Source organism: Ambystoma mexicanum, chromosome 1q (assembly GCF_040938575.1).
Source record: "Ambystoma mexicanum isolate Mex_15411 chromosome 1q, UKY_AmexF1_1, whole genome shotgun sequence".
In the NCBI taxonomy this organism is placed as follows: Eukaryota; Metazoa; Chordata; class Amphibia; order Caudata; family Ambystomatidae; genus Ambystoma; species Ambystoma mexicanum.
The window spans coordinates 913414036-913486124 of record NC_090922.1 but is presented as its reverse complement, the minus strand read 5'-3'; positions in this window follow the sequence as shown (position 1 = coordinate 913486124).

Below are 72089 nucleotides of genomic sequence, written 5' to 3'. Positions count from 1 at the left end.
TTTGCTGGTAAGGGGACCTTCTATGATTCGGGACGTGTGAACTGACCATCTCTTGGCATTAGTGTGTTGTACCTGGCATGTACTTGTTAAGGAAGTCCATCCATAGGATATCGCATTGTGTGGATCTCCCATCTATGGAGGATGTGATCTTTTCCATAATGCACATATTAGAGGCCACATTGACCCACTCTTTTTCGGATGGGACAGTAGGGGATTTCCATTTTGTAGCCATCACAGCCCTGGCAGCTAATAACAAGTGTGCAGCTATATCTGTGACCCTCCTCCATTCATCATCAACTTTCTCAAATCCAAACAGAATAAGGTCCTTGATCCACCCTAGTACCTCATTCCAATACATTTGAATACGTGGACAGCTCCACCACATGTGCCAATAGTCTGCCACGGACCCACACCCTCGCCAACACAAAGGACTAGATGACTGGTACATTTTGGAGAGCCTGTGTGGATCATATTGCCATCTGTTTAACAGCTTGATTGCATGTAACTTATATTGACACAAGATCGAGACTTTGGGTGCTGCTCGACATATCCTGTCCCAGTGTTCTGGGTCGATGTCGTCCCCTATGTCTTTTTCCCATCGCTTCCTGAGGGGTTCCGTGGAGCCCTCACCTGCTTATATTAGTACCTTATATAGGGCTGCGATTAAACCTTTCGTTTCTGTTCTGGAGTCCAATATAGTTTCAAACGGGGTGAGTTCCCTTCTTATTTTGTCCACTCGGTTTCGTCAAGACAAACTTAATCTGTAGGAAGTGGAACACAGAGGTGTACCCACTCCCAGTGCTTCCTCCATCTCGGGAAGTGAGATGAATGAATCTTCCATAAGGAGTTGCCCCACCCTCTCTAGACCTGCTTCGTACCAGGACTGGAATCTCTCCACATTGGGTATCTGATCATTGATGCCGGGGGACCACAGGTTGCTCAGTGATGACGGCCACGTGGTTATCTTTGTCATGTCTTTGCCTTCCCGCCATATATCCCATATGGTTTTGAAAATCGGGTGCGCTTTAGTTCTCTGTAACACCCTCCTCCAAGGGGACCATAGCCACTCAGAAACTGTTGCCGGGGACAAGTAGTGGTTGTCCATGGCAATCCACTGGGGCAATTTTTGGTTGCGGAGATGGGGGATGAGCACCCGCAATTGGGTTGCCTCATAATATTTTTGAATGTCAGGGAGGCCTGCTCCGCCTTTGTCTTTAGGCAGTATCAGGTTAGAGTATGCTATTCTAGCCCTCTTCCCCTGCCATAGAAATCTCATAGTTGCCTCCTTGACCTCCATGAAAAAATGTTGCGGCATCTGGATAGGGAGCATTTGAAAAGGGTATAGGAATCTTGGAAGGCAGGTCATTTTATTGCGTTAAGGCGTCCTAGCCAGGATATGGTCAGTTTGTCCCACCGGGCGAGGTCCGCGTGGAACTTTTCGAGAAGTGCCGGGAAGTTAGCATCATAAAGCTCACGCAATGATCTCGTGAGATATATACCTAGATACTTTAGTTTATGGTGTTCTATCGTGAGGCCTAAGGGCTGATATTTATCATTGTTCGCTTCTACTGACCCCTGGAGAGGGAAAAGCATGGATTTGGATTTATTAACTTTAAACCCCGATATGTGGCCGTATTCATCTAGGAGGTTGAGTGCTCTGGGGATGGATGTGTTGGGGTTAGTCACGTGGAGGAGTAGGTCATCGGCGTACAGCGCAACCTTATATTCCACTTGCCCCAGTCGCATGCATTCTACTTGGGTATCCTCTCTCAACTTTTGGGCCAGGGGTTCGACCGATAGGACGAAAAGAATGGCCGAGAGTGGGCATTCCTGCCGGGAACCGCGTTTGAGCTCGAACCACCTCGAGTACCCCCCGTTAATGGCTACTGAGGCTTTTGGTGAGGTATAGACTGCCTGTATACCCCTTCTGAGTTTTGGTCCTATCCCCACTGTGCGGAGGACTGCGGCTAGGAAACCCCATTCTACTATATCAAAGGCTTTTTCAGCATCTATGGAGAGTAAGACAGGGTCATTGCACCTAGTTTGGGAGGCAGAAATTAAATGGAGCGTCTTCCTCATAGTATCCGCTCCTTGTCGCCCAATTATGAATCCGGCCTGGTCGGGATGAATAAGGTGGGTCATATGGGTCTCCAATCTGGCGGCTAGTACCCTCGTGTACATTTTGGGATCCAAATTAAGTAAGGATATGGGGCGGTACGTTCCGCATTGCTTGGGATCTCTGCCTTCCTTGGGGATGACTGCTATAAGTGCGCAGACGAGAGAGTCTGGGGCAACCCCCGATTCAAGAATTTCATTGAACAACTCGGCCAGGAATGGAGTAAGGAGGGTGCTGAAGGTTTTATAGAAGCCAGCTGTGTATCCGTCTTCGCCAGGGGATTTGCCTAGCATTAGTCTATTGATCGCTCCTTGTATTTCTTCCTCTCTTATGGGGGACTCGAGGAGGGCCGCGTCTGTGGGCGTAATCGTGGGAAGACCAATGTCGGCCAAGTAATTGTCTATCTCACTTGAGTTAGGATCAATTTCGGAGGTGTAAAGGGATTCATAAAAGTCAGCAAATAATTCAGGAATAGAGGGTTTGGGTTGTTCCTGGGTAGAGTCAGCGTGTGTTATCTCTGTTACCCTGCGTTCCGCCTGTTGAAGCCTAAATCTAGCTGCCAGTAGTGCGTCGGCTTTGTCTCATTTTTCATAATATTTTTGTTTCAGTAGATGCAGTCTGCGCACTATCTGGTCATGCTCCAAGTGACGGCGTTCTTCCTGTTTTATTTTGGCCTCCTGAATCTTACTGGGGTCTGAGGTGTCACCTTCTCTGGCCTCTTTATCTAGCCGGCATATTTCGCCTCTGAGCCTGTTTTCAATGAGCACTCTTTCCTGTTTCTTCCTGACCCCCTCCCGTATGAGGACTCCCCTCCAAGTTGCCTTCGCTGCTTCCCATACCCCCTGTTTAGGGACTTCCCCAGTATTGTTGGTTTTAAAATATTCTCTGATCTCTGTTTCCAATTCATCCTTAAAGACCTGGTCTCTCCATAGGGCCTCGTTACATCTCCATTTCCCCCCCCCTAGTTGGCAAATCCTCCCAGTGAATATCAGTTAAAATCATGTCGTGATCGGACCAGGTTATTGGAGCGATTTCTGAGTGCGATGTGGCATTATACAGGTCCCGTGACAGGTAAATATAATCTATGCGAGTGAAAGGGTTGTGTGGGGCCGAGTAGAAGGTGTATCCCCTTTCCTCAGGGTGCAGTTCTCTCCACACATCGGTCAGCGCATATACTTGCATCATACTAGCATAATCATTGCGATCCCCTCTTGTTTCATTATCTGCGGTTGGGTTGCCCGCCTTTCGGTCCAAGTCCCGATTCGCCCAGAGGTTAAAGTCTCCACCCAGTATAATATGACCAGTAGCCTCCAGCATTATTTTCGGGATGGTTCTGGAAAGAAACATGAGCTGCCCCAGATTGGGAGAGTAGATCGTGGCCAGCGTTACTTCAACCCCCCTAATAGTCCCAGTCACCAACAGGGCACGACCCTCTTCATCGACCAGGTTTTAGTGACTTGGAATTCGATCCCCTTTTTGATAAGAATCCCCACCCCCCCCCATGTGCAGCACCCCTGAGCCCCAGAATTCTATTCCACAATTTCTCCCCAAGACAGGTCTCTCTTCCCCTCTCATATATTTAGTTTCTTGAAGAAACAGAATGTCAATTTTGGACCTCCGCAATTCCCTGGAAATCAGTGATCTTAGTCGGGGAGTTGAGTCCCTTAATGTTAAGTGTCCCCACTCACAGGGGGCCTCGTGTGTTGCCTTCAGGGTTGGCCATCTATACTTAACAACAAGACATTCGCATTAGTAAGCCACCCTACCCCAGGCATCACTTCTTCTAACTGCACTAGTGTTTTACCCTTCCCAGCGGTGAATAGGAAATTTGTGTCATATTTTCTCTCCCTTATGTCATGGAATCCCTCCCCCTTCCCTTCCTCTCCCCCCCATACAACTGCGTCCGCGCGTGTCCTGTTGATCGCACTGAACCATCCACGAACCACCAGCAGCAACCGTTACCTCATGGTCCCTTTACTTACAATAACTAGCACATGAGTCTGAGCTCTCATTACGCCCCCCCCTTTCAAAACTTAACTTACAACAGTTGAGCATAAGTCTTGCACTGGGTCAAAAGTAGGCCCCTATTGAGGCATTAGCATCATGTAAGGTCTTTTGGTGCATCTCTGGTATATTTGGTTCATTTGCCCCCCTCCGGGGAAACATTGCCTCTCCGATATTTCCTTGATCCCTTAACTTTCTGTCTCTTGGGGCCTTGGAGCCTCCATTCTCTCCATTCATTCGTCAGTGCGTCTCCATCGTTCCTCTTTTCATTCGCCTCCACTAGTTCAAATATGCATGCCTTTATTTCTCTCTCATATCGTAGCCTGAGCCTCGCCCCATTATGTTCAAAGGTGAGGGAGAAGGGGTAACCCCATCTGTACCGAGTGTCTCGTTCCTTTAGCCATTTCGTCAGGGGGCCACACATCCTCCTCAGGGCGAGTGTCATAGCAGACAGGTCCTGATATATCGTTATTTGTGCTCCATTAAGAGTGATGACACCTCCGCGCCTCGCTTTCTCGAGGATCCTGGCCTTGTCCTGGTATCTGTGGAAGCGGACGAGGACCGACCTCGGACCTCCCCCCTGGCTGCCAGCCCTGTGGATCCGTTCTGTCCTTGGTTCGTCGATCTCGTCGTCAGCAACCAAGATCTTAATAATATCATGGAGTGTTGACCTTAGTCCTTCCTCTGTCTCCCCGTCTTGTTCCGGGATTCCGAAGAAGCGAAGGGTGTTTCGTCGCTCCCGGTTTTCCAAGTCGTCCATCTTCAACCTGTAGTCCTCCTCCCTCCGCTCGAGTTCCGTTATCCTATGTTCCAGCTGCGTCTCCATGGTGTCTATCGAGGTTTGGCTGTTTTCCACTCCGCCCAGTCTATCCTCGATCTTGTCCATGCGTTGAGTGATCCTATCGATTTTGCCACCTATGTTGGCCACCATGTTCTTTATCTCTGCCAATAAGGCCGCAACATCGTCTTTTGTGGTGGCCGTGTCCCCCTGTGTTGCTGCTTCAGTTGCAATTTCGGGGGTAGCGAGTTTGCCGGAGGGAGGTGTATAGGCGTATGTAGCTAATCTTTCTCTTGCTTGCATATATTCCGATGTCCCAGCCCTGGGTGTAGTGGGAATGGGGTTTGGACTCACTGGTTACGCCATGTGTGCACCGGTAGCTTGTTCGTGGTGCTCCCTCACAGCGAATCCCGGCCTAAAGGAGCTGGGTGGATGCCGTAGTTCAGTCGCGGAAAGTTTGTTATCTGAGATGGCACACGCCCCTGGTATGGGGGCCCAACCCTCAGTACTGGTAGCTTTTCCGTGAATTGAGAAGTTTGGTGTGAGATCTCTCGATCTGGCTGAGTAGAGGGACCCTCTGGTCGGAGTTTTTCGGCAGGGGCAGGAGGGCCTCAGTAGTCAACACCAGCGGCCCCGATGCAACAACGATTGTAGAGCGCGGGAACTGTGTATAAAGTGTCCATCCTACGCCATATGGTGTGCCCTTATTCCATTCAATTGTCGTGTGTAGGTTCCTCGAGAGCTCTCCTGGGGGGAGGGCAGTCGCACCTTCGGGCGAGTGAACACTTCACTTCGTTCACTGCGCTAGGCCCTGTCCCCTTGCCGGAGAGTGTCGCCCTCAGGCCTTCGGCAGTAGTATGAGGTTATGCTGGCTGCTCAAAAGGGGGCCCCACTCCGCGTGGTGTGTCATGAATCCGTCCGGTTACCATGCACAGGTTCTGCTGGGGCCCTCCTGGGTGCGTGGGCACTCCACTTAACTCGCCGGGGCCTCCCTGCCAGAGGGTGTCATTTGGGGGCCCCGTGCTCAACGCGGCCCTCAGCAGCAGTTGGGGGAGTGGGAGGAGTAGGCCTCATTGCGCCAGGGATGTGCTGGAGACTTGAAATAATGCTGTTGCGGTAGCGCAGAACAGTTTTATGGGGTACCATGACAGAAGGAGAGGGACGGTTGCCTACCTTGTCCAGTTGAAGGGGGCCCGTCCAGGTCCAGCCCACACAGCCGTCAGTGCCGTGGCAATTCTCAGCTCGCTGAGCCCGGCCAGTCAGACTGGTTGGGGCAAACACGAGTTCTGGAAGGATTCTCCTGGGAGCGCGGAGCCATGGGGGTCAGCTTTCCCCTCGAGCGTAGGCCGGCAGGGCTTCACTTCAACCACGTAGCTGCGCAGGTCGCGGCCAGGGGCTCCTGACGACTTTGGCTTTTTCTAAGCGAGGGCACCTCCGATTTTAGTCGGGTTTTTTCCTGGGTGGGGGGTCACCTTCCCACGCCTTATGCTCCGTCGCTGGCTCTGGAGGGGGCCCCAAAGTGGGGGCTCAGGACCACTTTCAGGACCTCGGGTGCAGAGCTCACACGGAGAGCGGGCTCATCCGTGCGCCCCCTGGTGGCCGATAGTGGAGACATTTTTAAAGGAATGTGAGGGTTGTAAAAATAGCTATAAGATTCTTGTGCCAAGGACACCACCCATGAATGTGATTGAGCCTCCGAACTCAGTTTGGGATGTGGTTGCAGTGGACATTTTGGTTCTGATATCGGCAAGAGGACATCAGAGTGCTTACGTTATTGTGGTTGTGCCCGAGGTCTGTGTGGTAAAATACACAAGTGCGCGCAGGGTTGTGAATTTTTTGGAAGGAGTAGTATGTAGGGAAGTTTTGCCTAGAAAGCTGGTGCCGGACAATGGTCTGCAATTTGTGAGTAGAGAAATTGAAGAGTTTTTGAAGGAGAATGGGGTGGGGCATTCCTGAACGGCATTGTATAACCAAAAATGTAATGCCATCGTGGAAAGGTTCAACAGGACCTTGATGAAGGTGATAAGCATTGCAATAGCAACAGGCAGGGATTGGTCTTGGGCTGTGAAAAAGAAGGGTCATGCAATATAGGATTGCACCACATCAGGTTACAGGGTTTTCCCTGTTTGAGGCATTGAGAAGGAGGTTGCCTAATGTCATGGCCACTTGCCCAGGATCACAAGAGTGGTACCATCAAGTGGAGGGAGCAGGGCGCATCATGGGTCACACACGTCCCTTTGGGACATTTATACATGGTGGCCTGGTTAGACACAGTCCTGGCAACTCTGGCGCCAGGCTCATGGAAGGATTTAAACAGGACATTTCCATTATGGGCAGAAATGCTTACAATGAACAGGAACTCTCTTATTATGAGCAAGAATACTCTCATGAACTCTCATTTGTGTAACTAGTCCGGGTGTGGTCTCCATCTTCATCTGCATCTGCACGTGCATCTTCTAACTTCTAGGAGTGGCAGGGTGTGGCATGCAGAACTTTGCTAAGGGGCGTGGAATTAAGAGCTCAGCTAAAAAAGCCAGCACAACCCCAAAGCACACGCTTCGCATTATTCTGCATCTCCGTGCAGCGTAACGCTCACTGTCACCTGGGATTCATCTTACCTGGAGTTATCCTGTCATCTGCATCCATGCTTGTCAATGGAGAATCCTGCTCTTACCTGAACGCTTCTACCTGGCACCACAACTCACCTGCAAACATCTTGGAGCGCAGACATCATCCTCCTGGCACTGTGGCTCACCTGCAAACATCTCAGAGCACAGACATCTTCTTCCTGAAAACGCAGCTCACCGGCAAACACCTCGGAACGCAGACAACATCATTCAGGCACTGCTGCACGGCGCACTCCATCCAAAATCGTAGCACCTTCAAAGAAAAGGCAAAAGATAAGATTAGACACTTAACAGACATTACGTTAAGGGCTCGCTGCCATTGAAACTTTGCGCCTTCCCTAAAGCCATTACTCACCTGCTGCTGAAAATTGCGGTTGCATCCATTTTCTGCTCAGCCGCGTTCCGCGCCTCCACAGCCGTTGTTAGGCCGCATTTCACCTATTTGGGAGAAAACAGAGAGAAACGTTATTCAGCGCAATACAACCACATTGAGAGCAATAACATCAAGACATTGGGCCTCATTATGAGTCCACCTCTGTGATTCCCGGAATTACCGGGGCATTACAACCCCGGTTTTCCGGGAATCACAGAGGTGGAATGGAGTTAATCCCCATTCCCATTGGGTCCTATGGGACTCAATGGGAATGGGGATCATGGAAACACCGGCAGCATCTCGTAATGCTGCCGGTGTTTCCTCGTCCGCCTGCAGGCGGGCGGTGTTAAACCTGCCAGGTCAAACCTGGCGGGAACATCACCTCCCGCCGGCAGGAGTCGGGATCAGGTGGTCCGGAAACAACGGTAGCGGCGGGTTTACCGCCACCGTTATTTCCGGACCGCCTAATTTGTAATGAGGCCCATTTAGACGGAAAAGACAAAGGGCCTCATTACGACTTCGGCGGTAGCCATGCCGCTATTGTCGGCATGGCAGCCGCCGAAATCGGGTCCGGGTTCCCAGAATGGGGAATTACCAGGCCATTCCGAGTTTGGAGGGCCCGGTAATTCCTCCCTCCAGGAACCCGGGCCTGGACCTTCCCCATTCCCATCTGAGCCCCCATAGGGCTCAATGGGAATGGGAGAGGGTGCAAACAACGGGCTGATTACGAGCGGGACCAGGTAAGGACGCCTGGTTTGACCAGGCATTACTTACCGGGTCCCGCGAGGGGAGCTTGTAATGAGGCAGAACGGGTTTAACGGGTCCGCCTCCTTTAGCGGAGCCCGTTAACCCATTCCGCCTGAGTCGTAATGAGGCCCAAAATCATTGAAAGAAAGCAGAAAGAGGAACTTAGTCGCAGCCAGACTAGACTAGTACTCAGAAATCAGTGAAGGAACTAGATTCCACCAACAAGCGCCCCTGCCAGAAGTAGCAGGACAGAGAGCTCATCATTCACATTAATCAGGTGAGCCCTATAGGCCAGTACGTGTCCACAGAAATCGCACCTTCGGTCAAAGGGGTTGGGAGATACCACAGTCATCTACCAGCGCATTCATGTTTTCCCATATCCATGCAGGAGCAGTGTCACCAATTGTCGCCGCCCATAGCTGATCCGCAGGGGATGAAACCAGAAGGGGGAGATGTAACACCAGGGAGGGCTGCAACCATGCCCCAACGCCTCCGCAGAGACCAGGTGAGCTTAACGGAACACGAAGCCTCAACAACTCTCTGCCTGGGCGTTATGGAAACTTCTGAGACAGATCTGTTGGCCCAACTAATAGGGGCATTACGGGCTGAAGTACATGCCTCACGACAAGAGACCAGTGCATTAAGGCGGGATCTTATCATAACTCGGGAGAGGACCGATGATATAGCAAGGCGGGTGCTGCAGACACAAGCAGAAAAGGGTCCCTTGCCTGGGATAAGCCGCGCTGCTCTGCCACAACAATCAACAGCAGTTCAGGTAGTCCTTCCAGGGGCAGTGCCCTTAGCCCCACCCGAACGCTTCAATGGCGACCCAAACAAGTTTGCCATATTCATGAACCAATGTTGTCTACATTTCCTATGCAGGCAGGGAGCCTTCCCCAATGATCAAGCCACAGTGCCATTTGTGCTTTCATATCTAGGGAGTAATGCGGCGGACTGGTCATTACCATTAGTAACCCAAGATGATCCTCTGCTTTGGAACTTTGGGGGTTTCCAGCATGAAATGGAGACATTGTTTGCCCAACATGCTCAGGGACAAGCTCTGGACAATGAATGAACTACTGTCACTCAGACAGGGAAATCAAGATCTATTAACCTACATTGCATCTTTCAATCGTCTTGTAGCTCGAACCAACTGGCCAGAAGAGAAAAGAACTACACTCTTTTATCGAGGGCTATGTGGGGTACTTAAGGATGTGTTGGCGCAAGTTGTGAACCCACCTGAGGGGTGTGCAGACTACATAGACCTCACAGTGCAACTTCACCATAGGCTGCAGAATAGGAAGATGGATCGAGCCAGATCAGAAGGGAGGGCCATTTTTGTGCGACCCCGCGAGACCCACACCAAAACACATGAACACTCGGAACCATGCAAATCGGTGGGTTACGGAGTCCGCTAACCAAGGCAGAAAGAGAAAAAAGAAGACAACAAAAGCTTTGTCTATATTGTGGGAAAGCAGGCCATTTCCTTCGAGACTGCCAGTGAAACCTCCCAAGAAAATGGTTGGGGCAACTGATAAAAACAATGATGAAGAAGAAGAAACACCAGACTCGGGAAACTGCAACGCCCGACAAGCGTAGGGGTCCACTTGTCAAGCGAGAAAAAGGAATGCGCATAGACCTCACATCTAGACCTTCCGGTACCTTTGGTAAATCACAAACAGCTGTCAAAAATATATGCCTTGGAGGCCTACATTGACAGTGGGGCAGTAGGAAACTACATTGAACAAGATCTGGCAACACGGATAGGCCTTTCTCTTCAACAAAAGCAGAAATCGGAAAATGTCACACCAGTGGATGGATCTCAGTTATTACCCGGCCCGGTGACACAATGCACCGAGAAATTCAAGCTTCTGTTGGAGGATGGACACCAAGAAGACATCATCTTTGATCTCATCGGTGCTCCTCAGTTCCAGATGATATTGGGGATGCCCTGGCTAGAGACCCATAATCCTAAAATCGACTGGCAAAAACAAGTTCTGACCTTTCCTCAAGACTGCGCCGACACCTGTTACACCAAAGACGTCATCAACCAACGACCCAAGAAGAGTATCGTGCTGAGCCTTAATGGCACCTTAACACCTGAATATTACTGTTACCAGGATGTCTTTCAAAAAGAACAAGCTAACATCTGGCCCCCGCACAGACCCTACGATTGCCAAATAGACCTCGTACCCGGAGTTCAAATTCCCTGAAGCCAGATTTATGCCTTAACAGAGCAAGAAAACCAATACCTTAAAACTTACCTGGATGAGTATCTGGCAAATGGTTTTATCTGCCCATCTAAGTCTCCTACCTCCTCGCCTCTCTTATTCGTGCCTATGAAGGAGTGGGACTTGAGGACCTGTATTGACTACACAGTGATCAACCAGATTACCATAAAAATGATATCCCTTGCCACTTATACCTGAGCTCCTGGATCAAGGGAAACACGCTCAGATTTACACCAAGTTGGATTTGCGAGGGGCTTAGCACCTAGTAAGAGTAAAGAAAGGAAACAAATGGAAGATGACCTTTCGCACAAAGTATGGCCTCTTCGAATACCAAGTCATGCCTTTTGGGTTATGCAATGCCCCTGCAGCGTTTCAATTCTTTATGAATGATGTACTCCGTGAGTTAGTGAACATTTGCGCACTAGTCTACATAGATGACATTCTCATCTACTCCAATTCCAAGGAAGAACATGTCGGTCATGTCCGAGCAGTTTTGGAAAGCTTCGACAACACCAATTATATGCCAAGCTGGAAAAATGTTTCTTCCATGTGACTGAAGTCGAATTTCTTGGTTTCATGCTCACACCGCAGGGAATGCATATGGACACATGGAAAGTTGACGCAATCCTCCAGTGGCCCTCACCAACTTCCACGAAAGGACTACAAAGTGTGCTCCGTTTCGCTAAGAAATTCCATTGGTCCACAGAAGCTAAAGAAGCCTTCCAGAAACTGAAACTAGCGTTTACCACAGCACCGGTACTTCGACACCCCAGTCCAGACCTACCATACATAGTAGAAACCGATGCTTTAAACATAGCAATGGAAGCAGTGTTATCCCAAAGGTACCTGGAAACTGGACAGTTACATCCTGTCGCATTCTGGTCCCGCAAATTCTTGGCTCCCGAACTGAACTACACAATCACGGATAAGGAACTACTGGCAATCAAAGCTGCATTTAAGGCATGGAGACATTATTTCCTTGGGGAATGACACACAGTCACTGTCAACAAGAATCACTGTAACTTACAATATTTAAAGACTGCCAAAGCGCAATCCTCAGGCCAACTTTGTTGGGTGGTCTTTTTCGCAGAATACAACTTTATCATTACCTATAGACCAGGAGTGCGGAATGGAAAAGCAGACGCATTATCACGCATGAGTGAGGAAAAAAAGGCCTTCACAGCATCCAATCGCATGGCCATCGTACCTGAAGAACAAATTCAAACCACGATCGCTGTTACCACATGTGTAGATGACTTAAAAACCAGTTTACAGTCACAGATGACTCAGGAAAAACAACAGGAATGGCTTTTAAATGGAGACCTGTATACTATCGAGAACAATTTACCATATTTCCAAGGACGGTTATATAACCAGGACAAGAAACTGCAAGCTCAAATCATCGCAAACTACCATGATTCCTTAGTGGAAGGACACCCTAGACTAGCCAAGACACAGGCTAGGGTAAAGCAAAACTATTGGTGGCCCACCTGGAGGAAAGACGTTGCCCAATTTGTTACAACCTGTTGTGTCTGTGCACAGCACATACCTCAGAAGCAAAACCCTGCTGCGTTACTACATTGGTTAATGATTCCACCAGCACCTTGAAATACACTATCAATGGACTTTATCCCAGATCTTCCTCCCTGCAATGGTTACAACACCATCTTAATCATCGTAGATTTATTCTTGAAGATAGCTCATTTCATCTCTCTGAAAGGACTTCCAACTGCATCCACTCTTGCCACTGTGTTCTTGGAACAAATTGTCCGGTTACATGGAGATGTATGCTCGAGCACTCCGAAAACTCCTGGAAAGACATACTTTGGAAAGCTGAATATGCCTACAACAATTCAGTTCATACAAGCACTGGACAAACCCCATTCTATACTCTACACAGGAGACACCCACGGACATCAGTGTTTGATCCACCCGACACGTTGGAAATGCCGCAAAAAAACCTTACACAAATCCATCATTCAAGTTCTTGAAGAAGCAACAGAACAATTAAACAAGGCCAAAGAAAGACAATAATTGTTTGCTGACCGGCACTGAAAAGAAGCTCCCAATTACCAGTTGGAGATAAGTCTGGTTAGCATCCAGACACATTCCTTTGAAAGGACCATGGGCCTTCCACCCCAGGTATCTGGGCCCCTATACTATCAAGGCGATAATCAACCCTGCCACCATGAAATTGGAGTTATCTTCGCACATGAAAATCCACCCAGTATTCCACGTTTCTCTCCTTTAACCCAAGAAATCAAATACATTGATTGATTCTCCGCCAGAGCACGAATTACTAAATGGGGAACCCGAATACGAAGTTAAGTCTATCTTGGATTCCAATGTGGTTCGATCCAAACTGTATTACCTAATAGACTGGAAAGGATACGGACCCCAAGACCGAACCTGGGAACCCAGCAATTTGTTCATGCCCCTAGATTGGTAAGGCAATTCCATCGTAATAACCCCACCAAGCCAGGGCAGAGAGGAGGATCACCCTTGAGAGGAGCCTTGAGGGGGATTGCTGTCATGGCCCCTTGCCCAGGATCACTAGAGTAGTACCATCAAGTGGATGGAGCAGGGGGCATCATGGGTCACGCATGTCCCTTTGGGACATTTATACATGGGAGTCCAGGTTGGAAACAGTCCTGGCGCCTCTGGCGCTAGGCTCATGGAAGGATTTAAGCAGGACATTTCCATTATGGTCAGAAGTGCTTATAATGAAAAGGAACTCTTATTATGAGCAAGAATACTCTCAAGGACTCTAATTTGGGTAACTAGTCCGGGTGTGGTCTCCATCTTCATCTACATCTGCATGTGCATCTTCTAACTTCTAGGAGTGGCAGGGTGTGGCATGCAGAACTTTGCTAAGGGGCGTGGCCTTAAGAGCTCAGCTATAAAAGCCAGCACAACCCAAAGGCACACGCTTCGCATTATTCTGCACCTCCGTGCAGCATAACGCTCACCGTCGCCTGGGAGTCATCTTACCTGGAGTTATCCTGCCATCTGCACCCGTGCTTGTCACTGGAGAATCCTGCTATTACCTGAACGCTTCCTCCTGGCACCGCGACTCACCTGTCAACATCTCGGAGCACAGACATCATCCTCCTGGCACTGCGGCTCACCTGCAAACATCTCGGAGTGCAAACATCTAATTCCTGATAACACGGCTCAGAGGCAAACACCCCGGAACACAGACAGCATCACTCAGGCACCGCGGCACGACACACTCCATCTGAACTCGCAGCACCTGCAAAGAAAAGGCAAAAGACAAGGTTAGACACTTAACAGACATTACGTTAAGGGCCCGCTAACATTAAAACCTTGCGCCTTCCCTAGAGTGATTACTCACCTGCTGCTCAACATTGCGGTCTCATCCATCTTCCGCTAAGCCGCGTTCTGCGCCTCCACAGCCGTTGTTAGGCCGCATTTCCCCTATTTGGGAGAAAACAGAGAGAAACGTTATTTAGTGCAAAACAACCACATTGACAGTAATACCATCAAGACACTTAGAGGGAAATGACAAAGACATTGAAAGAAAGCAGAAAAAGGGGAAAAGACAAAAGACATTGAGAAAAAGCAGAAAGAGGAACTTAGTCACAGCCGGACTGGACTAGCATTCAGAAATCAGTGAAGGAACTAGATTCCACCAACAAGCACCCCTGCCAAAAGTAGCAGGACAGAGAGCACATCATTCACATTAATCAGGTGAGCCTTATGGGTGGTGCGTGCCCACAGAAATCGCACCTTGGGTGGAAGGGGTTGGGAGATACCACACTCATCTACCAGCGAATTCACGTTTTCCCATATCCATGCAGGAGCAGTGCCACCAATTGTCACTGCCCGTAGCTGATCCGCAGGGGATGAAACCCGAAGGGGGAGATCTAACACCATGGAGGGCTGCAATCGTGCCCCAACGCCTCCGCAGAGACCAGGTGAGCGTAACACCTAATTTGAGACTTAAGAAAGGTTGGATGGGGAAGTTTGGTGGAAATCGAGATGTTGTATCTCAGGAGGTTATACGGGAGAGAGTGATGCGCGATCAAGCCAAATCAAAGAGTTATGATAAGACAAGTTGTGTGAAAAAAATGGTTGATGCGTCAGGATGTAGAGGTGAAGGTACAGTGTGGAATGAGTATGCAGTTCCATTCCCTGTGGTGGAGGCTCTTGGGAATACGGTGCTGCTCAGTGATGGTGAGCAAGGAAAGAGTGGCGATATGTGGGGTATAGACACAGGTGAGAGGATCCGCCTTCTGCAAGGTGTCCTTCCAGAAGGGAAGGTGTGTTATATATATACCACCAGGGATTAAGTTCATGTTTTATATACCACCAGGAATAAAGTTAATGTTCATGTTCATTACTATTCTGTTATGATAATGGATATGGAGTGAACAGCACAATCCATTCCGTTCTAGAACCAAGATTGGTTTAGAAGGTTTAGATATGAAAAAGAAATGGTTTGCTAAGTAGCAGCAGGTTGGGGCTGTTTTAACCATTATACTTGTTTGATGATGAATATAAATAAATAAATTTCCAAGTACCTGCAGGCTCGCTCGTCCTCCATGTAATACCTCTCGTAAATCTGCAGCCATGGTTTTGTCTTACCATTCCTTAAGGTTGACACCTCGCAGAGAGATTCCCTTTTTTCATCTTCCTAAACTGGGGCCAGAAAGCCTTTGGCAGTAAACGTGGATAACATATGAAGCAGGCTTAGGAGAACGCCAAAGTCATTCCTACTTGTCCCAAATTCACAAGATCTTAGACTGCATCCCAACAACCGACCCAGAAGACATTTTGGCCAGCAAAGTGGATCTACCTCTGCTTACTGCTAATCAGCCTTTTTGCTGGTCTCCATGGGGGTCCTGCATTATTCTCCATGTGGACAGAAGGATTCAGTTGTTCTGGTCAACCTGTGAAACGACTCTCTCAGGCCATTTGGTTTTGAGTATATTATGGAATGGGTATGCCATTGTGTTCATCTGAAACCTCACTGCCGACTAAAGAGTCTTTTCAACATCCATTCCAAAAAACACAGAGAAGATGAGTGATCTCCCGGAAGTGTTCCAAGCCCTGTTGAAAAGGGGAGTAATTGTCCAATCACCTGCTTGTCAAATGGTGACAGGTTTTTTCTCCATGTAATTCCTGGTCCAGAAGACTACTGTTGTGTTCAGACACATTTTGGACTTGAAAGATTTGAACACATGTTTTCTGTGCACCACTTTCAGACTGAAGTGAGTACAGTCCATTGCAGATCTGCTGACAAGAGTGTATTCCATGATATCAATCAAACTCAGAGATGCATATTTTCAATTGCCCTTCAGGGAAGATCAACAGCAGTTATTGCACTTCAGTGTTGCAGATGCACTGTACCACTTCTGTGTTCTCTATTTGAGACTAAAAAGGCACCAATGATGTTCACAAGGTTTGTATCCCTACAGATGGCTGTGCAGCATGGGAGAGATGGGAGAGTATGTAATGTACCCTTACATAGATGATTGATTGGTGCTTTCAGAGTTTCCACACTGTTATAAGATCATAGCTGGATCATAAACTTACAAAAGGTTCTGGCTCTAATAGGCCATGGTCTTGGAGTTCATTAGAGTAGCATTGAATACTAGGCAAAAGAAGATGTGTCTTCCTGTGCTGGAAAGCTTAGAAGATGAGATCCATTATGGAGGGTCTGCTGGGTCTTCCTCATCTAAGGACGAGACAATGGTTTCAAGTGTATTGCTAATTAACTTGTTGCGTGTCATCAGTACTTTGAGCACATTTAAAAGTCAAACCTCTACTTCAACTAGTTCCACCTCAAGCCTAAATTATGCGTCTTCAGTCCCTGCTCCACAGTCCCTGAGGAATAACCTGCAATGATGGTTTCGGGACCAGCAGGTTTTCCAGCTGAATCGAGATTCTGCATGTGACCCCTCTGATTGCAACCACAGATTCCATCACTTGACTTTTTGTGGAAGTTCTCGTCTCTTTCTCCTTTATTTTGCCCTCTTTCCTCTTCTCTTTCTTCCTTTTTTCTTTTTTTCTCTGTTTTCAAGAGTTGAAGGTTGAAAAATTGGTTTATCTTTAATGGATTTATTTTTAAGCTCTTGGTTCTTATTCATAGTTTAAAAAAGTATTTTGCTTGTTTGTGAAAGGTTAATTTTGTAACCATATACAATAAAAAGAAATCATGAATGGGTGTGGGGTGACTCTAGTTCCTTTCTCCACACAAGGACCATAATTGCCATGGAATCGAGCTGCCCATGAAACTGGAGAGAGATGATGGCAAACTTCCTGGCCTTCGAAGGCTTCCAGACAGAGATTGAGGACCTTCCATTTTATGTATAAGCTGACAATCAGGTGTACAAGAGTTGTATGAATGGTCAACAGGGCAGCTGGTCAAGCTCCCTGGCACAGGAACCTGGGCTCACTCGGGTAGACTCATCTTCATCCACAATCAGCCTCATACATCAGAGAGGTGCAAAATGTGGAAAAACATTCTCTAAGCAGGACTTTCTCTTCCTCGCTGGATCTCTCCTTGTTTTCTATAAGATTTCCATGAGGTTCCATTATCACTGCATTAGTCTCATTAGTTTCATGGCAGAAAGGGCCTCCAATGCACAACGTCTGAGGTTTTTCTGACATCACCGAGAACCCAGACTTTAAGGGTGGAATGCCCTAACCCTTCATTGATTGAGGGTACTTCTGTGCATCATTCCACTATCCCTTTGACACCCAGAGTCCTTAGCAAGATTTGGAGTGAGAAGGCCAGATTATTTTTTTGTGATCTCCTGAAGAAGCTAGAAGTGGAGGAGGAATACATCTTGCAATTCGTCCCATCTCCTCTTCACCCCTCTCCCCATTCCTGTCCAGTCTTAGCCAGACTGCATCTGGCGGTTTGGCTGCTTGATGTAAGGCCTTAATGGCAAAGGGTATTTAAGCAGAGGTAGCAGCGGCCATTCATGGTGCCAGACCTGCGTCCATGTCATTGGCTTAGGAGAGACATAGGGGTAACTTCTCCAGATGTAGCCTGGGTGGGGAGCTAGCTCCCCATTCTTGTGATCCTCATTTAGGGTTGGTGTTTCTCTAGTAGGGTTTTGAGATTGGGCTGGTAGTATCTACCCTGCAGACACAGTTGCCTGAAATTCAGTGGTTAGGGAATTTGGGGACAGCAGTTCATACATTGAAGGCTATGCATTTTGCACACTAAAGTGTTTCTTGTCCACCCATCACCACTGGTATTGTCTGCATTACAGGATAGTCCCTTAGCGGACACCTTTTTGCAGCTTCATACCTGGAAGGTTTGTTTTCTGATTGAAGTTACTTCCACCAGACACATTGGAGAAATTGGGGTTCATGTATTGCTCACCTTTTCAGCAGTCCCATCCGCTCAAGGGTTGCCCTTACAGGTCCCTCCCTCTTTTCTACCAAATGCGTCTTTGTCCTTCCATCAAGATCAGGATATCATCCTGGCCACCGTTTTTGGAGCAGATTGGTCAATTCAGCCTTTGAATGTGGGAACAATCATTCACGAATATCTGGATTGCACTAGCATGGTCCACACATGTGATTCTCTACTGTCCATGGATCTCGATCATTTGGGATTGCAGCCTTCCATGGCTACTCTTAGTAGATGGATTAGTAAGACATCACGTTTTCCTATGAAAGAAGTGGCATTCTTTTGCTGCCAGGCATTCAGGGAGGTTCAGCCAGGGGCGGAGGCTTCCTCTTGGGCTCATGCCAGGTGGGTGCCTATGGGAGAGATTTATCACGCAGCCACCTGAGCCTCTCCATCCACTTTCAAAAGGCATTACTAGTTGCAGGTGGAGGACTCATGGTCTGTCTGTGCTGGGGTACTCATGGACTCTTATGCTGTATAAAATATGTTTTGTTATTAAAGTGTGATTGCAGCAGTCTCTGCCCTTGTTATGTGTTCGACTTCCAACCATGGAACTTGGTACATTCTCACTATGTATAGGGCTGAGATGAATAAGATGGGAAGGAAAGGTAATATGTGCATTACTTAGTCCCTAAACTCCCTCGTTGCAGTCCTTTTCCCTCCCTCCCTCATGCTCGGCTGAATTGGGCCGTTGAACTATTTTTGCTTGGTATATTCAGGGACTGAGTCATAGCTGCTCCTTCTTGCAGCCACCTCTAGAGGGTGGGGCTACAGCCAGAGGGCTGACTAAAGGAATGTACATTTTCTAAAACCTTTTAGTTGAGATCTGTCACGGGCCTGGCACATCTCACTATGTATGGGACTGGGACGAGGAAGTTTAGGGAATGAAGATTCCCGGTTATTAATCCGGGTATTGATGACTGTTGGCAGTTTTGTAAAGTAAAAACATACTTGCTCCTTAAACAGCAAGCAACATTGTGGGGGCAGTTTTTCAGGTTTGTGAATAGTGCCATACATGCAAAATATCCTCAAGTAATAACAGTGCCTTTTGGTTATGTGTTCCCCTTTTTCTCTGCCATAAAAGGCGTGAGACAAGAATCTACATTTCAGCCCAGTGCCGGTATTGACAAAACAAAACAGGGTTGCCGATAAAACCTGGGATATCACAAACAGCGGTGGTAATGGTAAATCACCATTACCATGGAGTCCCATACGAAATGGGTTCACGGAAGCACCTGCACCATAGCAAACGGAGCCGGTGCTTCAGTGACAACCTTGCCAGTAGGGGCCTAAAACCCTGGCAGGTCATGTCTGCCGGGGGATCCGGAGCCTCTAACAGAATTGTTGTAGTATGGCATTCCAGAAAGAGTGCCAGTACATTGCTACCGCCACCCTTATTTCCAGACCACCATACTAATAAAGAGGGCCAATGTCTTCCTTACAGTATAGGACGTAGCTACAGTACCCATTGGAAATTAAGTTTTTAGAACACATATTCTATGGCACGACAAGGAGGCTCATATTATGCCAACAATCTTTACTACTGACATAAATAGCAGCAAGAATTTTTTTTTGTTTAACAGTAACTTTTGCATTAACAAAGAGAAAAACACAAAGTTCATAGGAACACAGTGAAATAACCCAGTCCAAGATGGGGCTAGGCAACAGTCCATCATCCAATCAGGATGAACCCACACCCATAAAATGTCCTTTACTCTAACAGCAACTCCTCTTTCTTTGCTGCTGACGCACAAGATAAGTGCTTTGTAGCACGCTTGTCCTTTCTTCATGTGAAGGGGGTTTAGTGTTACATTGTTGCTTTGGTTGACATTGTTTGTTAGGATACTTTAGCTCACTTCCGAGCGTTCTGAAGGGGTGGCACAATCACGCCTCGTGTGAAAGAGGCTGTTTTATGAGCGCAGCATTCGCCTGCTCAGCGTCGCTTACATATATTCTGCCTCAGGTATTTACATATTCCCTGTCCCGCGTTGCACACGCAAAATTGTGAGGGCAGTTCATTCCCTCTGTGTTGTGCCTGTTTATACCTGGTTTCACCTGCACCTGCTGGTTGTTTATATGTGTTTGCACACATTCTAAGGTTTCCACATAATTTAGGTGGAATTTTTTTGTCAGGCCTGCTTGGCCTTCCCTTTAGTTACAGTGCACTTGGGGGGTGTGTGTGTTTTTTTCACTGTACATCAATTGATAATGCAGTCTAATAGGGGGACTGATGGGGTTCCTTCTGTAGATACCAGTACCCAGGTTAGGGTGGCATCAAAGAAAACAGATAAGCCCAGCGAGGATGGTGTAATGAGGGGGTTTGGGGGAGCTTCCGTAGTTCCAGCCCCTTCAGTCTCAAGGGAGATAAAGGATTCCATGGATTTGGCTCTGGGGAACTTGAACTCTACCCTCTCCTCAGCCTTTGACAGGCTAATTAATAAAATTTCGGATTTTCATCCGGGTCCTATTCAGGGACCTTCGTTAGCCCCCAGAAAGTGCACAACAAAAACTAAGCATTTACAAGGGCAAATAAGGCCAGTTTTAAGTTCCCCCTCTTCCCCGGACTCCCCGGTTAGGACCTTAAAATGTAAGTTTGGTGAGGGGGTGTCCCAGTCTTCCGCCCCTATTAGGGTGACTTCTACCCCGTTATCATCCCCTGAGTCCTCAGAAGATTCAGATTCCCCTCCTAAGAGGAGAAAAAGAAAAGTATCTGCTACGGGAATATCACAATCTGTTGGAGAACAATTGTTAGGTGACAGTGGGGTCCCGTTTTTTTACCCTTCCCTCATTCAGCACCCAAGGTCGGCGGAGTGGCGTCCCTCTGTCCTCTTTCCTTCACCATTGGATTAGGAGGGCTCTCCCCAATGAGGATAGGAATAAGATTTGTTCAGAATGCCCCTGTCCTGTTATCCTGGACAAGGTGGCTGTGACCCCCAGCATTGATCACTTCATGGTGGCCTTTCTGTCCCAAAGGGGTAAAGATCCTAAGAAGGTTGTGGGTGGGGCTCTTAAGATCTGTCAGGATAAACGTTTGGACATATTAGGGCCCTTGACCCAAATTTTCGAATTGGCAGAAGAGGCGGCTATGCATGAGTCGCAAATTGATGTTGAAGCACTCAGAGGCTGGGTGCAGCGCTCCATTTGCCTGCTCGGCAATGCTAACTACAGTATTTCCAAAGAGAGGCGCAAGGCACTTCTAAGATGCATTGATCCCAAACCTCAGAGTATGGCGGAGGGGGAGGCTGGTCCCAAAGCTCAAGGGAACCTTTTTGGAGATAAATTGATAAAAGACCTTTCAGCTTACGTCCATGCATTCACTACCTTAGACAAGGCCCAAACGAATATTAGAAAGGTTTTTGCACCCCGAATTTTTGATAAGGCTGGACGAGGAAGAGCCCGCTCCTCTGGCCGTTCCTCCTTCAGGGGCTTTGCCAGACCTCAGCAATACGCCTCTAGAGGGGCCCATCATTCTTCACCTGCTCGAGGAGCGCAGACGACCTTCTATCCCCAGAGAGGAAATCAATGGAGAGGTCGGAGCGGCAGAAGTTCGAGTAGAGCGAGATCCGCTCCAGTTATTGCCTCGTCTCGTAAGGGTTTCTTCCCACAAAGGTTTGGGGGCAGGTTGGTGCGATTTCTTCATCATTGGGAAAATCTCACAGCAGATCTTTGGGTGTTAGAGACAGTTCGGGGGTTTCAGATAGAGTTTTACTCCCCTCCCTGTCAACTACCCCCCCGCCCCCACCTCTGGTGTTCAGTCAAGAGAAGCAGAATTTGGTGGATGCAGAGATCCAAGATCTGGTTTTCAAAGGTGCAGTGGTCCCGGCCACTTTCAGGGCTTCTCAATTCCTCAGCATGATTTTTCTGGTCCCGAAGCCCGAGGAAGGATTTCGCCCTGTGATAAATCTCAGAGCCCTCAACTCCTTTGTGGTTTACCATCATTTCAAAATGGAGGGCATTCATCTTCTGAGGGATACACTGCTTCCCGGGGATTGGATGGTCAAGTTGGATCTCAAAGATGCATATCTGGTAGTCCCTGTGTTTCCCCCTCACCAGGAGTTCCTTCAGTTCCATTGGGGGGTCGCCTTTGGCAATTCGCCTCTCTCCCGTTCGGCCTGTCATCAGCCCCGTGGTGTTTCACCAAACTGATGAAACCAGTAATGGCTTTCCTCAGGTTGAAGGGGATCAGGACGACATTCTTCTCTTAGCTCAGGATCTCTGGGTTCTACAGGGGCAACTGGACGACATTCTTCTCTTAGCTCAGGATCTCTGGGTTCTACAGGGGCAATTGGATCTGACAATCTCCCTGTTGCAGGATCTAGGGTTTGTTCTAAATGCAAAAAAGTCCATATTTTGTCCTACTCAATGTATCCAATTTCTGGGCTTCGATATCGATTCCGAAAAGTGCATCCTTCTTCTCCCAGACTCCAGGCTTTTGAAGATTCGGATATAGATACGCCTCATCCTCAGGCTGGGAGTGGTTTCCCTTCGACTGTTAGCAAGGATAGTAGGGATGTTGTCAGCCTCTATTCAGGCTATTTTTCCAGCTCCCCTGCATTACAGGCGCTTCAACGTCTCAAGGGAAGGCACCTGCGCAGGAGCCTGTCTTATGCTCAAAAGGTGAGACTGGATCCGGAGGCCAGATTGGAACTAATTTGGTGGCTCAAACATGTGAATGCCTGGAATGGCAGAGTGATTTTTGGTCCTTCTCTGGATGTGGTTCTCGAGTCAGACGCCAGCAGATCCGGTTGGGGGGCCAGAATATGTCAGATTTCCACGGGGGAGAAATGGTCGGAAAAAGGAGAGTCTGCTTCATATAAACTGCCTAGAATTGCTAGCGGGTTCCTTTGCGGTCAAGAGCTTGCTCAAGGATCAGGGGAATTGCTGTGTCCTCCTTCGGATGGACAATGTGTCAGCGGTTTGTTACATCAACCACCTGGGGGGTACCCGCTCGAAGGCTCTAGCGGATTTGGCAAGGGAGTTCTGGCATTATTGCCTAGACAGAAACATTCTGCTTCAAGCAGTGTACCTTCCGGGGATAAGCAATTCTGTGGCATATTGGAATTGCTGTTACCTTCGGGACAGCAGCGATTGGATGCTGGACATGAGTGTATTTGCATTGATTCAGTCTCGTTGGGGTCCCATTCACATGGACCTATTTGACTCCCGGCTCAATTGTCAGGTTCCTCGGTTTTACAGTTGGAGACCGGACCCTCGGTCTCTGGCCACCGATGCGTTTCTCCAAGATTGGTCAGGTCCTCTTCCCTATGCTTTCCCTCCTTTCGCCATGATAGCCAGGGCTCTGGTACAACTACGCAGGCAACGAACTTCCTTGGTAATAGTGACCCCGTTCTGGCCTTCTCAGGTTTGGTTTCCCGCTCTCCTAAAACTGGCAGTGGACTTTCCTCGCCTCTTGCCGTCTCATCCCCAGCTCCTGACGGACCCGTTGGGTCAAGCGAAAAGAACATGGGAAGGGAGGCACTACCGATGTCTTGCAATGCTCTGTTTAATGAGTCGTAAGATAGGAGTACAAACCCCCTTCTTGTATATATTCAATATTGTGTGTTACTTAAACTTGAGGTGCAGCTGGGTAGATCTCGAGGCCACTCGAGACCCAAGACAAACAGTATACAACATACATCGGTCATTGCCAACCGATAAACCAGAGTTGCACTCTAATTGGGATATAGACCCTCGTGTTTTCAATACTAGTTCTGACAGTGAATCCCAGTTAGAGATCACAATCCAAACTAATCAGCTAAAGGGTTTCAATTACATGTACTTTCAAAGACTTAAATTAAATTAATTCTATGTAACCTTTGATGCACCAACGTGCATTAATAATGCCGTCACCCTGATTCAGCACAGTCAAGAGCCAACAAGACCATAAATAATGCAAGGCAGCCATCAATGTTTTTTGGTAAATAACAGAAATTATTAAAGATAGCAAATCTTAGTTGATACCCTGTACTTTTGTGTGTACATTAGTTGAATACAAATCAGCACAAGGATGTGGTCAACAATATTATCAAAAATAGTACTGGGTACAAACTGGTAGTCAATTTTGATAAACCAAATTACATTTTTAAGCATTCAATATAAAACCAAGTAACATACGGTAAACAGATACTTCACCAGGTAAATGATTGCACATTCTATACAAGTGAGCAGTAACATCCCTTCTGCTCTGTCATTCATCCTATACACTCCTATTAGTGCCAACGCGTTTCGCATTTTAACTAATCCATCTTCAGGGCGAGTAGTGTATAGTTTCAAGGTATTTTCCTAAAAGAATCGCGGATAAACTAATTAGTTCTATATATAAGTCATTTGTGAATTTAGAAAGTGTATAGTGTTCAGAATCACTAACCTTGTAGTTGGAGCAAAGGAAAAACGACCTTAACCTGTGTTAAGAGTAAATAAACAAATCTCAGCTGCTTTAAACATGGTATATCTAGTCAAAAGAGAAGCTCACAAGTAGCTACCATCTAAACACTCACCTGGTCCAAGAGATTACTCCTCGTCGTGGGTATGTCTGACCTGATGGACGGTAAGTCCCAAGTTGTATAAGCTATATGGTTTAAATAAAGAAATTTGTTTGAAATATTTACAAGAATCCGATATAGTTCAACAGATTCAAATACAAAGAATCAGGATTCATCTGCAGATGTGGCCAATTCAATCTAATGGTATTTCAATATGTCCTGCATATCAAGGTGTTGAGCACCGAGAAGCAAACTTCTTATTTTCCAAGAATCAGTATTTTATGTGCAATTCAAAAACAAATAAACTCGCGCGAGTCAGTTTTCAAGTGAGTAAATCATGCTCCCGTGACCGTTCTAAACTCTTACCTACTACGTGAAAGCAGATAGTGAACTCGAGCCGCCCGTCTAGGAAGTGCGCTGCTCGGTTCTGAGTTATGTTTGTAGGTTTCCATGGGAGCGACGCGCACACGCGCCGCCTCCATGGAAGCCATGTTTGTGTGGGCATCTCTCATGACTCGTATGAAGTACTTGGCTAAACATAGAACAATCCGTTCCACATTGAACCTATGTATCCTACGTTCTATATCTTATTCTATTGACAAAAAAATGCTAACGTGAACACCCATCTCTTGCGTAAAACGAAAATTCAGACATTCCCAATCCGTAGCCATGGATAACAAGACGATGATCGGGGTATCAAGACGATGATCGTCAAGGAAAACGCGTCGTCAGCCTATTAATTACCATGGCAATCCCGCACATTCATTGCATTGTTCAGTAAAAGGCGAGGCATATCAATATTCCGATTCTATAGGATCATAGACCATCTCATGATTTGCCATCAAATTTGTGAATGAATTTAGATGAGTTTAAATGAATTTAAATGAAATTCAATAGCACGAGGCGGGGCACCATCGCAGACTGAGCTGCACGGCGCCCCACCTCGCGCTAGCCTTCAGTGATCACACGGAGACTGGACCTGTGACAACGTAAGAGGAAACTCTCACGTCCCACCGGGCTCCATGCGATGTATAACATTAGGAACTGATGGGTAGTTTGATGATGGTTCTTGAAGATACACATCGTCTGCTCATTATACACCATAGCAGCCCTGTCAGAAAGTATGTGGATTGCCTAGCCTAGTTAAAATTAATAGCAAATGTTGTGGGGGATATGAAAATTATTTAGCATCGGACTTGTTAAGGAAACTAAATAACGAGAGGAGGGACAGAACACATACACAATTCAGATGCGATTGCAAAGAAACACTTCCTCTTACCATAAGTCTAGATATATAGTCAATATTAGATATGGTCATGCCGCAATTTCTAAATCAGTATCAAATGACTAAACAATGAAGAACACAACTATTTCAACTATTTCAACAGCACATAGCACATATTATCAAACAAAGCACATCAGATCAAATTAACAATTCATGCCCCTTGGGTTTAGGCAGTCCAGTAAGTCTATCCAGAATATTTCTCTCTGTAGGAGCCATTTGTGTACATCTCCTCCTCTTGGAGCCACTTGTACTTGTTCCAAGATAACGCATCTTAGCTGGGCAATGGAATGTCTTGCTTCAGCAAAATTCATTGACACTGGTGATCTTTGATTCTTGGTCCTAATGTTAGACTTGTGTTCAGTCCACCTCAATTTCACCTTCCTCATGGTGATCCCCACATAGTAGAAACCACAGGGACATTTGAGTGCATAAACCACATTTGTTGAATCACAAGTACACAAGTGTTTCAGTGTAATCGGTTTGCCCGTGTGGGGATGTGAGATCGTATTCCCCAGTAGGATGCTACTGCAGTGCTGGCAGTTGTGACAAGGTTGTGTACCTCTGTATTGGATTAATCCTACCTGGTTCATTGGGGTCTCTGCTCTAATCAGGCTATTCCTCAGCGCCCTACTGTTCCTGTATGCAAATATAGGGGGTTGTGAGAAGAGTGATTGTGTCAGGGGATCCATTTGTAACATTGGCCAGTTCCTCTGGATAATACTTCTAATCCTCTTGCTCTGGCTTGAGTGTGTAGTCACATACACAATATTATCATCCTTATTCTTAGCTCTAGATGTAAGCAGAGTCTCTCCATCAATATTTACCACTTTCTCTTCAATTTTGGAAATAGATGTTGCTTTGTATCCCCTCTTCATGAACTTTTTCTGCAGAGTTGCTGACTGTGTCACATACTCTGATTCTTCTGAGATGTTCCTTTGGAAGCGCAGAAATTGGCTCAAGGGCACACTCTCAATTGTCCTGCACGAGTGGAAGCTTGTTGCCGACAAGAGGCTATTTCTGTCCGTTGATTTAGTGAAGATCCTGGTCTCCAAGTAGGCTCCTTTAGTATAGATTTCCACATCAAGGAAGTTAATCTTAGTTTTGCTAATCTGTGTAGTAAACTTAATTCGTCACCCTCACAACCTGGTCCTTCAGGGACATTTTTCCCTTATGGTTTGGAAGATTTCAGCACTTCCTGGAGCTTCAGAGGTCTTTCGCAGGACTCTATTGGTGTCATCAAGGATTCCTGGGCAGCCTCCACCAAGGCAGGATATCCATCAGCATGCAGCCGCTGGGCTAGCTGGTGTTTGGTTAGACACCTCAATCCCGTTTTTGCTCCTCCAGTAGACATAGTAAACTTTTTGGTGGAATTCTTTAAGAAAGGTAAAGCTTATCAAACAATTAATGGGTTTAGGTCGGCGATATCAGCTGGCCATGTTCTGGTTAAGGGAGAACCAGTGGGTAAACATTTCCTGGTCAGGAAGGCTCTTAAATCAATTAGGGTTTAGGTTCCCCCTAAACCTAGGTATTCAGTTTTGTGGGATGTTAGTAAGGTTCTGAATTTGTTTGTATCGTGGCCTCATAATCCGGATTTATCCCTGCAACACCTTTTTTCATAGTTAACAATGCTCTTGTGCCTTGTCTCCATTAAGAAAATATCTGATATTAGAGCGCTGGATGTGAACAATGTTAGGGAGAATTCTCTGTTTAGGCTGAATTTCCTAACCTAGTGAGTGAGTCCCCCAGCAGCTTTGCTGGATTTCTGGAGTTTGTTTTTTTCCATCCTGCCAAGACTGAGACTCTTTTCCTCCCACTCTTGGACATGAATGTGTGTAATTCCTTTGAATGTCAATGTGTTCTATGGGCTATGGGGTCTTTTACTCCAAAGGGTCTCATATGTTTTTCTATGTTTGTTACACTGCACCCTACGTGCCGTAACACTGGGGTGTCCTAGCGGACCTCCACCATAGACTCCATACCCGGGGACTGACTACTGTCTCCCCGGGCATATAAAGTCACCATTGGCTTTACTAGACCTAAATTTACTAACGGAACTAGTACAAACCATCTTATTTTGGACGTACTAGTAGGGGTAATTCGATTACTCCTGGATCTGTTACTCGAGGGGGCACTGTCCCGTCCCCCCTCGTCGAGTTTTGGCTGGTGGCAGTGGAAACGACTTGTTATGTTCGACCCCGAACATAACCCTATGGGATTCGTCCCATTGTTGGAGATTGATACTTTTTCTCGTTAATCTCTAACGTACCACCGATCTACTTATCTTAAATAAGTTTATCGGATGGTATTTTCTGCCAGAACTTGGTTTTTAAAATGGCGTCTGTGTTCATCTCTGTGATTCCTAAACCAAAGGTTGAGCCCTTTGTTCCACTTTTGGCGGGCTCTGTACAGAGACCCTCCAAAGTGGTGCCATTCTGTCTGGGTTACCACAGGGGTGTGGGAGGGGGTTTAGGCACCCTGGACCGAGTTGCCTTGCCAACTCCGGTCACACTCTAGAGTGATTGGCCCAAGTGGTGAGCCTTCCCGCTCACCACTTAGCATGTGTTGATTGACAGCTAGGCTGAATGAATGAGGGTTTTCTGCGTAAAAGCAGGGCTTTTGGGACTGGATCTTGAGAAGTCGCCACAGGACCTAAGAATCCGATGAGGGTAACGCTGAGCCGACCTGCAACGACGACACCTCCGGTGGAGCCCTGCTGAGCCGACTCACCACTTCCCGACGACAGAGGAGATCTCCCTGCCGGAGAGTCTCTTCCCCTGACTGGTGGGAACAACCAGTCCCCTTTGCTTTTTATTTGCCTCAGGACGCAGTGGTCGAATTGCCTGTGCAGCGCACCTGGCAACCGGATAGCCACTACCCCTGTACCGCGACCAAAAGGTGGTGCCTTGTGACGGAGCACTCCGCCGATGGTCTCTTCCCTGGTGGTGCACCGGACTTCACTTTTCTTCGACGATGAGATCATCTCTACTCTTGGCAAAGACCCGACGTGCATCCACCACCAGGAACAACTGCCCCCGCCGGAGCTGTCTCTCCACAACAAGGTACCGTGTCCGCCTGGCTTCCCTTTCGATCGGATCGAGCGAGGTGTCTTAATCCTCTCCTTTCCGTTGGGTCGCCTCTAAGCTTTTTCTAAACGTATTGTTCTGAACTGGTTCAATCTGCCGATAACAATTTGCTACAAAGACTCGAACGCATCTCAACTAGAGACTTTTGGGACATATCGCCTTGCCTCTCTCCGAGTGGGCCTGGCCTCTGAACTTTATGATCTATTGTGGTTCTTGCCTTCTTGCCTTGCATCTTACCCGTGTAGTATTGAACTGTGTTGATTTTGTAACCTGCCTATTTTTTTTCTCTCCCGTCCTAACTAATATTAGAGTGCCACCTAAGTTGAGGTATACACCTCTGTCTGGAAATAAGTGATACCGGTAGAACTTAGACTTGTCGAAATATTGTTAGGGGGATTGATTGTTTCTTCTTCGTAGAGTAATTGTGTTTGATTTGTTTGCCGTGAAAGTGCCATAGTGTTTTTGATAGATGTTTCGTTATAAATAAATACCTTAATATCTTTACACTGAGCCTCGTTGCGTGTTTGCTTGTCTTGCTGTGAAGAATTGCCCTATTTTGTATACTCCACATACTGCTCAACTCTTCTTGAGGGAAGTCTGACTGCTCAGCCACAGCTACCAAGTGAATCTGTGTGGTACAGACTGCTACCAAGTGGGTTCACCGCCAAACACCTGTAGTCCTAAATCTTTTGCAGTGGTCCCAGAGGGAGCTGCACAGGTTTCCGCCTAACACTGGTGTACAGCGGTGGGATTTGTATCGAGTATACAGTTTAGAGTGCTTTTCGACACTGTAGGATAACTAACCACAAAACTTAGCACAAAAAGCAACTTTCAAAAAACATGTCTACGATGGAAACTTACAGTCAAGAGTCCTTGTCAGGTGAAAATACTGAGAGTTTGCGAGCTCTCTGTAGGCAAGAGAATCTTTCTGAAAGAGGCAAGAAGTTAGAACTAATAGAAAGATTGCTGGCGAACCAAAGTCTGGGTACTGGTTCAGAGGAACCAATCTCTCCAGCAAATGTAGATAACAGTGATGGTGTTGATCTAAATCGTAATTCTGATGATAGCGATGAAGAGGCTGACGAGGACGGAGAGGCTAACGAAACTGTCTCCCCTTCTCCTCTACCTGCCTTACCAGCTGTGCCTATGGGGCCCATACCAGGTCCCAAAAGTAACCCTGCTTATTTTGAACTCGAAAAAATGAAGCTCGAATTAGAATACAAATGGTTCTTGGCTCAATCTGAACGAAACCAAGAGCTCGAGTTCAGACGGATGAATGCCCAGGCTGAGCAGAAGCAAGCTGAGTTAAGACTCAGGGAAATAGAACTTAATCATGAGTTAGAGATGAAAAAGTTCTCTATGGAAAATGCTTCTCTCTCCTCTGGTTCCTCTAGGAGCTCCAGTCCCAAAAGACCCCGGATGCCGAAGGAATTAGTGGGTATGTATGAACCGAGATTGGATGTGTTGGATTGGTTGAAACTGTTTGAGTACAATCATGGTCTCCAGGACATCACCGGGAATGCTTTACTTCCCTGGTTGTTCTCTAGGCTCCCTCCTGTTGCGACTGATGTGGTAATGGAGTTGGGGGAGGCGGATAAGACGGATTACGAAAGTGTGAAACTAGCTTTAATTGCTAGATTCGGGAAGACCCCTTCCCAGTATCTTAAGAGGTTTAGAACCCTCAAAAAGCATGTTGGTACCCCTTGGGCTACCTGGGTGAGTGAAGGGTTGAAAAACTTAGAGGGATGGATTAAGGGTTACAAGGTGAACACTTATGAGGGTATGAGGAATCTTTTTATGTTGGAGTCTATTTATGATGCCTGTTCTCCTGAGCTCAGACAGCACTTGGCTGATTCGAAGGAATTGGATTCCCGGAAGCTAGCTAAGGCTGCTGACTTATGGGTTGCCAACAGGGCTACTCATAAGGATTCTGGGGCAACTCAGAAAAAGGATGAGGGAAAACAGCCTAAAAAAGACTCAAAAGAGAATTCTAATAACTCACATTCCAAAGAGGGCCCCAAACAAAACCAGAAGGGTAAGCCACAAGGAAAACCACAGCAGAATAGTGTGTCTTCTGGTGCCAAACCGGAAGGAGGTCAGAACAAGCCACCATTCCAGAAAGCATTCGGTAAATGCTTTGTTTGTGGCTCGACTGACCACGTGAAAGGAGATCCCAGATGTAAGGGTAAACCTTCAGGGGTCCAGCTTGTCTCCTTAGCCTTCGCTCCAGAGGAGGTAGTCCAAATGGCAAGTGGAAACTTTCTACTGCTAGCTGACGAACCCATTGGAGTCTCAGCCAGCGTTTCTTTAGTATCTCTGGGGTTGTGGGAACAACAGAATTTAGATGTCTATAATTCTGTCCCCGATAATACTAAAGAGTATTATAAGGACAGTGTCCAGGTGAATGGTCAGGAGACTCCTGCCATTAGGGACACTGGGGCCAGCATAACTGTGGTGGATAAATCGTTTTTTCAGGCTGAGGATGTTGCTAAGGCACCCAAACGCCTCACCAAGTTAGCTGGAGGGCCTGTGCAGATGCTTCCCCAATTACCAGTTCTCATCCAGTGTAACAAAATGACTGTGAAAATACCTGTCAGCATACAGAGTGAGGTACCAGGACGCGTACTGTTGGGTAACGATTTGAAAACTCTCGGAGTTGTATCGCATACTCCCAGACCTCCTAGTAAACGGTTACAGGAGCTAACCAGACCTGCAAGAGAGAGGACCATGCGCGGTAATCTCCAGGAGATGATGAAGAAAGAAATCACTCCTGCTCCACTGGAATTGTCAGCCGCTGTCCCCAAGAAATCAGAAGCGAAAGGGAAACCTAAGACTTCTATCCCGAAACCAGCAGCCAGCATTCCAGTGCAGCCAACATGGACTTCCCCACGGTTGTCCAAAGTTACACCCGTAACTCCACCTCCAGCCGAGGCTGAGAGGGAGGTACAACCCTGTGTGGTAGAATTAGACTCTGAGGAAGAGCTAATGGAAGGCCAGGAACTCATTGGAGATCTGGATCCTGTTGGCCATCCTGAGCTGCAGTCTTTACTGGCAGAAGGTGGATCCAGCAGGGCAGACTTCAGTAAGGGACAGAGGGAATGTCCAAATCTGGAAGGTCTTCGCCACCAGGCAGAAGCTCAGGCTGAAGGGCAAGAGCCTGGGAAATACAGGTTGCACTGGGAAGATGGCCTCTTCTACAGTGAACCGACCGAGTCTGAACCTGGAGACTACAAAAGACTTGTAGTACCCCAAATGAACAGACCACAGTTAGCCCACGAGATTCCTTTGGCTGGTCACTTGAGTTTCAAGAAGACTAAGGAAAGGCTCTCTCTCTACTTCTATTGGCCAAAGATGGGGGCCGAAGTAGAAAAACACTGCAGGAGCTGCCACACCGGCCAGACCTCTGGTAAGGTTGGCTCCAAGAATGTGGCACCTTTAGTGCCTCTCCCAGTTGTGGGAGTCCCATTTGAGAGAGTAGGGATTGACATTGTTGGTCCCCTTGATCCTCCAACTTCCTCAGGCAACAGGTTTATACTTGTTGTAGTAGACCATGCTACTAGGTATCCTGAGGCAATTCCTATGAGGACTGTTACAGCTCCGGCTGTGGCTAAGGCCCTCCTTGGTATTTTTACTAGGGTCGGGTTTCCTAAGGAACTAATCTCTGACAGGCGGTCAAACTTTATGTCCAACTACATGAAAGCCATGTGGAAAACCTGTGGAGTTACTTACAAGTTCTCAACAGCGTACCACCCACAAACCAATGGGTTGGTAGAACGGTTCAACCGAACCATGAAGAGCATGATAGGTGCTTTAGAGGAACCTCTTAAACATAGGTGGGACCTTCTACTGCCATGCCTTCTCTTTGCTTATAGAGAAGTCCCTCAGGAGGGAGTAGGTTACTCGCCCTTCGAACTACACTATGGTCATCCCGTCAGAGGTCCATTGGCCCTGATTAAGGAGGGGTTGGAGAGTGCTCCTTCCCCCAAGCCAGTCAGAGTGACTGACTACGTGATAGGTCTCCGGAGGAGAATGTCGCACATGATGACGGAAGCAAGCGATAACTTGAAAGTTGGACAAGCATTGGTCAAGCACTGGCACGATCAAAAGGCTAACATGGTTGAGTTCACTCAAGACCAGCTCGTTCTCGTTATGATCCCAACAAGGCAGAGGGCCTTGCAAGATAAATGGATGGGACCATTCCGAGTTGTGGGTAAACTCGGAGAGGTTAACTATCTGGTGGACTTGGGCAATCCCAAAGAGGCTCCGACAGTCTTTCACACCAACCGACTTAAAGCGTAGGTCTCACGACCTGATGTAGGAGCGTTGCTTCTAGCGTCATCCGAGGAAGAAGAAGAGAGTGAAGCTCTTCCGGATCTCCTCAGAGGCTTACCTTTAGATGAAAAAATTGAAGGAGTAAATCTCTCCTCCAATCTGACACCCGAGCAACAAGAAGAGTGCAAAGCTATGTTGAATCGGTTTGCCTCTCTGTTCTCGCTTTCACCAGGCTTGACCCCTTGGGGCCAGCACGACATACTCACTGGTGACTGTCTGCCAGTCAAAAGCAGAGGATACCGCATGTCAGAAAACATACGAATCCACATCAAAGGTGAGGTCAGCAAGATGCTTGATCTCGGGGTAATAGAGCCCTCTACTAGTCCATGGTCTAGCCCAGTTGTGTTAGTACCAAAGGCCGGATCTAAAGAACTTAGATTCTGCGTGGATTATAGAGCTCTTGATGCAGTCACCAAGACTGATGCCCACCCTTTGTCAAGAACGGATGAGTTGGTGGATAAACTTGGCGCCGCCAAGTTCCTCAGCTCATTTGACTTGACGTCAGGCTATTGGCAAATAGCCCTGACAGACCATGCCAAGGAGAAAACTGCATTTTCTACCCCTGTTGGCTTATACCAGTTTAAGGTAATGCCTTTCGGATTGAAGAATACACCTGCTACGTTTCAACGGATGGTAAACCAGGTTCTGAATGGGATGGAGGACTTCTGCATGGCATACTTAGATGACATTGCAGTGTTCAGCAATTCCTGGGAAGAACATGTAACCCACCTGAGAGATGTTTTGCAGGCTCTTGGACGAGCCAATCTGACCATAAAGGCGAGCAAATGCCAAATTGGACAGAGTGAGGTAGTCTATCTTGGACATGAGGTAGGAGGTGGAGAAATAAGGCCTTTGCTCAGTAAGATTGAAGCTGTGCAAATTTTTGACAACACCGACTACTCAAACCCAGGTGAGAGCCTTCCTAGGCCTCACTGGGTATTACAGGAATTTCATACTCCACTGAATGTCATCTCCTCGCCCACATTTCCTAAGAAGATTAGATGGAACGAGGAGTGCAATCAGGCTTTTGAAACCCTGAAAAAGGCTCTTTGCCAAGCCCCAGTACTCAGAGCTCCTGATTACCGCCAACGCTTCATTGTGCAGACAGATGCTTCAAATGTAGGAATAGGTGCCGTACTCAGTCAACTGGATGGGAAAGGTAGGGAGCACCCCGTTTGCTTCATCAGCCGCAAGCTGAAGGATCCTGAAACAAGGTGGGCAACAATCGAAAGAGAGTGCTTTGCTATCGTGTGGGCTCTGAAGAAGTTTAGGCCGTACTTGTATGGTTCTACTTTCGTCATTCAGACTGAACACCAACCCTTGAGATGGTTAATGCAAATGAAAGGGGAAAACCCAAAACTATTGAGATGGTCGATCTGCCTGCAAGGGTTTGATTTCACCACTGAGCACAGGTCAGGATGTCACCACCAAAATGCTGATGGTCTTTCTAGGATGTATGTCATCGACTAGAGGTATGAGATTCATCCAAGAGTGGATTAAATCCTCCTGTCCCTTAGTCTGGGGGGGGCGAGTGTTAGGGAGAATTCTCTGTTTAGGCTGAATTTCCTAACCTAGTGAGTCCCCCAGCAGCTTTGCTGGATTTCTGGAGTTTGTTTTTTTCCATCCTGCCAAGAGTGAGACTCTTTTCCTCCCACTCTTGGACATGAATGTGTGTAATTCCTTTAAATGTCAATGTGTTCTATGGGCTATGGGGTCTTTTACTCTATAGGGTCTCATATGTTTTTCTATGTGTGTTACACCGCACCCTACGTGCCGTAACACTGGGGTGTCCTAGCAGACCTCCACCATAGACTCCATACCCAGGGACTGACTACTGTCTCCCCGGGCATGTAAAGTCACCATTGGCTTTACTAGACCTAAATTTACTAACAGAACTAGTACAAACCATCTTATTTTGGACGTACTAGTAGGGGTAATTCGATTACTCCTGGATCTGTTACTCGAGGGGGCACTGTCCCGTCCCCCCTCGTCGAGTTTTGGCTGGTGGCAGTGGAAACTACTTGTTATGTTCGACCCCGGACATAACCCTATGGGATTCGTCCCATTGTTGGAGATTGATACTTTTTCTCGTTAATCTCTAACGTACCACCGATCTACTTATCTTAAATAAGTTTATCGGATGGTATTTTCTGCCAGAACTCGGTTTTTAAAATGGCGTCTGTGTTCGTCTCTGTGACTCCTAAACCAAAGGTTGAGCCCTTTGTTCCACTTTTGGGGGCTCTGTACAGAGACCCTCCAAAGTGGTGCCATTCTGTCTGGGTTACCACATGGGTGTGGGAGGGGGTTTAGGCACCCTGGACCGAGTTGCCTTGCCAACTACGGTCGCACTCTGGAGTGATTGGCCCAAGTGGTGAGCCTTCCCGCTCACCACTTAGCATGTGTTGATTGACAGCTAGGCTGAATGAATGGGGGTTTTCTGCATAAAAGCAGGGCTTTTGGAACTGGATCTTGAGAAGTCGCCACAGGACCTAAGAATCCGACGAGGGTAACGCTGAGCCGACCTGCAACGACGACACCTCCGATGGAGCCCTGCTGGGCCGACTCACCACTTCCCGACGACAGAGGAGATCTCCCTGCCGGAGAGTCTCTTCCCCTGACTGGTGGGAACAACCAGTCCCCTTTGCTTTTTATTCGCCACAGGACGCAGTGGTCGAATTGCCCGTGCAGTGCACCTCGGCAACCAGATAGCCACTACCCCTGTACCGCGACCAAAAGGTGGTGCCTTGTGATGGAGCACTCCGCGGCTGGTCTCTTCCCTGGTGGTGCACCGGACTTCACTTTTCTTCGACGACGAGATCATCTCTACTCTTGGCAAAGACCCGACGTGCATCCACCACCAGGAACAACTGCCCCCACCGGAGCTGTCTCTCCACAACAAGGTACCGTGTCCGCCTGGCTTCCTTTCGATCGGATCGAGCGAGGTGCCTTAATCCTCTCCTTTCCGTTGGGTCGCCTCTAAGCTTTTTCTAAACGTATTGTTCTGAACTGGTACAATCTGCCGATAACAATTTGCTACAAAGACTCGAACGCACCTCAACTAAAGACTTTTGGGACATATCGCCTTGCCTCTCTCCGAGTGGGCCTGGCCTCTGAACTTTATGATCTATTGTGGTTCTTGCCTTCTTGCCTTGCATCTTACCCGTGTAGTATTGAACTGTGTTGATTTAGTAACATGCCTATTTTTTTTCTCTCCCGTCCTAACTAATATTAGAGTGCCACCTAAGTTGAGGTATACACCTCTGTCTGGAAATAAGTGATACCGGTAGAACTTAGACTTGTCGAAATATTGTTAGGGGGATTGATTGTTTCTTCTTCGTAGAGTAATTGTGTTTGATTTGTTTGCCGTGAAAGTGCCATAGTGTTTTTGATAGATGTTTCGTTATAAATAAATACCTTAATATCTTTACACTGAGCCTCGTTGCGTGTTTGCTTGTCTTGCTGTGAAGAATTGCCCTATTTTGTATACTCCACATACTGATCAACTCTTCTTGAGGGAAGTCTGACTGCTCAGCCACAGCTACCAAGTGAATCTGTGTGGTGCAGACTGCTACCAAGTGGGTTCACCGCCAAACACCTGTAGTCCTAAATCTTTTGCAGTGATCCCAGAGGGAGCTGCACAGGTTTCCGCCTAACAGACAATAATATCTTCTCGCCACAGGGAGTAACCTTTTTTATTACTAGGAGAACTAAATGTATGATTTCTTCTGTTTCATATCCGGCTTTTCCTGAAAATAATAAATGATGTGTGGTCCATTGTTTGAAATGTTTTGAAGATAGAACTGTGGATCTTCGTCCCCCAGGTACCTCTCAGCTGTGTATTTCCTACTTTAGGCCTTATAAGGCAGTGTCCTCAGCTACCCTGGCTAGGTGGGTTAGATGGGTGATGCAGATGTCTGGTATTGACATCTCTTCCTTGGGGGAGGGTTGGAGCAAATCCATAAAGCAGCTGACTCGTCCAGGGAATCTACTTTTAAGACGTTTTATCATAAACGGATTGATCATGTGGTTTTCAATGTGATGCAAGGGCTTTAAACTTGCATAATATGAGCCTCCTTGTCGTGCCATAGAATACCTAATTCCCCTGCACTATCGTGAGTGGGGGGTTTAGATTCTATTAAAGACAAGGAGGCGAGTATTATCCCGCCCACCCACCCAGTTTTAACATCTGTCTCCTTTTTTCAGCTTCAGGTTGATCACCTTCGGAGACAGATGTTAAAACTGGGTGGGTGGGCGGGATAATACTCGCCTCCTTGTCTTTAATAGAATCTAAACCCCCACTTGCGATAGTGCGGGGGATTAGGTATTCCGGTATAGTAGACACACTTCAGCTTTGACTGACCAAACTCATATTCAACAACAGAGGCCAAGCAAGAAATGACAAAAAAGATAAAATAATGTGCGAAGTGGAAGTGCAATAGCCAGGAATACGTGGAAATTCGCTGAACATAAGTCATAGCTGAGAATCATAGCATGCCACTATACAAAACAATTGCATAATTTGGATCCATGTGATTACTGCGAATTTTTTTACTGTGTTTTACTTCGATTTTTAGCAATTTTAAAGGGGGGGTAGCTCAGCAAGCCACGCGCCCCTACATCCCCCAAGCCTAATGAATACCCCTACCCCACTTATCATCTATATTTTCGACAAAAAGTGCTACAAATCGGAAAAAATACCCAACATTCCGAACTCGCAGTGATGGGGTTCGGTATTTTGCAGTGATACCCATGATTTGACCCATCCTTGGACTCTGTGTGTATCCTGTCATTATGCCCGGTGTAGTTACGCACTCAACGAATCTCCCGCCATTTTACCTTTGTATCCGCGCAGTGCCATTGAGTACTGACGTGCGTCTGAGCCACAATGTTCCTGTTGCAAAGCTGTATTGCTTCAAGCTATTTTTCAACAACGGCAACTTTTTCCTCAGTAAAAACCTTTGCTGCACCAGAGCAACATGTTTGTAATGCGGACTTTACTATCGGGCGAAGAGCAATTGCGTTTTTTGTCACAACAGGAAATATACTCACGAGGAACAAACGGTAAGTTAAATAGTACCTTTAATAAATAAGGACCACCAAGTGATTTGTTTGTAACTTGTGCAAATAAGTAGCTAAAGCTGCCCATGTGGGCGAGCTTTCAACATCTTGTGTTCCTATAACAGCCGTTGGAATGTCGTGTACAATGCTTTGGCATTGGACGCTCTGACAAAAGGAAGGGCCCGCGTTGATTAACAGAAAGAAAGTACACGTTGGAGGGATGGTGGGGGGGGGAGGGGGGGATCAAAACATCTACTGTTTCTGTTTGTTGTTTGGCAAAGAAGCTGGAGGGCCGTTTCGTAGCAAACATTCGACGCACCTTCATCTGTGGCTGCATTTCCCCTGAAAACGGTAGAAAAAAACGTACACAATTCATTCATAATTTATCAACTAATGAAAATTCTATTTTCAGTAGGTGTTCTTTAATTGAAAACTAAAACATTGCCTGTTTTAAACAAACTGTTCCCAAACTATTTCTGTGAGAAGCAATTCAAACGTAGGAGGTAAATGCTTTTGGCACTGATGCGGACTCGCTGGAACTCCGAATCTGCAGAGTTTGAGCTGAACAGTTGTGGCTCTTTGCTGCAAATCATCCAAACGTTTAGGTCAAATTACCACTGCGCCCTTGAAAAGACTACTGTGTGAGCATGAAAGATGCATGGCTGTATCTCCTAAAATCACACCAGTGTTAACTATGTTAAGTATGGAGTATCAGACGGACATTTTGTGTAGACCTCTTTTCGGATATAGAAGCGAGCCCTCATGAATGAACAGCTCAGTTTCCAGTTTTTTTTTTCTTTCCATTTTTGGTCTCTGAGGAGGCAGAATACAAAGCTGCTCTCTCAACTCTCTGGAATCCACAGGAGGCTCTAGGCCGGTAACAAAATACCTGCACAACCACAACCATAGAGAGCTCAGATCGAATTATGTGACAACTGCTGCAAAAGAATGTCAAATGTGTATTTTTCCAATAATGTGTTTCCATTTGTGCTCATATGCAACAAAATAAATAATCAATGCACAACATTGATTGTGGGTGATTCATGACACTACATTGGATTTGAAAGTTTTCATTTAAAAGTGATTGACTCATACTCACTCTGATGTTGAAGAATTTTTCCCATTATTAGAGAGATGTAGAACGATGGTGCACTGAAAGACAGCATTTATAAACCCCCACATTCATTCTTCCGCTTATCAACGTGAAAATAGAAGTAAACAAATAAAGTTGGAGATGTAGATGTCCCGTTTCCGGCCATGTACGAACACCAGTGGCAGAGGGGTAAGTGTCAGTTTCTACATTACACACCTGCATATATATTAACAAACAGATCCAATTTGAAATGTGAGAAGAGAGTAACTATCCCCCAACACATGTTTGTACCAGGCAGCGGGAATGTGCAAACCAAATGAGGGTCCTTTCTGACCCTTCTGTGCATTTTATTATTAACCTGAACAACAGCGATATGAAACACTACTATTCCACTTGCACTTCATTTGCTTAAAAAGAAATTAAATGTTGACATTTCACCCCAAGAAGCCTTTTAGACGCCTGTCATTATGAAGTTTAGTTATATGCACCCAACAGTAATGTTTTCAAGGGAGCAAGGGGGTGGCTAGAGAATCATTTGTGATGACGCACATGCCTTGAGAAACGTGCAGTGCACTATGAGTGAACTGGCCTATCGCAAACCCTGGAGATTTCCCAGTGGGCCTCTGTATCATGGGCCTCCTTTGTGTGGTAAACCATTTTATTTCCACATTTTATCATAGGAAAAGTATTGGGCTTGCTGAAAATGTGTAATATGGGTACATTTAGAACATTATTACCAGGGCCTCTTTTGGTTCCCAGTCCACTCCTGCAGTTCACTACTGTGATGACTTCCACATTTCTCTGAATTAGGCAAATGCTGAAAGCACATTTATTTATATCACACTTTTAGAGCGCAACATTTGCCCAAGAGCATCTTGGCACTACCTAAGCAAGTAAAAAGGAGGGAGCTAAAATAGATAAGTCTTCAGGAATCTCCTGACAGGCACGCAGTCGTCCATCCTCCGGAGGTCTACAGGGAGATAATTCGAAAGGACAGCAGAAGCAACTGAAAAAGACTGCCTACCAACCCTAGACAGCCTGAAGTGGAGGACCTCCACCCGATAGGCTTCTACTGAGCTTAGGGTCCGGCGAGGCATATAAAATTGAAACTTAGCCTGCAGATAGACCTCCCCTGTCCTGTGCAGGGCACGGGAAACCGGAAAGAGTGCTTTGACCTGCACTTGTTTTGCCACCGCTGGTAGCCAATGAAGACTTCGTCGGACCGGGGAAATATCGGTAAAGTGGCGAGTAGACGTGGCCGCGCGGGCGGCATCGTTTTGTAGAATTTTAAAGCACCATATCAGATAGGCAGGCTGTGCAAGGAATAACGCATTGCAGTAATCCAACAAAGAAAGCACTTGGAAGGAGACCACTGGTGCCCAAAGATAAAAAGGCAGGAACGATAGAACCTTGCACAGTATCTTTAGTTTGAGATGCCCTGCCTGACAGATTGCGTTAACCTGGGCAGCCATCGAAAGAAAAAAGGTGATTTTTACCCCTTGATCCTTCACCATTGGGACTGCTGTCGGACAAGGACCCAATGACTGAGGTCAAAAGAGAGGTGACCATAGAGCAGCCGCTTCGGGTTAACCCACCACCAGAATCTCTGTTTTTCCCTATTCAGTTTCAGCCAGTTGGTTGACATCCACTCTCTCACGGCCTCCAAGTACGCCTTAAACTTGACAGCCATCTCTGGTGCCGCCAAATCCAGGCGAACCAGGATCTGTGTGTAGTCAGCACAGGAATAGCAAGAGAAGCCTTGGGAGGCGATAAGACCAGTAAGTGGCTGAACATTGTATGATATATTTACCCGCTAAGCAGTACTTCCCCACATCACCAAGCTGCACTTCAGCAGAACCAGCAAAATGGCTGAGATGGCTCCTGTGAGCACCATTGCCTCACACCAAAACTGCATTTAGCAACGACAAAAAGATGGCTGCATCACCTTGCCAAGCACATATTGGGCAGGATGGAACAAGGGGGCACACTGAAAAAGTCTGCCAGTGTGTTGCTTACATGTTCAAAGTAAGAGGAGTGAAAAAGCAGCGCTGCTTAGCTGCAAGGCCAAAGTTCCCATTGAAAAAGGGAATATTTCAAATTGAGAAGGAAGCTGCTCTGACACTATTTTCATCTGTGTTTCATCAAACTACTTTTATTAATAAGGCCTTACCATGCCCATCCATATCCACATTGTGCTTCAGTAGACGAAAGCATGATTCCTGAATGACAGGCTCTGTGCCAGCCAAATCTGAGAAAAGCAACAAAAGCTTTACTTCAGCTGCACGGAAAAACACTTTAACTTTTACTACAAAATGTCAAAAAACACTGCTTAAAAAGAAAATGTAGCTTTCTGTGCGCATGTCAATTTCATCGGGCCGCATTATGACCCAGGCGCTAAGTGTTTAACGGCACCGTAAAAGGCTGCGGCGCCGTTAAACACCTAGCGCCTAATTACGAGGTCCCTCTGCGGGACCAGACCTTAACGGCTGGTTTTACCAGCCGTTAAAGTAGGGACCCGCAAAGGGACCTTGGTGCTAATTATGGTACCGCAGTTTGCGGTACCGTAATTAGCGCCTTCCCCATTCCCATTGAGCCCTATGGGGCAAAAATGGGAATGGGGAAGGGCCATGGCGGCATGGGGAATTACCGCCCCACCAACCTCGGAATGGGGTGGTAATTCCCCATTTCGCCATGGCGGACTCCGCCATGGACCATGGTGCTATTTTTAGCGCCGGCGTCCTAATGAGGCCCACGGAGTCCTTTCCTTGTACAGACTGTTGTGTAAAAGAAGCTGGCTACAGAACAGTATTGGGAAGTCAGATGGAAAAACCAAATTTGTAAGGAAAATGCTAGTAGCTGTCACCAGATGTGTCGAAAATGGGGTTTTGCAAACCAAAGAAGAAAATGCCTGTTTTAAAAGTACTATGTTGAGCAAAAATATATCCTTGCCTAGCAATGTGAAAGGGGATTGTGCTATGAAATACACGTATGAGAAGGTTTTATTCAGCAGGTTTTCTTCTAATTCAGAGCAAAAATAAATCAAATAAATTAAACTGCATTGGCAATCTGGGAGAAACCAGCCCAAGACAGGTTTCTGCATGGGGTGGTGGGGATGCTAGCAACAGAAGGCCATTCACAGTAGATCCTAAGACACAAGTGATCATTGCTACCTTTCCAGACTTTGGTCTGTGCTCCAGTCTCCTACATGGAACTCCTGGGACACCAACCTGTGAAGTTATAAACCTTCATTCAAACTGGGAAACCCCCCTCCACAATGGGCTGAACTGACAGTTGGTGGTAGCTGAAGAGAAGAAAATGGTTCCAGTGAAGGACAAAGGATGCCCATTTGTTTCAAAGACTATTTTTTAAATAAAACTTGTAAGACTTTTATCTTTGCAACAGGACTTCACAAAAAATGTAAAGGTTATACAGTTTAAATATGATTTTTGTCGCTTTCAACTAAGATATTTTGGCTGTCAATAGCATGGAGGGGACATGAACGCTGGAAGAATGTGAATAATGGGGGATGGGCATATGATGGAATGTTAAAAATGAACAGAAATAGGCCCCATGATAGTATATACACACACCTAAAATTATAGAATTTTAGGCCCAATGTTTCACATTAAAAAAGACCAAAGATTATTAGAAGTGCAAAACAATGTTTTACAGACTGCAGAGTTGGACTGGCATGTTCTGGATAAAATATGTAACCTGCTTATGTAATTTGTTAAGATGCCCCAACTATAAAAATGTGCCATTTATGGCAAAACTGGATTTTGGCAAAAAGGACTGTGCAATGGCTTTTTACCTCATAAAATGCAACCTCATGAACTAGGACTCCTCCTCGAGGAGGCGATTAAGTTAGGCTGTCCTATCTGCTTCTTGGGGGTAGGTCTAGCTCAGTTCTGCCCACCTATAATTCTGTGATGTCACCAAGCTATACAAGGCGTGGTTGACAGAACTATGAGACTCTTCCTGAATTTCCTGCGCCGGCGTTCCTGATCCTCCACATTCATCTCGCCAGACTCCAGATCCCACTGAAAAGCCAGAGCATAGCTGATCCTATCCTAGCAAGGCCAAAGCATTTCTGACCATCCCAGCAAGGCCTCAATCCTGAAACCCCACAAAAATCCCAATACCCAAAGGGAGAAGCTGTGGTATTTTTTTGGGAAGCATCCTGAAACCTGCACTGCTTTTGCCCACTAACTTTATGCCCGCTGCCACCCTGCCATCCAGTGACCCACATTGCCCAGCTGTACTTGCCATCCGGTGACCAGAATTGCCCAGCTGTTTGCTGTAAGACGCGCCCGCTGTGTGGTGACCAGACCCAGTTGGCTGTTCCAAAATTACAAACCCAAGCGTGGAATGTATCTCCTCATCCCAGAGAAACACATCTCCCCATTTTGACCCCTTTGTCTTTATTCCACTCTCTAAACTATCCTATTCATACCCTGATAACTTGTTAAAACTGTTACAATTATCCGTGCACCCTGCCCATGACTTTCTAACTGCAAGCGCCATCTCTCTTTTCTTTTCTGTCTGGTGTAAATCATAAGACCTTAGTCATATTTTGAGTAATCAAACTAATTTCCAGTTAAAGTTGAGCGCTGGGGTGACAAGGTTGACTTTGCCAATAAACCTTGGATCTTACTGTGTCCCTCTTTAATAATATAGTCTTAATAATCTAGTTTAAGTAAAATGTGCCTTTCATTTTAAAACCAATTTAAAAATGAACCTTATTCTACCTTCCAAATCTCTCTCAATTCACCACCTATACTTCTCCTTTCACCTCTATATTGTCCCTGGGCTATGCATCTATCACCCTGCCCAAAAACCTCATTCCAATTCAGTGTTTTTCACCCGTTTTTGCAAAAAACGTTTTGACATTTAAAACTGCAAACAAAAAAAAAATCCATGTGTGAATTGGCTGCACTGGGTTTTCCATTTCCATCTGCTTTGTGAATTGTATGCTTTGGTGATACTTTGCCTTGGGATTGTTGATGTTTATACATTCATGCTAGTGTGAGAAATCATATTTGCCTCAAAGATTTTACCGCACATTAATTATTTATTTGTCAATGTCCGAGTGTCATTTTAGGCCTTTTTCCGAGGGAAGGTCGGATTTTGATTCTGTTCGCTGCCCCTCATCCCTGACTACCTGCTGCTTCTTTCTATCCACTCAGAATTTGATTATTTGTGGGTTGAGGGAATATTGCAGTGGAAACCCTAACTTGGGTGCTATCTATCCTAATTCAAAAAGTGCTCCTATTCAGTTGTGCTTTGGATGTGTTCATGTAGAAAGTTAACCAAGTGTAGTTCAGTAGGTTTATTGTAATTATCACCCCATTGGTGATTGCTTCCCAAAATAAACATTTGTGTTATTTTTGTGAAGTCTAAAAATAAATAAATATTGTATTTTCACCAACCGGCCTGGTTCATGGTCCATTGTGACCCGGGGTATTTGTAAAAAGGGGAGTGAGACGGGTCGGGCATCTGCTCAGTTTGAATTAATTGAAATTAAAGAAAAAGGCATTCCTATTGACAGGATAAGACCAAGTGTCCTGGTCTGGTGTGTGATGCCCGATCGGTATCCTTAACAACATAGACATTAAACAGAACAGCAGAAATTCGGTAAATGCTGAAAGCCCATTTAATTTGCTTTTTACGGTCTGGATAGAGGAAGATTTGCTCTCTCCAAAGCTCTTGTAGAAGTATTTGTGAGGTGCTTGGATGTCCGTCAGCAGTTACTTGGTAACCAAGAGTGCATTATGGTGAAAGCTAAATTAAGCTCTTCAACATTATGCAGAAGATCTGTAAGTTGGGGAGAGAGTTGAAACATGTTTCTTTTAAGAGTTTCCTTAGTTTTCATGTTGCTTGTCATATTTATGTTTTCTCCACACTTTTCTACTGCATTACAGTCTGCACAGTTTGGTTGATGAATGTAACAAGGTGAACATTTTCACTTAAATATACATGTTTTGCAAGATAGTGTAATGTTGTGACAAATTGGACTCTGCTCTGCAGGAGTAAAAGGATGAGTAGGGGCAACAATGCCAACTTTCACATTTCTACAAACCAAGAACCAACACAATCATGGAGGTAAAACATGCACAGTTAAAAGATATACCTCTTTCGCCTTTTGTTTTAATGTAGGTCAAGGGAAGACTACGGTTCAGTAGCGACTCTAACAGCAAAGCATAACGGTGCTGGACTGCTCCGGTGCAGGACAATGACTGATATGCTTTGGATATTTCTTCTCTGGGAAAGATAGTGAGATAAATAATCTGGGTAAGGCCCCCGTAACCAGGACTATTGTCTGGCAGAGGGACTTCCAGGACCCCCCTTGTTTTTTTTTGCATATGTTAAGTAACTTTGGGTCTCACCCTTAGTTGCTAGGGGAATCTAGACGTGGACCCTTTGCTCACTATTCTTGGCGAGGCACAGCTCCTCTCTACTGAGGAGGTCCAACCAGACCGAAACATGTCTCTGCGGTTACTGTTGGTACTCTTGTTTAGAGGAGAATTGCCTAGCATTTTGGTGCTGGACTGCCCCAGGGCAGGACAAAGACTGATATGCTTTGGATATTTCTCCTCTGTGAAAGATAGTGAGCTAAACAATCTGGGTAAGGCGTTCGTAACCGGGACTAATGTCTGGCAGAGGGACTCCAGGGACCCCCCTCGTTTTTTGCAGGTTAGGCTAATGGACAAAGCAAAAGGGAGGTCATCATTCTACAAACCTGAAGAACACTACTGTGCTGCCCCATTGCCTATCTTGATGACGCTGTTGTCTTCATCTATAACTGGGAAGACCAGCTACGCCACCTGAAACAGGTGCTTCAAGCCATGCACAAGGCTGGTTTGCTTATCAAGCCATCCAAGTGTCAAATAGTGCCGGGTATTATTACTTGCCTCACCTTCTTTGGCATCTTCTTTGGTATCTTTTTGCATGTTACAACCTTGATCGGAAAGGCAAGTATCCCATACCCATTGATGAAAGACCTGTAGTAACTGGTTATACCCAGGGATTCTTTTACTTAAGTCTATGCAGTGGGGATATCCGATTCCATCACTGTCTGGATATTGGCCTGCAGAGGCTGCTGCTTACCGCCACCTACTTGGTGTCCTAGGCAGTGTTGAGTAGCTGGGGTCTCTAGACACAGCAGGCACAGGACCGACATCTGGGCATACCTGTCCCACTCGGGGTGACAAAGTGAAACCAAAGAGGTGATGGCTGGAAGGTTTAGAATGAATATTAACCTCTGGCATTGGTCGGGACAGCCCTTGAGAACATTTTTCTTCACCTGCCATAATAAAGATACGCTTTGCACAGTTCCATCATGAATATGGGTTTGTGTGGGCAGTGCATAGTCACTTTTCAGCAGTGCAAATTCACTTTGAACCAGGCAAATATTCCATGAATCAGACCCTCGGTGTTTACCTCACTTTAAGAGGACCTTGGTAAGATCATCTCTCCCAACGGAGATCCAATGAAATCTTCTTGAAAGGTTGGAGTCCAAAAGATGATTCTAAGATTATTCAAAGCAGTGGTGTGAGATGCCTTCCTTTAAAGGTAAATGTCCACAGGTGATCTGGCTAAAGCTAGCCTGCTTTAGGGGTTCAATTTCTGCTCTTGAAATGAGTGTACATTGCTCCTCTGACAACACACGTAATGTGTTTTGTACTACAGGAAGTGGAGGGGACAGGAAAGAGAGAGAGAGAGAGAGAGAGAGAGAGAGAGAGAGAGGCAGAGAGAAACAAGGTGGCAGAAATGTACACACAATGTACAGATCTCTTCCCGGATACACTAACCCTACCCTCTGCCCTTCGCAATAGAATTGAATTGCTTTTCAAATGAAGCAACCTGATGTGAGGCCTAGCCCTTTGTAAATGATTGTGCTTTGATTCCTGTGTGATTCCTGTTCTTAGGCAAGCCTCCTGTGGAGTGGCTGTCCCTGGGGAACTGGGGAAAGGGTGTTGCCTGCCCTTATGAAGGAACAAAGACGAGGCAATCACCCAAGGTTACAGTCCTTCCCGTGGGAATTAATACACATTACTTTGGACAGCTGAGCTTGGCTCACAAGAACTGGCACAAGAGTGCTATCAAATTGGATGTGGCTGCAATGTTTATGAGTAGCATCACAGACCATGCCTCTACTCAGGCATAGCTTTATTTTGGAGCTTGATAGGCAGAATTATATGCAGTACTCTTTGGGAACACCACACACAATTAAGACTACAAGTGACAGTAGAAATTCACCTTTGGTACAGGCCTGTACTACACAGTAAAAGTGGTATCGATGGCTGAGCAGCCAGACTTATCTCAAGAGCAAGTGAGCAGTGTCAATAGTTACACAAAGGACAGCAATTACTATGATTCAAACAAACACTGACTCAAGGTTTCTGAATAAAAGAATATACATTTATTTACACATCTGTTGTATAACATTTCACTAAAGTAAAGCAGTTTAAAAATCACACTCTTAATACACCACACCACTCCCAATAGGTTCCAGACAAGTTAAGCTCACAAATGAAGTGGGAGCAAAATGGCACTCCAAAAATGTAAATGGGAGGGAAAGACAAAGTTAGGCAGCAATTGAACAGCACCAACAGGTAAGTAAGCAGGGCAATCTAGAAAAATGAACTACAGTGATGGAATCAAATCATAAAGGCTGAGGGCCAAAGTCAATAGGACAAAAGTCTTTTGCTCAAGATCACACAGCTCAGGGTAGTTAGTGGTTAAGTCTTTGCCAAGAGTTCCGGACGAAGGTGGTCGGCAGAAAAGTTAGTTTAAAGAGTAGAGAAGGACAAGCCCTCGGATTGGAGAAAGATTTCACACACTTTCACCGCGGCTGAACGAAACGAACAACCGGATTTGCACAGTACCTTTAAATGGTGAAGAAGCTATAGCTGAGGCAGACGTTCCTGGCAGTTCCTGCTGGCTCACGTTTCCTGAAGCGACTGTTGGACTGACATGAAGTAGGAAGACTGGAGGGTCCTGCACTGCCCAGGGAAGAAACCACCAGCAGAGCAAAGCAACAAATAAAAGGTGTGCTCCCTAAAACCCAAGCAGGGTCCGACCTTCCTGGCTATCCGGCCCACTGTAGCTCTGTACAGCGAATTCGACCAGAGGAGGGAGTCCTGGCTCACAGTTTGGGCCAACTGGTTGGTCCCACCAGCTCAGGGGAAAAGATTCCTGGAGGATCTTCTCTGTCGGAGTTCGAGGATTCGTACCTGCAGCAGGGCTTCACCGGGTGGTTCAGTCGTGGTAGGGGTCCTCTTCTGTCAGATCCTCGTCAGTTCTTTCATTTAAGTGGCGACTCTGCCTTTCCAGACCCAGAGACCTGCTTTTTATGCAGTTTTCCCCCGTTCACACAGCCTGGCTGTCAATCACACAGCAGGGTGGCTGTCCCGCTGTGACAGTCATCACAGCCAATCAGTTCAGAGTGCGACATGGGTCTCCAAGGAGACTCTGTGCAGGGAGTCCTAACCCCCTCCCTCACATCCTGTCCCCCCCAGACATACAGGTGCCTAAGGAGGGCTTCTGCGTAGAAGCACGCAAAAAGACGGTGAACAAAGGGACCAAACCTGGTTTGGCACGCAGAGTAAAACACGAGAAAGACATTTTCAAAAAGAAATGGTGAATAAACCCTGCTGGAACCGAAATAAAACATATATGGTCTAGCGGGTTTAAATTTGAGGCTACCAAGATAGCCTAAAATAATACCAAGGTTATTTAAGATAACCGCGGTAGGAAAAATAGGGTAGTTACCACTGCCACCAGCCAATTCATGATGAAAAGGGAGCAAAACAACGCTCCAAGAGAAATAGACAAAAAGGGATACGTATTAACCCTTTCCAGTACTCTATGTAAGATAGGGTATACTGGGTCTGTGGTTTTACAGAGGCTAATAAAGTTAATGGCAAATTTATATGTTCTGGTAGACAGTAGTCAGTCCCAGAAAATGGAGTCTGAGTTGGGAAGTCTAAAAGACAACTCTGTGTCACTGCACTGAAGGTGCTGTGTAACACACAGTAAAAAGATGAAGCCTTTGGAGTATGTGAGGCTCCACAGTCTATGAACACCAAAATGTTAAACACACACAGAAAAACACATGTAAGAGTGGGAGAAAAGCCTCACACTAACAGGTGAAAAAAAATCCTAGAAATCCAGCGAACTGCTGAGGGACACTGTAGGTAAGGGAAATTAGCCATTCTGGACCATTCTCCCTAACAGAGCTTAACCTGCCACCATCATGGGACTTTAGCATAGTTTTGGTACAGGGGGGCATATCATAAATTCAGGCCCTGTGCTGCACAAACTTGGCTGTCACTGCAGATGTCTAGTGGGCAACTGTGACCTCTGAATCTGCCCTGTGCCATTGGTAGAGCAGGCGCTGTAAATCAGGATACTGATGCAGCAAGACGCAGATACATACTGTGCTTTTGGCTTGAAGTTTATGAAAGGGGAATCTGATTAGCAGATTGATTTGAGTTATTGCCATCTGGCAAGGGTGTAGGAGCCCTGGCTTTGTTGATTTGTATTAAATAATAAAATGATGCAGGTAATTCCAAATCTGAAAGGGAAATCTGCTGATTAGATTCCCCTTTCCTAAGCTCCATACCAAAAGCGAAGTGTGTACATCAGTATCCTGATTCGCAGTGCATGCTTTACCAATGGTAAAGAGCAGGTTGCCCTTTTAACAGAGTCAACAACACCAATGTCTCTGCCACAAATGGGCTGCATTTATGATGTGCACCCTTGTTCCAAAAACTCCATAACCTGGAGGATCCGAGCCTGGTGGCATGGTCAAATGTAAATATAAGCCATGCCTGAGTTAGGGTATTGTGGACAGCATCTCTCATAGTTATCCCAGCCACATTAAATTGATACAACACATGTGTCAGCCCTATGTGCCTAGTTCAGGTGTCGTAATGCCTGTTCCCCAGGGACAGCCAATTCACAGGAAGCCGGCCTGGGAACAGGAATTAAAGTGTGCACCCATTCACCAAGAGCTAGGCCTCACACCACAGTGCTGCATTTCTAAGGGCCTTTGATTCTATTGAGAAGGAAAGGTGGCAAGGTTTGTGTAGCCAGAGGGAGATCTATACACGTTTGGGAAACTTCTGCCATCTTGTTTCTCTCTGCCTCTCTTCCTCTGTCCTGTCCCCTCCACTTCCTGTAGCACACCGCGCTTTGGGTGTGATGTCAGAAGGGCAAAGTCCACTAATTTCAGGCTAGCTTTAGTCCAATTGCCTGTGGCTTTTTACCGTTAAAAAGGGGTCTCATATCTCTTCTTTGAATCATTCTTTGGACTCCAAATCTGAAAGATTTCATTGGACATTGCTGGGAGAGCAGCCCTTTCCAGAGCACTCCAGTTGTCAGGTGAAGGAAGGTGTCCCAAGGCAGAGGTGATATCTGTCCCCTAAAGATTCCCAAGGACCATTGGGGATGACCTGTGCTAATGGATCAAGAGTGTATCTCTTCCCACCACTGTGTTGCCTGGGACCTCACTGTGTTGCAATACCCATGAAGGTGATTGCCAGCCTCCTTCATGTTTGGGAGCCAGAGAAAAGGACTAACCTTGGGCCTTGAGACAATGGAGTGGGGCTTACATCACCTTTAAACCAGAACAGCCGTGATCACTGTTTTCAACGTCGACCTGCTACGGGCCGTGACTCAAGAGTGTTCGACATCGAGCAAACTATCAGGACAATCCTACACTGATTTTGATGTTCAATGTTCTTCGAACCAATGTTTGCATGTTCTCCAGCTGAAGCGCGTTGTTGCCTTGGCTGGTATCAAGGGTGCACAATGCCTTTCATTGCACAAGTTTCCACCCAAAGCACCGGTCTCGCAATCACTGTGCCTGTAAGCTGATCGACCAAACTCTGGTGTCTCCTGAACAGTGATTGAGCCTCTGCATAGAATCAACTCGCCTGCGCATACTTGTACCAGCTCACCGCCATCACACTTCTACTGCTGACTGAACCTGGTGACTGCCCGATCTGAACAGGGCAAGTAGATGATTCGGGGCCTCACCCACGTTCTGTTCAACCCTTACTCGACACCAGCTGGCCGCTGGACCATTGTGACTGCTGCATCTTTGAAATCAAGAAAACCAGTTATCAACGCAGAGAAGCCTGGTTCATATTATTGACTAGTATCTGCCCATCTACTCCATCTTTGGGCCCTGTAGATTGGATAGGTAATTTGCATCCCTTTTGTAAGCTCAAGAACATATCCTTTGAACATTGTGGGTTTTATTGCCTTTTCTCCCCATCTCTCATTACCCAGAGTGCTGCATATTTTCTATCTTTGCATATTCTGTTTTGTTACTACAGGGGCAGAGTTTTACAGTGTGTTCTTGTTAGTTATTATTGTATATGGTGTGTTTATTAATTCAAATATGTTGTAGAGAACTTTGATTGGACATTCCTTTATTTTGGACTTCACTGTTTGGGTTGCGTCTGAACCACATTCACACCCCTCTTGAGTTTGTAGCCTTCCCTCACCCCACATTACCACAACAGGAAAAGGTGGTATATCTCTTGACTGTGCCTGGTTTACTTTTATGAATGTGTTGGCTCTTGGTTTGTAGAAATGTGAGGGCTGAGTGGGTACTTTAACCTCTACTCCACCTTGTACTCCTGAAGAGCATAAGTACATTTGTAATATTGGCGGGCAGCGGTTGGGATTTGGAACAGACTGTGCCTACAGCCAAAATAGGAGTGTACATTAAACGTTAGTTTCACTGCCAAGACATTTTTTTGGAACTTGACATGAGCTCTGCAGCCACCTTGTCAGTAGGTGAACTGCAGGAGCCCAGTCAAGTAAGGTGACTCCCTGATTCGCCTACGGCACTTGGAATAAAAAAGGTAAACTGTTGACAAGGCTTTAGGCTTTGAGGAACCCATGGGGTGAAGGATTCCAAAGATGCCAGTAGCAGTAATGAGCCTCCACCTCAAGTTCGTATTTCTCTGGTGGCGGTTTAAGTAGATGGGAAGAGTGACAGCGATAAAGCTTATCACCATTCTGTCTGAAGAGCAGCTAGTGCAATCTCTCAGGGGTCATAGAGGTATCTGAGATCCCAATGTCCCAGGCCTCAGTCAGGTCCATTAATTCTGCAAAGCGGTTTGCAAAGTGTTCTGCCATGTGGACAGACGTGGAATTTGACTTTCTGTACCCAGTTGCCTTACATCTTAAGGATTACTGGACGCTGCACCTTTAACTTCCCTATTGCTATATAATCCATGCAAGTACGCGAAGCGTTCGCGAAGTGGTTTGAAAAGTGTTCTGCCGTGTTCAGGAGTGTTGAGAGTTTTGGGCGGTCGGGCCTATTCTGGGCCGTGCTGTTACTCCGTCTCTACTTTATTTGCTTCCACTCTTGCCCTCATCACCATTTGGAACCAGCCATTGCAGTGTTGACTGAGAGCCCCCATGAGTTGCTGGCTGCTGCTTATTGCAAGATCAGTTTTTTGTCTAAAATAACTTTGGGCGAAGGCAAGGTTTGTGGCCATTTGACTTTCTTTTTGGGATCTCCACGGGAGTGTGTTTCTGGTAAAGGAATACTGGTCTCATAGCACGGTCTCTCTGCTGCTGCCTTGTAGCTGCCCTCTCAACATGTTTTTGTGGAGTGGTTCACTGCTTTCCACAGACATTGCTGTTTCCTCCTTACCTATTTCTGACCGAGATATGTTGCTGGCAGTCTCACTTCCCCTCCCGCAATCACTAATTTCACTGGCAGAAAGCGAACTCATGGGAATGGCTCTGAACACTTCTGCGACCTGTTTAGCGGGTGATGCTTTGGTGAATAATCCGGTTGACACTGCCAGCATGCAGTCAAAAATTGATAGGTCCTTTACAACTATAGGGAAAATGGTGTCTCTCAACGAGGCACTGTTAGCCCAAGCTTTGGATGCAGTGCTGCAAGAAGATGTCAATTCATTTAAATCAATGGATATGGAGTCTTCATTTTCCTCCTTCTCGACCTCTACATTTCTTCCAAATAGACACCTCTGAGCAGCCTTTAAACATAGGATTAGCCCGGTTGAGTTTTCGGTTCGTGAGGCACTGGGTGAAATTAATCAAGTCTTGGCAATAGTAGTCTCATTATAAGAGTCATTGAAAACTGAAACCAAATCATGATTTTATTAGAATCTTTGTTATTTAAATTTGAAAATGTACAATTGCACCAAACTGTTAATGAATGTAACAGAGTTATGTGCGTCACACAGCAGAATCTTCTGGCACAGCACCTGCATCTGTCGACTTGGTGGACTTAATCAAGTCAGTGAAGCCTCATCAAACTGGCTTTGGCCTGTTACGACAGGTCACACATTCTGACTGTATTTTGTCTAATAAGGACATGCTTTCTTCCTCTCACCCCTCAAAATCTATTTCAGGGGATGAATTGTCACAGTCTGTTATTATGACATCTGTATCTGGGCACGTCTTGGGCACAAGTGGCCCGGAGGACCCAAAATTGTCTGAGGATGTCTTACTGCCAATTATGGACCTTAATCAGGGGGTGGGGGGCAGTATGCCCTGACTCAATCCCTTTGTTGGTTACCAGTATGGTTGCCTCTGGCTCCCAGGTGATCAAGATAGGTTTAAACAGTTAAGGAAACCCAAACACTTGGTATTTCCCAACAAATATCAGCAGACATCTAGAAACGTTATTCACTCTCTGTTAAAAAATCATGTGGCAAAGAGTAGGCAAAGGTCTACCGTTTTTGACTTTGCTGTATTGGGACCATGTACACTACAAATTTACAGTACAAAGGGACTTGGGGGCGGGCCTGGCATCTAGACCAGGGGTGGGATGTCTTAACCCCAATCCCTCGATTAGTGAGTCACAGGTCTCGATCAAACCCTGTTCTGGGCTTGTTCTTGGATCGGGTGGGCCTTCTGAGCTACCCTGTTCTGGTTTTGTGCAATCACATTTTCTCCTCCTTGTGGTGCCTCGAGCATGCCTGGGAAACCCTCTGCTTGTCGGATTTCAACTTTTAACTTGTTTGCCTCTCAGCAAGCTTCGGAAATCAGATGGAAAGCTTTGACCCAGAATGTTGAAGCTCACTTCTCCCCTCTGAAAACCTACTGAGGCTGCTAGAGCACTGACTGCTTGGAACACCTTCTCACGTCATGGAGACATGTCCTAGGCCTCTTCTTTAGTTCCAAACATCTCTGTAACTATGCCTGTGACTAGTTCCTACAGGGGCCAGCTGGATTACACACTAGTTTTCAAGCCCCTCTCTGAGCTCTTAGTCTCTAGGAAGACTCCACCTGGATTCTTAGATAGACCTAATAAAGACTCAGTTACTATGAAATTTGACCAGTTGGGATTGGGAGCGGGTGCAGATGACATGACAAAGAGACCGCTTGGCTCCTATGCTTTGACCAAATTGAGAAGGGTAAATGGGTTGGGCGGGAGGCCATCCCGTTGACCCCACTTAGAGGGACGTTATCAGGCGAGCTGGTGGTTATGCTTGAGAGTGTTGTACTGGAGACTAGGTGTGTCCCTCTGAATCACTCCAATGTACTGTTGTTGTTACATTCCCTTCCCGCCCATGCCCCAATTTCTTCTTCTGATTTTGACTGAGTCTTTTTTTTGTGATCATCAACGTACTGATCTTGGGATTTTATTCTTGACATCGAAACTAGTTTGGGACTTACTATTTAAGGAGTTTGATGCTATCAGGGCTAAGGGCTTTGACTTAACTATATACTGTGCTCCCACCCCTGTGGTATCTTCACCCCTGGCTTGTGACAGGTCTGGTCAGATAGGGTAGAGACTTTGTGCAAGGCAAGTGAGCACCTAAGGTGTCCTCTGGCCTCGGGAAGTCTGGCTTCTGTGTTTGAGGCACATAATTCTGCTACAGGGCAGTTTTAGGATTGATTCCCATCAGAACTCTTGCTCCCAATCCCTAACATTGAGCCCGCTGATTTTCAATTGTTCTTGATATCCTGGGCACAGAACCTTTCTCTCAGATATTAGAGTAGGCATTTTGATGGCAGCCCATACTGTTGTCGCTCTTGGTTAATCCAGTGTCCCACCCTTGATGGGTTCCAAATTGCACATCAGCCGGCTCAGAAGGCTTTATTGGGTAGGCTCAATGGTGGTTTGGTGACATTGGTTAAAACATCAAGTCCAATATCTATTCTGATTTAACAAGGGGGGTCCTGGGAGTCCCTCTGCCAGACATTAGTCCTGGTTACAAGAGACTTACCCAGAGTCTTTAGCTCACTATCTTTCACAGAGAAGAAATATCCCAAACATATCAGTCTTTGTCCTGCCCTGGGGCATTCCAGCACCGAAATGCGAGGCAATTCTCCTCTGAACAAGGGTACCAACAGAAACCCCAGACACGTATTTCGGTCTGGTTGGACCTCATCAGTAGGGTGGATCTGTGCCTCTCTAAGAATAGTGAGCAAGGGGTCCACGTCTGGATTCCCCTAGTAACTTAGGGTGAGACCAAAAGTTACTTAAATATGCAGATTTAACAAGGGGGGGTCCTGGGAGTCCCTCTGCCAGACATTAGTCCTGGTTATGAGAGACTTACCCAGAGTCTTTAGCTCACTATCTTTCACAGAGAAGAAATATCCCAAACATATCAGTCTTTGTCCTGCCCTGGGGCAGTCCAGCACCGAAATGCGAGGCAATTCTCCTCTGAACAAGAGTACCAACAGAAACCGCAGACACGTGTTTTGGTCTGGTTGGACCTCATCAGTAGGGTGGATCTGTGCCTCTCTAAGAATAGTGAGCAAGGGGTCCACGTCTGGATTCCCCTAGTAACTTAGGGTGAGACCCAAAGTTACTTAAATATGCAGATTTAACAAGGGGGGTCCTGGGAGTCCCTCTGCCAGACATTAGTCCTGGTTATGAGAGACTTACCCAGAGTCTTTAGCTCACTATCTTTCACAGAGAAGAAATATCCCAAACATATCAGTCTTTGTCCTGCCCTGGGGCAGTCCAGCACCGAAATGCGAGGCAATTCTCCTCTGAACAAGAGTACCAACAGAAACCCCAGACACGTGTTTCGGTCTGGTTGGACCTCATTAGTAGGGTGGATCTGTGCCTCTCTAAGAATAGTGAGCAAGGGGTTCACGTCTGGATTCCCCTAGTAACTTAGGGTGGGACCCAAAGTTACTTAAATATGCAGATTTAACAAGGGGGGTCCTGGGAGTCCCTCTGCCAGACATTAGTCCTGGTTACGAGAGACTTACCCAGAGTCTTTAGCTCACTATCTTTCACAGAGAAGAAATATCCCAAACATATCAGTCTTTGTCCTGCCCTGGGGCAGTCCAGCACCGAAATGCGAGGCAATTCTCCTCTGAACAAGAGTACCAACAGAAACCCCAGACACGTGTTTCGGTCTGGTTGGACCTCATCAGTAGGGTGGATCTGTGCCTCTCTAAGAATAGTGAGCAAGTGGTCCACGTCTGGATTCCCCTAGTAACTTAGGGTGAGACCCAAAGTTACTTAAATATGCAGATTTAACAAGGGGGGTCCTGGGAGTCCCTCTGCCAGACATTAGTCCTGGTTACGAGAGACTTACCCAGAGTCTTTAGCTCACTATCTTTCACAGAGAAGAAATATCCCAAACATATCAGTCTTTGTCCTGCCATGGGGCAGTCCAGCACTGAAATGCGAGGCAATTCTCCTCTGAACAAGAGTACCAACAGAAACCCCAGACACGTGTTTCGGTCTGGTTGGACCTCATCAGTAGGGTGGATCTGTGCCTCTCTAAGATTAGTGAGCAAGGGGTCCACGTCTGGATTCCCCTAGTAACTTAGGGTGAGACCCAAAGTTACTTAAATATGCAGATTTAACAAGGGGGGTCCTGGGAGTCCCTCTGCCAGACATTAGTCCTGGTTACGAGAGACTTACCCAGAGTCTTTAGCTCACTATCTTTCACAGAGAAGAAATATCCCAAACATATCAGTCTTTGTCCTGCCCTGGGGCAGTCCAGCACCGAAATGCGAGGCAATTCTCCTCTGAACAAGAGTACCAACAGAAACCCCAGACACGTGTTTCGGTCTGGTTGGACCTCATCAGTAGGGTGGATCTGTGCCTCTCTAAGAATAGTGAGCAAGGGGTCCACGTCTGGAATCCCCTAGTAACATAGGGTGAGACCCAAAGTTACTTAAATATGCAGATTTAACATGGGGGGTCCTGGGAGTCCCTCTGCCAGACATTAGTCCAGGTTACGAGCAACTTACCCAGAGTCTTTAGCTCACTATCTTTCACAGAGAAGAAATATCCCAAACATATCAGTCTTTGTCCTGCCCTGGGGCAGTCCAGCACCGAAATGCGAGGCAATTCTCCTCTGAACAAGAGTACCAACAGAAACCCCAGACACGTGTTTCGGTCTGGTTGGACCTCATCAGTAGGGTGGATCTGTGCCTCTCTAAGAATAGTGAGCAAGTGGTCCACGTCTGGATTCCCCTAGTAACTTAGGGTGAGACCCAAAGTTACTTAAATATGCAGATTTAACAAGGGGGGTCCTGGGAGTCCCTCTGCCAGACATTAGTCCTGGTTACGAGAGACTTACCCAGAGTCTTTAGCTCACTATCTTTCACAGAGAAGAAATATCCCAAACATATCAGTCTTTGTCCTGCCATGGGGCAGTCCAGCACTGAAATGCGAGGCAATTCTCCTCTGAACAAGAGTACCAACAGAAACCCCAGACACGTGTTTCGGTCTGGTTGGACCTCATCAGTAGGGTGGATCTGTGCCTCTCTAAGATTAGTGAGCAAGGGGTCCACGTCTGGATTCCCCTAGTAACTTAGGGTGAGACCCAAAGTTACTTAAATATGCAGATTTAACAAGGGGGGTCCTGGGAGTCCCTCTGCCAGACATTAGTCCTGGTTACGAGAGACTTACCCAGAGTCTTTAGCTCACTATCTTTCACAGAGAAGAAATATCCCAAACATATCAGTCTTTGTCCTGCCCTGGGGCAGTCCAGCACCGAAATGCGAGGCAATTCTCCTCTGAACAAGAGTACCAACAGAAACCCCAGACACGTGTTTCGGTCTGGTTGGACCTCATCAGTAGGGTGGATCTGTGCCTCTCTAAGAATAGTGAGCAAGGGGTCCACGTCTGGAATCCCCTAGTAACATAGGGTGAGACCCAAAGTTACTTAAATATGCAGATTTAACATGGGGGGTCCTGGGAGTCCCTCTGCCAGACATTAGTCCAGGTTACGAGCAACTTACCCAGAGTCTTTAGCTCACTATCTTTCACAGAGAAGAAATATCCCAAACATATCAGTCTTTGTCCTGCCCTGGGGCAGTCCAGCACCGAAATGCGAGGCAATTCTCCTCTGAACAAGAGTACCAACAGAAACCCCAGACACGTGTTTCGGTCTGGTTGGACCTCATCAGTAGGGTGGATCTGTGCCTCTCTAAGAATAGTGAGCAAGGGGTCCACGTCTGGATTCCCCTAGTAACTTAGGGTGAGACCCAAAGTTACTTAAATATGCAGATTTAACAAGGGGGGTCCCTCTGCCAGACATTAGTCCTGGTTACGAGAGACTTACCCAGAGTTTTTAGCTCACTATCTTTCACAGAGAAGAAATATCTCAAACATATCAGTCTTTGTCCTGCCCTGGGGCAGTCCAGCACCGAAATGCGAGGCAATTCTCCTCTGAACAAGAGTACCAACAGAAACCCCAGACAAGTGTTTCGGTCTGGTTGGACCTCATCAGTAGGGTGGATCTGTGCCTCTCTAAGAATAGTGAGCAAGGGGTCCACGTCTGGATTCCCCTAGTAATTTATGGTGAGACCCAAAGTTACTTAAATATGCAGATTTAACAAGGGGGGTCCTGGGAGTCCCTCTGCCAGACATTAGTCCTGGTTACGAGAGACTTACCCAGAGTCTTTAGCTCACTATCTTTCACAGAGAAGAAATATCCCAAACATATCAGTCTTTGTCCTGCCCTGGGGCAGTCCAGCACCGAAATGCGAGGCAATTCTCCTCTGAACAAGAGTACCAACAGAAACCGCAGACACGTGTTTCGGTCTGGTTGGACCTCATCAGTAGGGTGGATCTGTGCCTCTCTAAGAATAGTGAGCAAGGGGTCCACGTCTGGATTCCCCTAGTAACTTAGGGTGAGACCCAAAGTTACTTAAATATGCAGATTTAACAAAGGGGGTCCTGGGAGTCCCTCTGCCAGACATTAGTCCTGGTTACGAGAGACTTACCCAGAGTCTTTAGCTCCCTATCTTTCACAGAGAAGAAATAGCCCAAACATATCAGTCTTTGTCCTGCCCTGGGGCAGTCCAGCACCGAAATGCGAGGCAATTGTCCTCTGAACAAGAGTACCAACAGAAACCCCAGACACGTGTTTCGTTCTGGTTGGACCTCATCAGTAGGGTGGATCTGTGCCTCTCTAAGAATAGTGAGCAAGGGGTCCACGTCTGGATTCCCCTAGTAACTTAGGGTGAGACCCAAAGTTACTTAAATATGCAGATTTAACAAGGGGGGTCCTGGGAGTCCATCTGCCAGACATTGGTCCTGGTTACGAGAGACTTACCCAGAGTCTTTAGCTCACTATCTTTCACAGAGAAGAAATATCCCAAACATATCAGTCTTTGTCCTGCCCTGGGGCAGTCCAGCACCGAAATGCGAGGCAATTCTCCTCTGAACAAGAGTACCAACAGAAACCCCAGACACGTGTTTCGGTCTGGTTGGACCTCATCAGTAGGGTGGATCTGTGCCTCTCTAAGAATAGTGAGCAAGGGGTCCACGTCTGCATTCCCCTAGTAACTTAGGGTGAGACCCAAAGTTACTTAAATATGCAGATTTAACAAGGGGGGTCCTGGGAGTCCCTCTGCCAGACATTAGTCCTGGTTACGAGAGACTTACCCAGAGTCTTTAGCTCACTATCTTTCACAGAGAAGAAATATCCCAAACATATCAGTCTTTGTCCTGCCCTAGGGCAGTCCAGCACGAAATGCGAGGCAATTCTCCTCTGAACAAGAGTACCAACAGAAACCCCAGACACGTGTTTCGGTCTGGTTGGACCTCATCAGTAGGGTGGATCTGTGCCTCTCTAAGAATAGTGAGCAAGGGGTCCACGTCTGGATTCCCCTAGTAACTTAGGGTGAGACCCAAAGTTACTTAAATATGCAGATTTAACAAGGGGGGTCCTGGGAGTCCCTCTGCCAGACATTAGTCCTGGTTACGAGAGACTTACCCAGAGTCTTTAGCTCACTATCTTTCACAGAGAAGAAATATCCCAAACATATCAGTCTTTGTCCTGCCCTGGGGCAGTCCAGCACCGAAATGCGAGGCAATTCTCCTCTGAACAAGAGTACCAACAGAAACCCCAGACACGTGTTTCGGTCTGGTTGGACCTCATCAGTAGGGTGGATCTGTGCCTCTCTAAGAATAGTGAGCAAGGGGCCAACGTCTGGATTCCCCTAGTAACTTAGGGTGAGACCCAAAGTTACTTAAATATGCAGATTTAACAAGGGGGGTTCTGGGAGTCCCACTGCCAGACATTAGTCCTGGTTACGAGAGACTTACCCAGAGTCTTTAGCTCACTATCTTTCACAGAGAAGAAATATCCCAAACATATCAGTCTTTGTCCTGCCCTGGGGCAGTCCAGCGCCGAAATGCGAGGCAATTCTTCTCTGAACAAGAGTACCAACAGAAACCCCAGACACGTGTTTCGGTCTGGTTGGACCTCATCAGTAGGGTGGATCTGTGCCTCTCTAAGAATAGTGAGCAAGGGGTCCACGTCTGGATTCCCCTAGTAACTTAAGGTGAGACCCAAAGTTACTTAAATATGCAGATTTAACAAGGGGGGTCCTGGGAGTCCCTCTGCCAGACATTAGTCCTGGTTACGAGAGACTTACCCAGAGTCTTTAGCTCACTATCTTTCACAGAGAAGAAATATCCCAAACATATCAGTCTTTGTCCTGCCCTGGGGCAGTCCAGCACCGAAATGCGAGGCAATTCTCCTCTGAACAAGAGTACCAACAGAAACCCCAGACACGTGTTTCGGTCTGGTTGGACCTCATCAGTAGGGTGGATCTGTGCCTCTTTAAGAATAGTGAGCAAGGGGTCCACGTCTGGATTCCCCTAGTAATTTAGGGTGAGACCCAAAGTTACTTAAATATGCAGATTTAACAAGGGGGGGTCCTGGGAGTCCCTCTGCCAGACATTAGTCCTGGTTACGAGAGACTTACCCAGAGTCTTTAGCTCACTATCTTTCACAAAGAAGAAATATCCCAAACATATCAGTCTTTGTCCTGCCCTGGGGCAGTCCAGCACCGAAATGCGAGGCAATTCTCCTCTGAACAAGAGTACCAACAGAAACCCCAGACACGTGTTTCGGTCTGGTTGGACCTCATCAGTAGGGTGGATCTGTGCCTCTCTAAGAATAGTGAGCAAGGGGTCCACGTCTGGATTCCCCTAGTAACTTAGGGTGAGACCCAAAGTTACTTAAATATGCAGATTTAACAAGGGGGGTCCTGGGAGTCCCTCTGCCAGACATTAGTCCTGGTTACGAGAGACTTACCCAGAGTCTTTAGCTCACTATCTTTCACAGAGAAGAAATATCCCAAACATATCAGTCTTTGTCCTGCCCTAGGGCAGTCCAGCACGAAATGCGAGGCAATTCTCCTCTGAACAAGAGTACCAACAGAAACCCCAGACACGTGTTTCGGTCTGGTTGGACCTCATCAGTAGGGTGGATCTGTGCCTCTCTAAGAATAGTGAGCAAGGGGTCCACGTCTGGATTCCCCTAGTAACTTAGGGTGAGACCCAAAGTTACTTAAATATGCAGATTTAACAAGGGGGGTCCTGGGAGTCCCTCTGCCAGACATTAGTCCTGGTTACGAGAGACTTACCCAGAGTCTTTAGCTCACTATCTTTCACAGAGAAGAAATATCCCAAACATATCAGTCTTTGTCCTGCCCTGGGGCAGTCCAGCACCGAAATGCGAGGCAATTCTCCTCTGAACAAGAGTACCAACAGAAACCCCAGACACGTGTTTCGGTCTGGTTGGACCTCATCAGTAGGGTGGATCTGTGCCTCTCTAAGAATAGTGAGCAAAGGGTCCACGTCTGGATTCCCCTAGTAACTTAGGGTGAGACCCAAAGTTACTTAAATATGCAGATTTAACAAGGGGGGTTCTGGGAGTCCCACTGCCAGACATTAGTCCTGGTTACGAGAGACTTACCCAGAGTCTTTAGCTCACTATCTTTCACAGAGAAGAAATATCCCAAACATATCAGTCTTTGTCCTGCCCTGGGGCAGTCCAGCGCCGAAATGCGAGGCAATTCTTCTCTGAACAAGAGTACCAACAGAAACCCCAGACACGTGTTTCGGTCTGGTTGGACCTCATCAGTAGGGTGGATCTGTGCCTCTCTAAGAATAGTGAGCAAGGGGTCCACGTCTGGATTCCCCTAGTAACTTAAGGTGAGACCCAAAGTTACTTAAATATGCAGATTTAACAAGGGGGGTCCTGGGAGTCCCTCTGCCAGACATTAGTCCTGGTTACGAGAGACTTACCCAGAGTCTTTAGCTCACTATCTTTCACAGAGAAGAAATATCCCAAACATATCAGTCTTTGTCCTGCCCTGGGGCAGTCCAGCACCGAAATGCGAGGCAATTCTCCTCTGAACAAGAGTACCAACAGAAACCCCAGACACGTGTTTCGGTCTGGTTGGACCTCATCAGTAGGGTGGATCTGTGCCTCTTTAAGAATAGTGAGCAAGGGGTCCACGTCTGGATTCCCCTAGTAATTTAGGGTGAGACCCAAAGTTACTTAAATATGCAGATTTAACAAGGGGGGTCCTGGGAGTCCCTCTGCCAGACATTAGTCCTGGTTACGAGAGACTTACCCAGAGTCTTTAGCTCACTATCTTTCACAGAGAAGAAATATCCCAAACATATCAGTCTTTGTCCTGCCCTAGGGCAGTCCAGCACGAAATGCGAGGCAATTCTCCTCTGAACAAGAGTACCAACAGAAACCCCAGACACGTGTTTCGGTCTGGTTGGACCTCATCAGTAGGGTGGATCTGTGCCTCTCTAAGAATAGTGAGCAAGGGGTCCACGTCTGGATTCCCCTAGTAACTTAGGGTGAGACCCAAAGTTACTTAAATATGCAGATTTAACAAGGGGGGTCCTGGGAGTCCCTCTGCCAGACATTAGTCCTGGTTACGAGAGACTTACCCAGAGTCTTTAGCTCACTATCTTTCACAGAGAAGAAATATCCCAAACATATCAGTCTTTGTCCTGCCCTGGGGAAGTCCAGCACCGAAATGCGAGGCAATTCTCCTCTGAACAAGAGTACCAACAGAAACCCCAGACACGTGTTTCGGTCTGGTTGGACCTCATCAGTAGGGTGGATCTGTGCCTCTCTAAGAATAGTGAGCAAGGGGTCCACGTCTGGATTCCCCTAGTAACTTAGGGTGAGACCCAAAGTTACTTAAATATGCAGATTTAACAAGGGGGGTCCTGGGAGTCCCTCTGCCAGACATTAGTCCTGGTTACGAGAGACTTACCCAGAGTCTTTAGCTCACTATCTTTCACAGAGAAGAAATATCCCAAACATATCAGTCTTTGTACTGCCCTGGGGCAGTCCAGCACCGAAATGCGAGGCAATTCTCCTCTGAACAAGAGTACCAACAGAAACCCCAGACACGTGTTTCAGTCTGGTTGGACCTCATCAGTAGGGTGGATCTGTGCCTCTCTAAGAATAGTGAGCAAGGGGTCCACGTCTGGATTCCCCTAGTAACTTAGGGTGAGACCCAAAGTTACTTAAATATGCAGATTTAACAAGGGGGGTCCTGGGAGTCCCTCTGCCAGACATTAGTCCTGGTTACGAGAGACTTACCCAGAGTCTTTAGCTCACTATCTTTCACAGAGAAGAAATAGCCCAAACATATCAGTCTTTGTCCTGCCCTGGGGCAGTCCAGCACCGAAATGCGAGGCAATTCTTCTCTGAACAAGAGTACCAACAGAAACCCTAAACACGTGTTTCGGTCTGGTTGGACCTCATCAGTAGGGTGGATCTGTGCCTCTCTAAAAATAGTGAGCAAGGGGTCCACGTCTGGATTCCCCTAGTAACTTAGGGTGAGACCCAAAGTTACTTAAATATGCAGATTTAACAAGGGGGGGTCTTGGGAGTCCCTCTGCCAGACATTAGTCCTGGTTACGAGAGACTTACCCAGAGTCTTTAGCTCACTATCTTTCACAGAGAAGAAATATCCCAAACATATCAGTCTTTGTCCTGCCCTGGGGCAGTCCAGCACTGAAATGCAAGGCAATTCTTCTCTGAACAAGAGTACCAACAGAAACCCCAGACACGTGTTTCGGTCTGGTTGGACCTCATCAGTAGGGTGGATCTGTGCCTCTCTAAGAATAGTGAGCAAGGGGTCCACGTCTGGATTCCCCTAGTAACTTAGGGTGAGACCCAAAGTTACTTAAATATGCAGATTTAACAAGGGGGGTCCTGGGAGTCCCTCTGCCAGACATTAGTCCTGGTTACGAGAGACTTACCCAGAGTCTTTAGCTCACTATCTTTCACAGAGAAGAAATATCCCAAACATATCAGTCTTTGTACTGCCCTGGGGCAGTCCAGCACCGAAATGCGAGGCAATTCTCCTCTGAACAAGAGTACCAACAGAAACCCCAGACACGTGTTTCAGTCTGGTTGGACCTCATCAGTAGGGTGGATCTGTGCCTCTCTAAGAATAGTGAGCAAGGGGTCCACGTCTGGATTCCCCTAGTAACTTAGGGTGAGACCCAAAGTTACTTAAATATGCAGATTTAACAAGGGGGGTCCTGGGAGTCCCTCTGCCAGACATTAGTCCTGGTTACGAGAGACTTACCCAGAGTCTTTAGCTCACTATCTTTCACAGAGAAGAAATAGCCCAAACATATCAGTCTTTGTCCTGCCCTGGGGCAGTCCAGCACCGAAATGCGAGGCAATTCTTCTCTGAACAAGAGTACCAACAGAAACCCTAAACACGTGTTTCGGTCTGGTTGGACCTCATCAGTAGGGTGGATCTGTGCCTCTCTAAAAATAGTGAGCAAGGGGTCCACGTCTGGATTCCCCTAGTAACTTAGGGTGAGACCCAAAGTTACTTAAATATGCAGATTTAACAAGGGGGGGTCTTGGGAGTCCCTCTGCCAGACATTAGTCCTGGTTACGAGAGACTTACCCAGAGTCTTTAGCTCACTATCTTTCACAGAGAAGAAATATCCCAAACATATCAGTCTTTGTCCTGCCCTGGGGCAGTCCAGCACTGAAATGCAAGGCAATTCTTCTCTGAACAAGAGTACCAACAGAAACCCCAGACACGTGTTTCGGTCTGGTTGGACCTCATCAGTAGGGTGGATCTGTGCCTCTCTAAGAATAGTGAGCAAGGGGTCCACGTCTGGATTCCCCTAGTAACTTAGGGTGAAACCAAAAGTTACTTAAATATGCAGATTTAACAAGGGGGGTCCTGGGAGTCCCTCTGCCAGACATTAGTCCTGGTTACGAGAGACTTACCCAGAGTCTTTAGCTCACTATCTTTCACAGAGAAGAAATATCCCAAACATATCAGTCTTTGTCCTGCCCTGGGGCAGTCCAGCACCGAAATGTGAGGCAATTCTCCTCTGAACAAGAGTACCAACAGAAACCCCAGACACGTGTTTCGGTCTGGTTGGACCTCATCAGTAGGGTGGATCTGTGCCTCTCTAAGAATAGTGAGCAAGGGGTCCACGTCTGGATTCCCCTAGTAACTTAAGGTGAGACCCAAAGTTACTTAAATATGCAGATTTAACAAGGGGGGTCCTGGGAGTCCCTCTGCCAGACATTAGTCCTGGTTACGAGAGACTTACCCAGAGTCTTTAGCTCACTATCTTTCACAGAGAAGAAATATCCCAAACATATCAGTCTTTGTCCTGCCCTGGGGCAGTCCAGCACCGAAATGCGAGGCAATTCTCCTCTGAACAAGAGTACCAACAGAAACCCCAGACACGTGTTTCGGTCTGGTTGGACCTCATCAGTAGGGTGGATCTGTGCCTCTTTAAGAATAGTGAGCAAGGGGTCCACGTCTGGATTCCCCTAGTAATTTAGGGTGAGACCCAAAGTTACTTAAATATGCAGATTTAACAAGGGGGGTCCTGGGAGTCCCTCTGCCAGACATTAGTCCTGGTTACGAGAGACTTACCCAGAGTCTTTAGCTCACTATCTTTCACAAAGAAGAAATATCCCAAACATATCAGTCTTTGTCCTGCCCTGGGGCAGTCCAGCACCGAAATGCGAGGCAATTCTCCTCTGAACAAGAGTACCAACAGAAACCCCAGACACGTGTTTCGGTCTGGTTGGACCTCATCAGTAGGGTGGATCTGTGCCTCTCTAAGAATAGTGAGCAAGGGGTCCACGTCTGGATTCCCCTAGTAACTTAGGGTGAGACCCAAAGTTACTTAAATATGCAGATTTAACAAGGGGGGTCCTGGGAGTCCCTCTGCCAGACATTAGTCCTGGTTACGAGAGACTTACCCAGAGTCTTTAGCTCACTATCTTTCACAGAGAAGAAATATCCCAAACATATCAGTCTTTGTCCTGCCCTGGGGAAGTCCAGCACCGAAATGCGAGGCAATTCTCCTCTGAACAAGAGTACCAACAGAAACCCCAGACACGTGTTTCGGTCTGGTTGGACCTCATCAGTAGGGTGGATCTGTGCCTCTCTAAGAATAGTGAGCAAGGGGTCCACGTCTGGATTCCCCTAGTAACTTAGGGTGAGACCCAAAGTTACTTAAATATGCAGATTTAACAAGGGGGGTCCTGGGAGTCCCTCTGCCAGACATTAGTCCTGGTTACGAGAGACTTACCCAGAGTCTTTAGCTCACTATCTTTCACAGAGAAGAAATATCCCAAACATATCAGTCTTTGTACTGCCCTGGGGCAGTCCAGCACCGAAATGCGAGGCAATTCTCCTCTGAACAAGAGTACCAACAGAAACCCCAGACACGTGTTTCAGTCTGGTTGGACCTCATCAGTAGGGTGGATCTGTGCCTCTCTAAGAATAGTGAGCAAGGGGTCCACGTCTGGATTCCCCTAGTAACTTAGGGTGAGACCCAAAGTTACTTAAATATGCAGATTTAACAAGGGGGGTCCTGGGAGTCCCTCTGCCAGACATTAGTCCTGGTTAGGAGAGACTTACCCAGAGTCTTTAGCTCACTATCTTTCACAGAGAAGAAATAGCCCAAACATATCAGTCTTTGTCCTGCCCTGGGGCAGTCCAGCACCGAAATGCGAGGCAATTCTCCTCTGAACAAGAGTACCAACAGAAACCCTAGACACGTGTTTCGGTCTGGTTGGACCTCATCAGTAGGGTGGATCTGTGCCTCTCTAAAAATAGTGAGCAAGGGGTCCACGTCTGGATTCCCCTAGTAACTTAGGGTGAGACCCAAAGTTACTTAAATATGCAGATTTAACAAGGGGGGTCCTGGGAGTCCCTGCCAGACATTAGTCCTGGTTACGAGAGACTTACCCAGAGTCTTTAGCTCACTATCTTTCACAGAGAAGAAATATCCCAAACATATCAGTCTTTGTCCTGCCCTGGGGCAGTCCAGCACTGAAATGCAAGGCAATTCTTTTCTGAACAAGAGTACCAACAGAAACCCCAGACACGTGTTTCGGTCTGGTTGGACCTCATCAGTAGGGTGGATCTGTGCCTCTCTAAGAATAGTGAGCAAGGGGTCCACGTCTGGATTCCCCTAGTAACTTAGGGTGAGACCCAAAGTTACTTAAATATGCAGATTTAACAAGGGGGGTCCTGGGAGGTCCCTCTGCCAGACATTAGTCCTGGTTACGAGAGACTTACCCAGAGTCTTTAGCTCACTATCTTTCACAGAGAAGAAATATCCCAAACATATCAGTCTTTGTCCTGCCCTGGGGCAGTCCAGCACCGAAATGCGAGGCAATTCTCCTCTGAACAAGAGTACCAACAGAAACCCCAGACACATGTTTCAGTCTGGTTGGACCTCATCAGTAGGGTGGATCTGTGCCTCTCTAAGAATAGTGAGCAAGGGGTCCACGTCTGGATTCCCCTAGTAACTTAGGGTGAGACCCAAAGTTACTTAAATATGCAGATTTAACAAGGGGGGTCCTGGGAGTCCCTCTGCCAGACATTAGTCCTGGTTACGAGAGACTTACCCAGAGTCTTTAGCTCACTATCTTTCACAGAGAAGAAATATCCCAAACATTTCAGTCTTTGTCCTGCCCTGGGGCAGTCCAGCACCGAAATGCGAGGCAATTCTCCTCTGAACAAGAGTACCAACAGAAAGCCCAGACACGTGTTTCGGTCTGGTTGGACCTCATCAGTAGGGTGGATCTGTGCCTCTCTAAGAATAGTGAGCAAGCGGTCCACGTCTGGATTCCCCTAGTAACTTAGGGTGAGACCCAAAGTTACTTAAATATGCAGATTTAACAAGGGGGGTCCTGGGAGTCCCTCTGCCAGACATTAGTCCTGGTTACGAGAGACTTACCCAGTTCGGGCTGGACTACCCCTTGGGGGTGGGACCAAGCCTGATTTGCATATGTTTTTTCCCCTTTTGTAATGGCTTGGCAGGCGAAGAACGATGGTCTGGAGGGTTGCCCAGAGCAATGCCAGAGGTCAGGATTTATTTTAAACCTTCCAGCCATCAACTCTTTTGTTTTGCTATTGTCACCCCGAGTGGGAAGGGTATGCCCAGACGTGGGTCCCTTGCCTGCTGGGCCTAGAGACCCAAGCTACTCCTCACTGATGATGCCCAACAAGGCTGAAACATGTCTGGGGACGCTTGTGGTCTCGTGCAAAAGGGATGTGACCTAGCAGTTCGGGCTGGACTACCCCTTTGGGGGTGGGACCAAGCCTGATTTGCATATGGTTTTTCCCCTTTTGTAATGGCTTGGCAGGTGAAGAACGATGGTCTGGAGGGTTGCCCAGAGCAATGCCAGAAGTCAAGATTTATTCTAAACCTTCCAGCCATCAACTCTTTTGTTTTGCTATTGTCACCCCGAGTGGGAAGGGTATGCCCAGACGTGGGTCCCTTGCCTGCTGGGCCTAGAGACCAGGGCTTTAAGTGGGTCGGGGCAGGCTCCGAAATTTCGTTTTGAGGCGGGGCCCTGCCGGGGCCCACTAATCTCCCCTGGCAGCCCCGGCCACTACACGACAAGGCATTTTTTTCTACAGCCTGAAGCTCTCGCTCGTGTGCGAGAGCTTCAGGCTTCAGAAAAAAAGGCCTTTCAGCCGTAATGGTGGCGCCGCACCTGCGAGGCATCCCTTTAATCAAGGGATGCACGTGGGCCGGGGCCACCATTATGGAGAAAACGTGAGGCCGCTGGAAGCAGAGGCCTTGCTTTCTAAATACTGAATCTCCCGCGGATTTGCGGGAGTTTCAGTCTTCAGGAAAAAGGCCTCTGCTTCCAGTGGCCTCACCCTTTTAACCTTAATGGTGACGCTGCCCCTCCCCAGCTGGCGAGGGGCAGCACCACCATTAAGGCTGAATAGGCGAGGCGCAGTCCCCTGCCAGGCAAGCCTATACAAAATAAATGCAAAGATTAGCATCCTCTCCCCCATAGGGGGAGAGGATGCTAATCTCTGCAAAAGGCTGCCTGGCAGGGGTGCCAGTAGCCCATTGAGCTGGGGCTTGGCAAGGGGGCGTGGCCTAATGGGCCAGCAGGACCCCGCCGTTAGGCCACGCCCCCTGGATGAGCCCCGGCTCGATTTGCAGTGCCACTTAAGGCACTGCTAGAGACCCAAGCTACTCCTCACTGATGACGCCCAACAAGGCTGAAACATGTCTGGGGACGCTTGTGGTCTCGTACAAAAGGGATGTGACCTAGCAGTTCGGGCTGGACTACCCCTTTGGGGGTGGGACCAAGCCTGATTTGCATATGGTTTTTCCCCTTTTGTAATTGCTTGGCAGGCGAAGAACGATGGTCTGGAGGGTTGCCCAGAGCAATGCCAGAGGTCAAGATTTATTCTAAACCTTCCAGCCATCAACTCTTTTGTTTTGCTATTGTCACCCCGAGTGGGAAGGGTATGCCCAGACGTGGGTCCCTTGCCTGCTGGGCCTAGAGACCCAAGCTACTCCTCACTGATGACGGCGAACAATGCTGAAACATGTCTGGGGATGCTTGTGGTCTCGTGCAAAAGGGATGTGACCTAGCAGTTCGGGCTGGACTACCCCTTTGGGGGTGGGACCAAGCTTGATTTGCATATGGTTTTTCCCCTTTTGTAATGGCTTGGCAGGCGAAGAACGATGGTCTGGAGGGTTGCCCAGAGCAATGCCAGAGGTCAAGATTTATTCTAAACCTTCCAGCCATCAACTCTTTTGTTTTGCTATTGTCGCCCCGAGATGGAAGGGTATGCCCAGACTTGGGTCCCTTGCCTGCTGGGCCTAGAGACCCACGCTACTCCTCACTGATAACGCCCAACAAGGCTGAAACATGTCTGGGGACGCTTGTGGTCTCGAGCAAAAGGGATGTGACCTAGCAGTTCGGGCTGGACTACCCCTTTGGGGGTGGGACCAAGCCTGATTTGCATATGGTTTTTCCCCTTTTGTAATGGCTTGGCAGGCGAAGAACGATGGTCTGGAGGGTTGCCCAGAGCAATGCCAGAGGTCAAGATTTATTCTAAACCTTCCAGCCATCAACTCTTTTGTTTTGCTATTGTCACCCCGAGTGGGAAGGGTATGCCCAGACGTGGGTCCCTTGCCTGCTGGGCCTAGAGACCCAAGCTACTCCTCACTGATGACGCCCAACAAGGCTGAAACATGTCTGGGGACGCTTGTGGTCTCGTGCAAAAGGGATGTGACCTAGCAGTTCGGGCTGGACTACCCCTTTGGGGGTGGGACCAAGCCTGATTTGCATATGGTTTTTCCCCTTTTGTAATGGCTTGGCAGGCGAAGAACGATGGTCTGGAGGGTTGCCCAGAGCAATGCCAGAGGTCAAGATGTATTCTAAACCTTCCAGCCATCAACTCTTTTGTTTTGCTATTGTCACCCAGAGTGGGAAGGGTATGCCCAGACATGGGTCCCTTGCCTGCTGGGCCTAGAGACCCAAGCTACTCCTCACTGATGACACCCAACAAGGCTGAAACATGTCTGGGGACGCTTGTGGTCTCGTGCAAAAGGGATGTGACCTAGCAGTTCGGGCTGGACTACCCCTTTGGGGGTGGGACCAAGCCTGATTTGCATATGGTTTTTCCCCTTTTGTAATGGCTTGGCAGGCGAAGAACGATGGTCTGGAGGGTTGCCCAGAGCAATGCCAGAGGTCAAGATGTATTCTAAACCTTCCAGCCATCAACTCTTTTGTTTTGCTATTGTCACCCAGAGTGGGAAGGGTATGCCCAGACATGGGTCCATTGCCTGCTGGGCCTAGAGACCCAAGCTACTCCTCACTGATGACACCCAACAAGGCTGAAACATGTCTGGGGACGCTTGTGGTCTCGTGCAAAAGGGATGTGACCTAGCAGTTCGGGCTGGACTAC